The 60814-nt window shown below is 36.7% G+C and overlaps 2 protein-coding genes across 10 annotated transcripts in view; one reads left to right on the forward strand and one right to left on the reverse strand.

Annotated features, from left to right (window-relative positions):
* The first annotated feature begins 3132 nt into the window (after positions 1 to 3132).
* Positions 3133 to 45412, forward strand: LOC110464123. Of its 9 annotated transcripts, none has more exons than XR_002464472.1 (10): positions 3367 to 3521; positions 23285 to 23514; positions 23883 to 23946; positions 26971 to 27132; positions 28874 to 28983; positions 30115 to 30449; positions 34116 to 34193; positions 36523 to 36746; positions 37135 to 44109; positions 44270 to 45412. XR_002464472.1 is itself a non-coding variant. In XM_021519184.1 (9 exons), the coding sequence occupies exons 2-9, from the start codon at positions 23444 to 23446 to the stop codon at positions 37678 to 37680; spliced, it is 1590 nt and encodes a 529-aa protein (XP_021374859.1). In that variant the 5' UTR covers positions 3133 to 3153; positions 23285 to 23443; the 3' UTR covers positions 37681 to 45412. The 9 variants fall into 9 exon arrangements, 7 of the variants coding, with proteins under 7 accessions (XP_021374859.1, XP_021374862.1, XP_021374856.1 ...); XR_002464471.1 differs by having other exon boundaries at positions 37135 to 44039; XM_021519184.1 differs by lacking the exon at positions 3367 to 3521 and adding an exon at positions 3133 to 3153 and having other exon boundaries at positions 37135 to 45412.
* Positions 45413 to 54331: 8919 nt separating this feature from the next.
* The window catches only part of LOC110464134 (probable C-mannosyltransferase DPY19L3), a 62368-nt gene continuing 55885 nt past the window's right edge, over positions 54332 to 60814 (reverse strand). Inside the window, exons 15-18 of the mRNA XM_021519200.1 lie at positions 60301 to 60383; positions 59322 to 59454; positions 58266 to 58421; positions 54332 to 58111 (exon numbers count right to left, since the gene is read on the reverse strand). Coding sequence (XP_021374875.1) covers positions 57956 to 58111; positions 58266 to 58421; positions 59322 to 59454; positions 60301 to 60383 — 528 coding nt within the window. The 3' untranslated portion in view covers positions 54332 to 57955. The remainder of the gene's footprint in view (positions 58112 to 58265; positions 58422 to 59321; positions 59455 to 60300; positions 60384 to 60814) is intronic.

Consider the following 60814-nt stretch of genomic DNA (forward strand, 5'->3'; position numbering starts at 1 on the left):
TGACACTGATGTGGTATACTACATACTGGTGTAGTCTACGATGTAATGATGCTGATGTGGTATACTACATACCGGTGTAGTTCACGATGTAATGATGCTGTATGGGGCTACACTGAAACTGGATGTTGGGTAATACACTGTTTCTATATTGTAGATAAAGAAGCTTAGGGCTGTTTTGATGTAATTAATTTGCTTGGTATGCATCAGGTTAACAGATCACTGCTCCGTCACTGATCAAGTGTATTCAGCTATGCCACAGACTTTCTGTGTGTAAGATTGAACCTGAAAAGCACTTTAAATCAAGCCAGACTCTCAAACAGTTATATTTGAACTTTTAAATCAAGTACATTTAGTTAAGTTTGATATCCCAGATGTGAAGTGTAAATGTGTAAACGCCTGTGTCAAGGTTTGGTTGGTGATTGACTAGGGACTTCAGTGGGTGCAGGTAGAGGGCCTACCAGACTGAGGGGGCGTTTTCATATCAGGTGGCAATTACTGGCCAAATATAGAACTATTAGGCTATCCATTGAGTACTGGTGTTTGTATAATTGACTAAGTAGATAAGTGTATTTAAGATATCCAAGACATATAGAGCAATTGACATCCTATTCTATGCCAGAAGAACTAGGTGCTATTTATCATTGATAAAACCCAGAAACCATTGTCAACTAGATTAGTGGTGGCTTTGGAAGATGGCTTGTGTCATCTCCTTTTATGATTTAATTGTTCATATTTTACCATGTGAAATTATATCTATTGAAAATATACTCTAAATATGATCTGTCCCCAGGATTTGGGTCATATGGAGATTTTCCTTTTCCTTTTTATTTGTTAAATTTCACCTTCTATAAGTTCAGGAAAAAAAAGTCAAAAGTCCCCCTGGCAGATCTTCTGAAAATAAAATTCCCAGATATTGGGTATACCATTGTGACCATTATTTCCTACTGTACATATTATACATGGGATCAATATAAATGTGTAATTTGAATGATAAGGTTCATCCCTATGAGTATTTGTTTCTCCATATGACATGATCATCTATGCTGTTGAACATACAGATCATTAAAGTAGAGAGTTGTAATATTTAATAGAGTCTAATAAATAAAATTGTAAAACTGTTACCAAAAACTGGATCCAGCAGTGAAGGTTATTTACCAGTTACCTCCTGAGTTGTGTTGTATTTACCAGTTACCTCCTGAGTTGTGTTGTATTTACCAGTTACCTCCTGAGTTGTGTTGTATTTACCAGTTACCTCCTGAGTTGTGTTGTATTTACCAGTTACCTCCTGAGTTGTGTTGTATTTACCAGTTACCTCCTGAGTTGTGTTGTATTTACCAGTTACCTCCTGAGTTGCGTTGTATTTACCAGTTACCTCCTGAGTTGTGTTGGCTAGGTCTTGTTGACACAGACAGAATTGTTTTGGTCTCTAGAGACTGTTACAGATCAGGTTATACAGTGCTCTATATGCGAACAGAAAAAGATAAATTGTGTGTAATTGATACTGGAGAATATGTATCCTGTTGTATATGTGTTATATACCTGTGTTTAGGTGTGGCATTGACGTTACATGCAACGTGTAGATCTTTACCCTAGATATTTACTCAAACCTACAAATAATATCTTATTCCTTCTTGAAGGGAAAAACTACTTTTTCTTTAAGTGCAGATTGATGCTTTGATATTCAAATTAAATTTGTTTTAAGATCAAATTGAACTGCCCATGAAGGGTGGACATCATATATATACATGTATACTTTTCAGTGAGGATTGGGATCAGATTGAGCCTTAGATAGGACTAGAATTGTAAGGGAGGGAGGGGGGGGGGGAAGCCGTGTGACATGTACTTCACTCTAAACTGTACTTAATTTTAAGAGGAAATTAAAAGAAGAAAATGTCCATAAAAAACATTGAAGAAAAGGCAAATAAAAAACTGATGAAGAAAAACCTTTTAGTGCCTTAAGGTCAAGTGATCTAGAAGAACGTTCTGGATAATCAATAGAGCTATATATTAGGTCATTGTAATCACTAATGATGTCAGACAGTGTAGCTATAGATATCTGTAATGAAAAATGATCAAAGTATCTATAGATCTTTGTAATCACAAATAATCAAAGCAGCTATAGATCTTTTTAATCATTAATGATAAGATAATGTAGCTGTAGATCTTCTTAATCAGAAATGATCAGATAATGTAGCTATGGATCTTTTTAATCATTAATGATTAGATAACGTAGCTATGGATCTTTTTAATCATTAATGATCAGATAATGTAGCTGTAGATCTTTTTAATCAGAAATAATTAGATAATGTAGCTATGGATCTTTTGAATCGTTAATGATCAGGTAATGTAGCTGTAGATCTTTTTAATCATTAATGATCAGGTAATGTAGCTGTAGATCTTTTAATCAGAAATGATTAGATAATGTAGCTATGGATCTTTTTAATCATTAATGATCAGATAATGTAGCTGTAGATCTTTTGAATCATTAATGATTAGATAATGTAGCTATGGATCTTTTTAATCAGAAATGATCAGATAATGTAGCTGTAGATCTTTTTAATCAGAAATGATCAGATAATGTAGCTGTAGATCTTTTAATCAGAAATGATTAGATAATGTAGCTGTAGATCTTTTTAATCATTAATGATCAGAAAATGTAGCTAGATATCTTTGTAATCACAAATGATCAAAGTATAGCTATAGATCTTCATAAATACTGACTATCAGTGATGATAGGACATAGATAAATCCTCTGTCTGATTGTGCTGGCATTATATTTGGTCAGTGGGTTGGTAAAATGTTTGTCTACCCCTGTTCTTGTACTGAATAGGTTATCAGTGGATAGGCAAAAAAGCTTCGTTAAAAGACCATGATTTTAAAATGGCTACTTTTAGAAGTGTAGCCATATTTTTGGACCAGTAGTAGTATTAATTTAACCTCAGGGCAAATACTTACCTGAAGGACTAGTGCTTGATACAAGAGGTATATGGTTTCATTCTTCATTAAATTGCTTTTGACCTTTAGCTCCTTAACGTTGATTATCAAACCACATATAGTACTCTATATAATTACCCACATTACATCATTGTTATGATCACCTGGTCAGATTAAGGGAGATAATCCTGTGTTATAAACGAGGACTTGTAATACCAGGTATGATCTGTCTGATTCCATGTGTCAATCCTGTCCCATACATTGTCTGGCCATCCCCCGGGGGTAGGGCGGTGGTGATAACACGTACTGGGACCACAAAAGATTGGTACGAAATGTAATTGTTAGGCCCCACTTCTGCCTGGGGATGCATGTGGTCACGCCTGACTGACTTTGCTCTTTGTTATAGGTTATGTTGCCACTCGTTCACTCTTCTGTAGTACACATGTAACATGGGTTTGATTAGTCTGGCCTGAGTAGGTCCACAGGGAAGAAACTACAAGGATTTAAAGTTATTAAGGAGTTTACATGACATATCAAGTGTTGTCTGTTCTGGAGTTTACATGAGATATTGAGTGCTGTCTTTTCTGGTTGGTATATATTACAGTATTATATCATTACACATTTACATTTGTCTGCCATACATGTTCCTGTTTAAATATTTGTTAACGTTTTGGGAGTAATGATTAAAAAAAAAGTGTAGTCTAAACACAAATATGTGAGTGATATACCGCTTAACATATCTTTCTCATTACATTTATAGTAAGAAACACCATTGATTTACATATATGTAAACTCACTATAGTAGACCTAGATGTGTATAAGTAACTAAGAGGTATCAAGTGTAAGAAGATGAAAAGATAAGGAAGTTTTTGGACTTATCAATTTTCCAATATTAGCCATATGATCATGAAGTGTGTAGTTGTTTACCTTTATTTTCAGTTTATATCACGTACAGTAAGGTTTCCTGATGTTTAAATGAAATAGGAAGTATGGAAGAGAAACAAGGTTGTTAATTAAACATCATCTATAGCTATGTGTGCTTAACGGGTCCTCATTTATATATCAATCTTTATTAAACATATAGCTATACATCTATAGCTATGTGTGCTTACCGGGTCCTCATTTATGTCTCAATCTTTATTAAACATATAGCTATACATCTACAGCTATGTGTGCTTACCGGGTCCTCATTTATATATCACTCTTTATTAAACATATAGCTATACATCTATAGCTATGTGTGCTTAACGGGTCCTCATTTATGTATCAATCTTTATTAAACATATATTATAGCTTAACATCTATAGCTATGTGTGCTATACAGGCCTAATTCATCTCTAGAAAGTGTGCTAAACATGACATCACTAACGTAGCTATTCTAATGAAATGCCATCTAAGTGTGCTAAACGTGGACATCACTATTTTAATTAAATGCCATCTATTGAAAGTGTGCTAAACATTGACATCACTAATGTAGCTATTTTAATTGAATGCCATCTCTAGAAAGTGTGCTAAATTTGGTTATCACTATAATGTAACTATTTTAATTTATCACATTCTCAAGCAGTGTGCTAGACTTGGACAGCACTACTAAATATAGCGATCCTAATCAGATAACTGGGCCATTACTGATGTACTTTCTTGACGCAGTGGACTGTAAAGTAGAAACAATTTCATTTTGGATTCAGTATAATTTTCGACTTTCAAACTTTTGTTTACATGGTCATCAATTCTCTCAAACATTTTACACTGCCTTTTAAATCTTTTAACTCACCAGTGTTTTTGCTTGAAGGAATTTGTTTCTTGCCCTTCACAACAATTTTATGTGCGACAAAATGTAAACAAATTTACATTTTTTTAACAGTTGAAGGAAATGTAAACTTGTTAATGCTTTCTTTATCGGATCATCAGACATTTAAAAATGTCTGTGAGTGGTGTTCTGTCAGTGACATCTTACTATACAACATCTAGCAAACTTACCTATATAACATATTCTTCAGGTTGATCAAGTTTTATGAAAATTTATGAGACACATTTATCCATGATTTACTTCAATTTTCAATGACCATTATTCTTCTATGACCATCTACTAGCAATGAGGTATTCATTTTAGATGTTTTACCAAATCAAGTGAGGTCATACACGGATATTGTCCACTTAGCATTGAAGCAACATGTGACAAATCGTCATTGCAACATAAACAAAACCACTTGTGATTGTGTATAATGACTTTTCATTAGATATATAAATCTATATTCAATAAATGTCTCAATGTCAAGGATCAATCGTTACTGTACCTGCTGTAAAGATTTGTCCAGTGTTTTATTTACCAGTAGTATATGTCTACTGTGAAGTTTGTTGGATATTAGTGAGTTAGGCACTCCTGGGGGATTTATGTGTATAAATATATAATTGATATTTTTCCGGGAGGTATGACTAAGATGACGCTAGGTAAAGCGCTAGGTTGTGTACAAACTACCAAGTAAATGACAATGTTAGTGAGCGATGTCGTCGTATACACTGTAACTACTGTGTATGTACCATGTATGTATCATGTAGGTACCACACAGTAATTAGCTACTATACAAATTTCACTTGGTGATGTCCATTTTCCAGGTGACTATTAATAATGTTATTGTTTCAGGGTATTAGGTAGGTACACAGATTGTTTGTCATTAACTGTTGGACAGAATGTTTTTTATTATAATGGGTGGAAAGCATTTTTGCTGTTATTCCTCTAAATGTGAACAGAATATTTGTTTATTTAGGTCGACAGATTATTTATTAATATCTTTAGGTAGATGCATGGTCTATTTGTTGATCTCTGTAGGTACAAAGTACATGGGTTATTTTTTATTTCATTACGTAGATGGTATATTTGTTGGTATTGTAAAATCATCACGATCTGACAATCACATGTGTACATATTTATATCTCTTTTGGTAAAAGAAATAGTAAGGAAAAAAACTGAAAGCGATGTAACCTGATACACAAATAGAGTGTACTGCCTGAACTGATTTTACTGTATGTTGAATCAAGGGATAGTATCTTATATGCTTCAGTGTTTACTACACAACAGCACATATATATACATGTCAACCAACATCAACTTAAACACAAACAAAACGTTCTACCATAATGTTTCAGTAAAGTTGCAAACAAAATCTTCAGTTAACAGAATGTGTGACATATTTATATCTCTTCTTGAGAGACAGACCCAGCTATATAGGTAGCAGTGATCAGACAGCTGATTAGGTAGTGTACGGTACTATAGGTATGGGGACTGACCCACCTGTGATCAGACAACTCATTAGGTAGTGTACGGTACTATAGGTGTGGAGACTGACCTACCTGTGATCAGACAACTCATTAGGTAGTGTAGGGTACTATAGGTGTGGAGACTGACTCACCTGTGATCAGACAACTCATTAGGTAGTGTACGGTACTATAGGTATGGGGACTGACCTACCTGTGATCAGACAACTCATTAGGTAGTGTACGGTACTATAGGTATGGGGACTGACCTACCTGTGATCAGACAACTCATTAGGTAGTGTACAGTACTATAGGTGTGGAGACTGACCCATCTGTGATTAGACAACTCATTAGGTAGTGTAGGGAACTATAGGTGTGGAGACTGACCCATCTGTGATCAGACGACTCATTAGGTAGTGTACGGTACTATAGGTGTGGAGACTGACCCACCTGTACAGGTAGTAATCAGACAATTAGGCAGTGTGCAGTACTTTAGGTATGGGAGACGGATCATGGTCAGTCAGTGCAGTTACAGTTGTAATAATTGTCAGACAACTCTCATTGAATAAGGCACGGTAAGGTGTGATTGTATATAATTAATGATTTACTAGTTAAACAGGTGTGAGAGACTTGTCTGTTGGTCTGTTTCCACCTACATGTACATTTAGCCATCGTGTCCGTAGGAAGTTACAATGTAATGCTAGGGACTATATTTGTACCAGACTGAGCCCTCCCACACCTAATAGTATTTAACCAGGTGTGTCATTCATTGATAACTATCATTCTATTTATTGGGATCAGACAGTGGACTTAAGTATCAATATTATTTGATTAACACTTTTTACGTCAGATACAGGGATGGTGTTGAGCTTTAGGGATGGGGCTGTGTGTTTAGCTGTGTACTACCAGGTTATGAGAGTAGCCTTGTTGAGGGTACTGATGTTATTGCTGTGGTGCCTTGTGAATAGGTAGGCCACTATCTAGGTATATATATATAAATATATATCAAGTTATGTACCACAGCTTTGTCAGCTTTTAAAGATGTTTCTCAAATTTTAAAATTGTATTAATAGCAAAAATAAAGAATATATAAATCATATACACACATGTATTTTGTACTTGTGAAGGTCACCATATTATTAAACTCATTCACCCATGAGGACACATTTAAACTCTTCCAGTTCAAAGGTTGGAATGATTCATTATGAAACTACAGGGGTGAATGAGTTTAGGTTTTAATAGTGGGATTTTGAAATTTCATTTCATGTAATGCAGTTCTGAATAAAAAAGATATGAGAGTGGATGTCATTAATTTAATTGGACTGAAAAATTTTGGTGATGACGTGTGGTGAAGCTAACTATACTTTGAATTTTCAGTGTCTGGTTGTCTGTGTGGAGTTGTCTAGTTATAGACCTGGTATGTTCCTAGGTCCCTTGTCTTATGTCCAATCTTATCTGCTTGTCATTTCTGTAGCATTATTGTATCAGCCACTAGTAGTCAGGACTATTTCTGTAGGAATGACCTATATATATATACATCAAAGGTGATTCTGGTACTGGACATAAAGTACTATTTCTGTAGGAATGACCTATATATATATATACATCAAAGGTGATTCTGGTACTGGACATAAAGGACTATTTCTGTAGGAATAACCGATATATGTATATATGGTATATATTTTTTCTACTTGCTTAATAACTTTATGTTAATTGCCTTATAAATTCATATAGCAACACGAATATCCATTTTGCATCTTTTATTATTAATTCAGAATAAATGTTCATATGTCTTCAAGTTCTGTGTACAAACGTATCTGGAGAAAGTCTCGTCTTTTCAAGATGGCGGACCATGCAAATTGGCGATCTTTCTTTATAAAAACCATGAAAACATCTGCATAGCTTTGTGATTTGCGCACCCCCAACTTCAAACTTAATTTCAACACAAAAGAACTGCGCAAATGACACAAGTTTTTACGTTAATTGTGATGATCATAACATTGACAACCATAGTAATGTACACTTTGACTCGCCATTGAATACAAACGGTGCTATGTTTGATGTTCCTTTAGGGATGGTAAACATTGTCTGCTACATGGTTTGGGTGTACAACTCCATCAGCACCACGCTGGGGGCTAGAAGATTTTATGTCAGGGCTAATAAAAAAAATCAATTTTGACTATGAATATAAGGTTTGGGTTTGTAGAATTTTCCAAAACATACTTGCAGGCTCTAGTTCAAAAGTACTTAAATATGAAATTGTACAATACAATGCTTTGGTGTACATGTATTAGTATAATCTATATAAACCATGTCATTTTCAGTTGTGTTTTAGCATAAGTCTTTAACAAAGTTGAAACAGTATAAAAAATTTGCAATAATAATGACAATTATTGTTTTCGATGGATTTGATTGAGTAATCCAATGAATAAAACAGCAGGCAAGGTCTTCATAATACACATGATAACAGTCTGAGGTAGTTTTATATAAATTTCATTGGAATTTTATGAAGTAATTTGATTTTGGTATTTAAGCATACTGAAGCACTATCCAAAACCATTGCAAACATTTGTCCAATTACAAAATTCCTCTAAAACATATGTAAAGATGCACACAAAAACTAATTTTGTAATCTCTTGTAATTATATATATATAAGTTTGCACATATCCTGCATATCTTTGTGGGTCTATTAATTCCATTTGATGAAATAGAAAGTTCTAAGGAAAAAGAAATAAACGAAACAGAGATGTTTTTTTAGCATAATTGATGAGACTTACTATCTCAGCATAACCATCAATATTGTATGTATAAAACATTGGAGATTTGCTACCCTGTGTAGGTATCTCATTATAGTCTGACAGTGTACCTGTGAAATGCACCAAGCTGAGCTGTCTTTGTGTTGTTAATTATGTCACAGGTAGGAAGCTGAAGTGTAAATGTTTACATACAGGTAAAGTTTAATGTAGAATAAAATTAATGTCTGTCTGGTACAGGTTTTGTGTGTACAAGTCCTTGTACCCTTATAACATGTTCTGGGCCTATATTCAGTGGTGTACACTGGCTGAGTCACAATTGTGCATTACATTGTTGTTAGAATATTTAAATAGATTCAAATGAATTTGTGGGACAATAGTTGAATTTTGCAACGGTTGTGAACTACATATGGGACAACAAAAAAATCAAGACATGAAAACCACAACTGGAGTTGTTGGATGTTTTAACTTTCAGCTGGTAAGGTGTTCATGTGAAACTGTATGTACTAATCTGTGGTGTGTGAAACCTTTCAGAGTGAGGAAAGTCACAATCACTTTCTGACAGTTTGAATTGTTAACTGAAACATTCATTGGATTTAGTGTTGTAACATATGTGTAGAGATGTTTTGTGTTGGAACACAAGGAGAAAGCTTGTGTTGTCTGCAGGAGTTAGTGTGTGGTGCCTTCATCAGACTAGACATACAGGTGGTAATGGGAGGTAAGGGTGCTGTAACTGGTGGACAGGACAGGAGATTAGGTATTGGTACAGGTGAGAAAAGGCCAGGTGACTAGGACTATTGTCAGACATACAGGTATGGTTATTGTGGTGGTAACTATAGGATGTAGAGTGAAAGTTGGTGTTATTGTGTTGATAAACATCTGTGCATTTTATTACAAAAACATTTGACATCACTCAATGTTCATTGAGATAGTTTAATTGTATGTACAAAATGTCATTATATTTCCTGTGATAAATTTGGGAGGGGGGTACTCTGGAATCATTCGGGTGACATTCCTGATTTCAGACTTTCTGTATCTATGCACAATCTGGTCAAGACTATTCTTATTACAATTTTCTCTCAACCCCAATAATGCTTTCCTATGGAAAAACTAGCGAAGGATTTCTGTAAGATAAGGAATGGTCATGAAACATGGACCAGGACCTGCACACATCTTATCCATTACATAAACCTGTGTGTGACTACCATTTTTTTGTAGAACATTTTATAGAATTATGGCCCTTGATTTACTAAACAAAACAAAGTCTTGAGCAGTCTATTAGCTGTTCATAAAGTATGAGATAGATTTCTAGTTCAAAAAAGTTATTATTTTGAGTTGGTTTTGAGAAAATACGTCGGAGATTATAAACGGGAAGGGCCTGTAGAGGCCCCAATTTCACCTTAAAAGTCACTGCATGTGACTACCATTTTGTTTCCACTGCTTTAAGAGAGTTATAGCCCTTGAATTGCTTTGTCAAGCAATGTTTTGTACTGTCTTAAAGTGTGCGAAAGATTTCAACAAATATTGTCAGTGTCATATGTTGGCTGTATAAATGTACCAGCACATGAGCATCGTGTACATGTGCTACCACCATTGTTTGATTCAGTTCGGCCCTCTATAATTACCGTACAGATATTTACACCTTCTCCTTCATATTTAAGTGAAAGAGAATATATAAGTACAGAGGAAGGACTGATCAGTTGAAACTATAACCTTGATTGAAGCTTGAACGGAGCAAAGTATGTGTTGGGGGAAGCAGTTGGTACATCATATAGAGTTTTCAAAGACGCTTTGTACTTAAAAACAAAATCAGTATTAGTTTAGGATGTTTTTGCATTTTACTTTTTAAGACTTCACCTCATCACCTCCAAATGAGCAGCAATTATATATATATAGTCTCAAGCACATTGCACATCAAATTCTGCATTATCAGAGTTTGACCCCTGCTACACATTTTCCTTTAACTGGGGTCCTGGTATCATTGTCTGTGATTTGAGGGAAAAAATTGTGTTATGATTGTCCTTATAAAGTGAAAGTATTACTATGACAAGTAAGTGGGACAGCTATACAGCATAACTATGACAAGTAAGTGGGACAGCTATACAGCATTATTATGACAAATAAGTGGGACAGCTATACAGCATTACTATGACAAGTAAGTGGGACAGCTATACAGCATTACTATGACAAGTAAGTGGGACAGCTATACAGCATTACTATGACAAGTAAGTGGGACAGCTATACAGCATTACTATGACAAGTAAGTGGGACAGCTATACAGCATTACTATGACAAGTAAGTGGGACAGCTATACAGCATAACTATGACAAGTAAGTGGGACAGCTATACAGCATTATTATGACAAATAAGTGGGACAGCTATACAGCATTACTATGACAAGTAAGTGAGACAGCTATACAGCATAACTATGACAATTAAGTGGGACAGCTATACAGCATTACTATGACAAGTAAGAGGGACAGCTATACAGCATTACTATTACAAGTAAGTGGGACCGCTATACAGCAAAATTTTGACAAATAAGTGGGACAGCTATACAGCATAAATATGACAATTAAGTGGGACAGCTATACATCATTACTATGACAAGTAAGTGGGAGAGATATACAGCATTACTATGACAATTAGTGGGACAGCTATACAGCATTACTATTACAAGTAAGTGGGACAGCTATGCAGCATTACTATGACAAGTAAGTGGGAGAGATATACAGCATTACTATGACAAGTAAGAGGGACAGCTATACAGCATTACTATTACAAGTAAGTGGGATAGATATACAGCATTACTATGACAAGTAAGAGGGACAGCTATACAGCATTACTATTACAAGTAAGTGGGACAGCTATATACAGCATTTCTATGACCAGTAAGAGGGACAGCTATACAGCATTACTATGACAAGTAATTGGGACAGCTATACAGCATAAGTATGACAAGTAAGTGGGACAGCTATTCAGCATTACTATGACAAGTAAGTTGGATAGATATACAGCATTCCTATGACAAGTAAGTGGGACAGCTTTACAGCATTACTATGACAAGTAAGAGGGACAGCTATACAGCATTACTATTACAAGTAAGTGGGACAGCTATATACAGCAGTACTATGACAATTAGTGGGACAGCTATACAGCATTACTATTACAAGTAAGTGGGACAGCTATATACAGCATTACTATGACAATTAAGTGGGACAGCTATAAAGCATTACTATGACAAGTAAGTGCGACAGCTATACAGCATTGCTATGACAATTAAGTGGGACAGCTATAAAGCATTAGGATGACAAGTAAGTGGGACAGCTATATACAGCAGTACTATGACAATTAGTGGGACAGCTATACAGCATTACTATGACAAGTAAGTGGGACAGCTATGCAGCATTACTATGCTCTCTCCTTCATGCATTCAGACCAATGTCGTTTAAAAGAGGATCAACTAGTAAGTACGGTTAGGCAGCTAATTTTGTTAAAATCTGTTTCAGTTTGAAATTTTGTAAAAAAAAATATTTTAATGTATGCAGACCGATTTATATCTTATTTGATATGTAAGATTGTACAAGATTAAGACTGATATTAAACAGCTTTACTGTGTTATAAGATTGCATCTCTATGTAGTGTTCACTTTCTAATGTTAATTATCCTTTACTGATTGTACAAGTTCAATGTACTTTGCTCTAGCACCAATTTAACAGTTACTCTACTGCACTGGAAAGGCCACTAGGGAAAATGAGTGCAAAATTTAATACACATTTGGCAAAATTTGTGTGTAATTTTTGTGCAAGGCTGCAGGTGCATGCTTGTCTCTTAAATGTATACTGTTATAATAGACAAGGGTGCAGACAGCTAAGCCTGATGCCTACAATAGTGATGTAGTGATAGCAGAGTTAATGTTCTTACATTGCTGTACTGTTAAGTGGGAATATTTCAGGAATTGAGACATTGGCGTGATATGATAGTTCAGCTGATTATAGACATGCAGTCGAAGTGTGAAGAGTTAAAAATGTTTAAAATTGGGTTTGCTGCACTGGCAAATGCTGGCTGGATTCTAACCCACCACCTACTTATCAGACAGACACACACACTCACTGTTGGTCTACTTGGAACAGTTCTCCGACAGTTTGGAAGGAATCCAAGGTTCACGAGAGGGGTACGATAACCTCCTATTGAAGAAGCAAGTCATTAAGTGTATATTACTAAAAATATATATGCCACACAAAGTTCAATCTCCTATTGTACGTACATTTCTTTTAATTTTAATTTTAAAAACCCCAATCAAACTACTAGAAGATCAGGATTTTTTTACTAGATTTTGAAGAAAGAATGATGATTAGTTATTTTGTTTGGCCATAGTTGTTAGCCTCATTTGTCATCATCATTGTGAATGAGTTTTATTTGCAAAGAAAAATCACAAGGAAAATATATCTGTATTGTTATAATGGATGGCTATAGGCTAGAGTTTACTTGAAATGTTTCAGTCCTGAGAAATAAGAAATAGGCTAGAGTTTACTTTAAATGTTTCAGTCCGGAGAAATTAGAAATTACCCTTTATAATTTATTAATGTTAATATGAATCATTGTATTGTATTAATCTTAACCAAATTCTCATATAATCTGCATTTTGATTTTCTGATCAGGGATTACATATTTATTTAAAGTTGTCAATTTGATTGCATTTTATCAGAAGGACTTGGCAAAATTACTTCCTCATGTAAGCAGCACAGTATTGGCTGAATTACTTATGCATGTACATGGAAAAACACAAGATTTGTACTAGAAATAATAAGCATTGGCAAGGATAATTTTCAGTCCATTCCATTCTTTACTTACACATATATTGTATAACCTGTAGAATAATTTTCTCAAGGTGAACTCAAAGTTTTCAATGTTCGGTATGTATATAGGGAGAGTATTTTAAATGCTGTGATCACTGAGGACCTATTGGATGAGCCATTAGTTGTAGATCTACAATACCAGTCTATCTCCACGTCTTATCTTAATGGCTTATGTCACAGAATAATTGGTGGCTGTCAAATGACTTATTCTCACCTGCACAGGTGGAAATCAGGCCTAATTTAAGCTTAGATAAGTAGAGGTAATTTACAGGTACTGAGACAGAGAATCCCTCCCAAAGGGCAGAGAGTGGGAGATTCCAGGTCAGCCAGAGGTTTGTGTAGGAGATTCTGGGTCAGCCAGAGGTTTGTGTGGGATTTGATTATAATGTAGATCAACTAACAGGATATAGTAACACACACTTACTTGTATTGAGAATGAGTTGCTGCCTTAAATTTAGAAAATCACCAATTAGAGATGGTCTTTAAAACATCAAAAGGACTGAATTTGAATTTTACCAGATATAGATAGTGTTCAAAATGATCCATATTTAGAATTTCAAAATGCAGAAACCATGTTAAAAATTTTCAGTGTGTTTGACATGGAATTTAAAAATGAAAAATAAAAATTATGACAAATTTATTAAGAATCATTTGTTTATGTACAGGAAAATTCTTTAAAAGGGGACGAATAACCTGGAAAATCAGGAAAAATCTTCAAGAGGGTTGAGTTTTTGTCTTCACCCATATGGAGGTAATTTCTTTTGAGTAGATATGATTAAAGAATGTCTTGTTTAAAGGGAGAAACTATACAGCTATGACTTGATGTCTAGTGTTTCTTAATAGAACAATAACAAAATTACAGGCAGTTTAATATTTTTCAATTGGTGGAATTTTGGCTGATGTACTTGGACTGAAATATAATGTTGTAATGGACAAACTTAGTGAAAATATGACAGAATGTTAGCTGTGAATGTTTTGTAAAATGGTTAGAAATGTGGTATTGATAAATGTACTGATTGACACCACAGAGATAAGGAACACCATAGGGACGTTGACACCACAATAAAAACCTTATTTACATACAGTGAGCCGGCAGTCACTGGGTACAGTCAGCCTGGACCACCGCCTAGGCTGGGTCTGTCTCCAGGCTCACAGAGTATTGTCCTTCTATTGGTATGTGTCCTGTACTGTACACAAGGTCCTGTCCTGTGGGCTCGAGTGTGATGCTGCTGATGCTGCTGATGACGATGTGTTTACTACTAGAACTGACAGACTACGTAGAAACAATTCCTAATTAATTAATCGGTTATGTTGGGGTTCTTAACAGTAATTGTTTTTAGAGTTTTTTCTTCCGGGATCTCTTCCTGAAAAACATGTTGTTTTCACCCATTAACTTGTGTAAGACAATGCATCTGGTAGATAATCATGGAACCTTAGATCTGGTTCTGTTAACATGTGCTGATTTGTTTGTATATGATCCCATCAGGGCTACATTAGCACTATACTTTGTACAGTATTAGGATTTTGATGATCTGGTTCAGGTACAGTCTTACTTCATTGATATAACTGGAAATAAAGAAAAAAATATCTTGGAAAAAAGATAATTTCAATATCTGTTTTCATTCCTCCACTTGCATTTTACACTAGTTCTAAATGTGACCACAAGATGTGACACCATTTATATAAACTGTTTTTTTTATAAACCACAGACAAAATTAAACCCATTCTTAATTTAAGGATTTTAGATCTTTGATTGATCTGTTTGTCCAGCTGACAGATTGTAGAGTAATAAATAATGTGATTGCACTTATATTTTTCATTTTTATGACCCTGGTCAGACTCGTCATTGTTTCACCTGTTAACGATTCATTAGATGTGGCCTTACCTGCGGTATTACCTGTGACGTACCTGTGACATTGTACAAACATCCAACCTGATCTTAAGTACCAATCTGTCAAATAAAATTGGAGATGAGGGTTGATGGTGGAAACTCTGACTGTAAATTAAGGCCTACCTACACAGGCGATCCCGTTAAGTAGGCTAATTATTTCACGTAATCATAACCTGCCACTCTGGGATAAAAAAAGGGATGTACACAAGTGTACGAAGTCTTGTATAGATATACATGCAGTGTGACGACATTGGAAGTATTAAATTATACTTTTGTATGTTAATGAGTGTAAACCCTGGAACAGAGCTAGCTACCTGTATATTAAAATACTGGTAAATTGTATCTGTGTACCTGTTTGATTTGTACCTGTAAACCAACAGCTGCTTCACACAACACCTGAACATGTGTTCCAGGTTTGACACTTAACATGTGTCATCATCATTCCTTACAATAGTGAGTATAAGATTATGTTATTATCATTTGAATTTTTTCCAATTTCATGTACTAAATTGTTCTTGGTTGGTCATCATGTTGATAGTGTGACTTGTCTTAGTGTACCTCTTGTCTGTATTTAATGTTCTATTTGTGAATGTCTTAGTGTACCTCTTGTCTGTATTTAATGTTCTATTTGTGAATGTCTTAGTGTACCTCTTGTATGTATTTAATGTTCTATTTGTGAATGTCTTAGTGTACCTCTTGTATGTATTTAATGTTCTATTTGTGAATGTCTTAGTGTACCTCTTGTCTGTATTTAATTTTCTATTTGTGAATGTCTTAGTGTACCTCTTGTCTGTATTTAATTTTCTATTTGTGAATGTCTGGTCTGTACTTAAAAGTCTTAGTGGATATCTGGTCTGTACTTAAAGGTCTTAGTGGACGTCTGGTCTGTACAAGAATGTTAAAGTTTTTATTGCGTATGAACTTAAATGTCATAATGTACGTCTGCTATGTACTGAAATATTATTGTTCATCATATATGAACTGAGATGTCTTATAGTACATCTGGTATCAGCTGAAAAGTCTTAGTGTATATGTGGTCTGTACATTGTAGTCTGCAGTGTGTCCATAGTTCATACGTCTATAGCTATAAATAACCAATATGGGCCAGAAATGGACGGAGAGCAGATTAACAGGCTGTTTCACATCAGTAGCAAAATGCTAGGAATGTTAAACAAAGCAGGAATTTAGGTCAATTTAGAATGAACAAATAATTTGGTAATTATTTTTTATGTTAGTCTTCAATCTGTATCCATTATTATACTGATGTTTGTGATTCTGGTCTATAAGTGCAACTATTTGGAGTCTGTCTGCCACTTCCATTGCTAGCGTCCACCAGTGTACTAGGAAACTGGACACGATCACAGACATGGTCCATACCATTGAAATCATATAATTATGTATAGGAATAATATGATACCCAAGTAATACTTATATACACTGCCAGATCTTAACAGAATGTTTTAATTGATCAGAGATTGGACAGATCTTTACCTTAAGACATAGAATATCTGTAGTAGACTTATTACGGTTTTAGCTCTGTGACCTAGACTTATTTTGATTTGAGTGTTTTTGTTTTCACGGTACATTATCCTACAACTGGTGACAGATGTTAGGGTTTTTTATGTGTTGCTAGATTGCTAAGTGGATCAGAAGCTTGTAGATCCCGTTACAGTTAGAACTGTAATCACCCCCTGGTATGATAATGGGGGGTCAATAGACACTTAAACCACATTCCCCACCACTGTCTCTACTTAGTACAAACACACTTATACAGATGACACACCAACAAGACTTTGACCCCCTACAGGAGACAGTGCTTAGATACTTCAAACAACTTTAAAACAAGATTTTTAAGAGTTAAGTACATATAAGGAAAAGTCTACCAAACCAATGGTATGTTTAATTTGTTCGATTATTGTATGTATATGTGTATCTTGTGCAATGATTGTATATACTATTATATGTGGAAATAGAAATATGCTACACATTTGACCTTGAGGGGGATCAAGTTGAAGAAGGTCCTTCTGTATTACTAAGTCTCCAAAAGGGTTCCCAGTTAAAGTACTATGTATGGTTTGGGCCTTTTTTGGCCCCCAAATCTATCAAAATTAGAAATCTACAATAGAACTTTCAAACGACTGTTTCTTGAATTTTGAATACTTCCCCAGTACTATTATGTAAACATTTATTTGTGTTTTTAATTTTGGCTGCCATGGTAACCAGGTCATATTTGCATAAATTATTGAAATTTGATTATTCAGTCAATTTTGACAGGTTTTCACCTAGTTTTTCTCTTAGCTACCATAGAGCGCACTCTTGAACACACTTTATATTTCTCATAAAGATGTATTACAGGTGCCTACACATTATCCTTTGATATTAAGTTTGTTCAAGCATGCATGCACTCTATAGTTTCTAGGAGAAAAACTATGCAAAATATCATAATATTCACTGAATATTCAAATTTTTCTAATTTATGCAATTTTGAACTTGCTACCATGGCAACAATAATTAAAAATATATTTTAAATATTTTCACAATAGTATTTGGGAAGTATTCGAAATTAAAGAAACAGTCATTTCAAAGTTCATTTAAAGGTTTTGAATTTTGATGCATTTGGGGGCCAAAACAGGCCCAAACCATACATAGTCCTCTGTCATAGGTCTTACTACTGTCAGATATATACACAGTGTACTATAATGGTTTTACAGTGTACAAGTGAGGCTAATCCTAAGCTAGTTATAACTGAATCAGTAAAACCATCTTAGCAGGAAATCCCCTAGCGACACTGAATCAGTTCTACTCCATCTAACCCACAACCTTCCCCAAACAGATCTGGTAATCTTACCATTGTGAAAATGAGGAGGCCAGTCAATGAGATTTCTCTTCCAAACTGTACTATTTTGTTTCATTTCTTATAAAGCCTTTAAAAAAAAATCATTTTGCAAAGTCTGCAAGCTCAAAAATTCTAGTTCCCTGATATATATTCATTAGACTCTAGAAAACACTTTTAGTTGTATATCATTTTGTGTGTAACAATTTTGAAATGTAATAGTCATTTAAAACACATTTCATACAAGGGAGATAACTGTTAAATGTTTGGATCAATATCCTAATTTACTAGGACTTATCACACATAATTACACTAGACAAGTGTAATTGATTTGTAGATAGAAAACATTCCTAATGTCACTTTTATGTGTGGAATTGAAATCTTACAATAACACAGTTTTTATGTCTTAATCTGGGTTTATTTCTGTTAGTGTTGGTGGAGGAGATGTATGTCTTAATAGTTTATGAACATTAATGAAAAATGCATTAACATTAGCTAGTGGGTGTGACTGATGAGGAAAAAAGGTGTGCAGGTCTATTTATAGACAGCTTGTATCTCAGTGCTATGTCTGTATATATATATGTATATATAACCAGGTAGGCTAACATGATATACTGGAGTAACACTGCAGGGCATCCACAGCTCAGTCAGAATCCCACCAGGTTATAGTATAGTGTTCCACTCAGTCAGAATCCCACCAGGTTATAGTATAGTGTTCTACTCAGTCAGAATCCCACCAGGTTAAAGCATAGTGTTCCACTCAGTCAAAATCCCACCAGGTTATATTATAGTGTTCCACTCAGTCATAATCCCACCAGGTTATAGTATAGTGTTCCACTCAGTCAGAACCCCCACCAGGTTATAGCATAGTGTTCCACTCAGTCAGAATCCCACCAGGTTATAGTATAGTGTTCTACCCAGTCAGAATCCCACCACGTTATAGCATAGTGTTCCACTCAGTTAGAATCCCACCAGGTTATAGTTTAGTGTTCCACTCAGTCAGAATCCCACCAGGTTATAGCATAGTGTTCTACTCAGTCAGAATCCCACCACGTTATAGCATAGTGTTCCACTCAGTCAGAATCCCACCAGGTTATAGCATAGTGTTCCACTCAGTCAAAATCCCACCAGGTTATAGCATAGTGTTCCACTCAGTCAAAATCCCACCAGTTGGTGGTATAGTGTTCCACTCAGTCAAAATCCTACCAGTTTGTGATATATTGTTCAGCTCCATCTATATTTTTTCCAAACTCCATGAATATGTAGTATGCATATGTGGTAAAATGAAAATATCTTTACTTCTTTCAATAGTCAAGGACATGGTATGGTAAACGATTACCATGGATAATTTTTTGTGTGAAATTGTTGATGGGGGGAAATACAATTATTTATTTGTTATAAAAAAAACAGTTTCATTTCAGTAATAATTACCATAACTTAAGTATGCNACTATAGACTCAGGTGACCGTTAAGGCCCATGGGCCTCTTGTTACTAACTCCTATCACTTGTATCCCATTACTTGTATAAAATATTTCTCTCTAATTACCTCCCATGACAGAACTAGCCTTGCTTGTGTTATACTGTTCTCCCAGGCAGAGGCTTACACAGGCCATCTACCATCCAGTGGTAAAGAGCTTGTATTATACTGCTGTGATAGTGCTCTCCCAGGTAGAGGCTTACACAGGCCATCTATCATCCAGTGGTAAAGAGCTTGTATTATACTGCTCTGATAGTGCTCTCTCAGGCAGAGACTTACACCGGCCATCTACCATCCAGTGGTAAAGAGCTTGTATTATACTGCTGTGATAGTGTTCTCCCAGGCAGAGACTTACACAGGCCATCTACCATCCAGTGGTAAACTGGTCGAGGTTATATTATAAGAATGTGAAGCTGGTGAAAACAAAAATATCTTCCATCGTAGGCAGTTAGGCAAATGACTAACATTTGGCATACTTTCCCAGACTACAGGAGTATTCCCTAATCCTGCACAGCTGAAAATCCCAGTGGTCAGACCCCTCCTCTTCCTGTATGGCCAAACTGGACCACAATACTGACCATAGTATATGACAGCTGTGTCCTACACCGACAGATGCACGATTACATGCACTTTGTATATTCCTTGATGGGTTTGAGGTTAAATTGAAAGTGACTATAGCATAAGTGGAATTTAAACCTAGATGGATCTGTCAGTTCCAATCAACTTAATGAAAACAATTGTATCTATCAAAACTACTGGAAAAGGTGAACATCTACAATAATGTATAACTAAACCTATGGACCACCTGTACATTATAATGTAATACTAGACCTATGGACCACCTGTACATTATAATGTAATACTAAACCTATGGACCACCTGTACATTATAATTTAATACTAGACCTATAGACCACCTGTACATTATAATGTAATACTAGTCCTATAGACCACCTGGACATTATAATGTAATACTAGACCTTTAGACCACTTGAATATTATAATGTAATACTAGACCTATATAGACTACCTGTACAGTATAATGTACTGTAATACTAGTCCTATAGACCACCTGTACATTATAATGAACTGTAATACTAGCCCTATAGACCACCTGTACATTATAATGAACTGTAATACTAGCCCTATAGACCACCTGGACATTATAATGTAATACTAGACCTATAGGCCACTGTATATTATAATGTAATACTAGACCTATGGACAACCTGTACATTATAATGTAATACTAGACCTATAGGCCACTGTATATTATAATGTAATACTAGACCTATGGACCACCTGTACATTATAATTTAATACTAGACCTATGGACCACCTGTACATTATAATTTAATACTAGACCTATAGACCACCTGTACATTATAATGTAATACTAGTCCTATAGACCACCTGGACATTATAATGTAATACTAGACCTTTAGACCACTTGAATATTATAATGTAATACTAGACCTATATAGACTACCTGTACAGTATAATGTACTGTAATACTAGCCATATAAACCACCTGTACATTATAATGTACTGTAGTACTAGCCCTATAGACTACCTGTACAGTATAATGTACTGTAATACTAGCCCTATGGACCACCTGTACATTATAATGTAATACTAGTCCTATAGACCACCTGTACATTATAATGTAATACTAGACCTATAGGCCACTTGTATATTATAATGTAATACTAGACCTATGGACCCCCTGTACATTATAATGTAATACTAGACCGATGGACCACTTGTACATTATAATGTAATACTAGACCTATAGGCCACTTGTATATTATAATGTAATACTACACCTATAGACTACCTGTACAGTATAATGTACTGTAATACTAGCCATATAAACCACCTGTACATTATAATGTACTGTAATACTAGCCCTATGGACCACCTGTACATTATAATGTAATACTAGTCCTATAGACCACCTGTACATTATAATGTAATACTAGTCCTATAGACCACCTGTACATTATAATGTACTGTAGTACTAGCCCTATAGACTACCTGTACAGTATAATGTACTGTAATACTAGCCCTATAGACCACCTGTACATTATAATGAACTGTAATACTAGCCCTATAGACCACCTGTTCATTATAATGTACTGTAATACTAGCCCTATAGACCACCTGGACATTATAATGTAATACTAGACCTTTAGACCACTTGAATATTATAATGTAATACTAGACCTATATAGACTACCTGTACAGTATAATGTACTGTAATACTAGCCCTATAGACTACCTGTACATTTTTATGCAAGTAAGGTGTCAAAATTGACCACAATGACAGATTTCTTTGAAAGAATATACAAATGTATCTGTGTATAAATTAATGTATACCTTAATGAGAGCTTGCTTTCAATACCTATTGTAAAATCGATCAATTTGTGTCTATTGTTGCAAATTATAGTCTGCGATGGGTTAGTGTCAGTGTAAATGTGAGAAAGAATGCATGGACATTATTATGGTATGTGTATAGTTAGAGATATATAGACAAAAAAGAAAATGTGCTGCCCCATTTTAATTACCATTTCTTTATGCATATGTTGTGGGCTGAGAATAGAAAACAGCTGTCCCTTTTTCTCCCCAGGAGTCCCTTCACCAGCTACCAAGAATAGCAAGCTAAACTATTCTCTGTAATACACAGATTTCCTACCATGCCCGAGCAACACAATGTTGTACAGCTTCCTCCTCCCATAGATAGGGATGGAGCTGTACATGTTTTCTCATCAGCCGCTTCTACATTGTATGTACCAGGAAATATACCTTAGGTATATATGTAACAATGCAGAGGTGCCATTTGACAGTGCCATGAAACCATTAAAGGGCAGGTCAAAGGCCTACATAAACAATGGTTCTTTGGAGGTGTACCAAAGTTCAAAGGTCACACTCTCATGATAGGCTGTCTTTGTAGTAAAACGTAAAGTATATATATATTTGTGTGTTTGTATGTGCCTAGTATATGCAAGTCTGTCTCTTGCAATAATCCTGAATAATTGCAACTTATGCAATCAGTCTACCTATATGTCCATTCATGAAAACTTGGGTGATTGAGAGAGATAATACATCTTGTTCACAAAAAGCTGGAGATTTAGGAACAGAAGTGTCAGCATGTTGTCCCGAGTCCCCTTTATGGACATGTAAGTGTTGATTGCTGATCATGTTGGCTTTGATCCTGTACTGTTTCTGTATACTAGAGTTTGGTGGATGCTAACAAAATGTCCTTCCTTTGTGTGTTACAGGTCTTTGAATCTAAAGGAGTCGGCCATGTTGCCATGATACAAGAGTCTATGACCTGAATGACCTTGACCTCCATTTCGGGGTTACATGTGAGGCTGCAGTCCTGGATGGGGGTTGTTGGCCTGTTCAAGTAACCATGGCAACAATCATGTCACAGTAACATGGCCATGTTGAGAAACGTTTTTGGAGGCTGTGTATCTGACAGAAGCTCTGAGTCCATGCGCCACCAAAAGTAAGCCATTCAGCCATTATGCATGAAATTGACTGTGAACTTTAAAATGTCTGAGAGAAAAAAGTAATATCTTAGCATTAATTGGCAAAAAAATAATTGTGCAATATAACATCATTACCTGGGCAGATCCTCCCCAAACAAAACCATATTGGAATAACATATCTAGTTTGCTCAGATAAATTCTATAAGCATTTTTTTTGCAGATTTCATTGTTACAAACAACCTCACAAATACAAGCAGATTCCAATGCTTAATGTAAAGCTGATATTCAATACAAATCTACTGTAGTGTATTACAGTCCCATATGAACAAACCTTTGCTAGGGTTTATATAACAGGAATTCTGATAACTGTATTTTATGTTGACAGGATCAAGTTTGGAGCTCCACTCTCCCACAACATTAAAAATGGGTACCTTCCAGTTCCTTTGGTGGTAGGTATTCCTTTAGTGGTAGTCGTACATGTGTTACAGGGATATACCTGGCATCATCAGAAGTCCCCTACATTTGTACCTTAAAATGTTACACAATCTCTGCGTTGATTTGGGCTTTTACTTTGTAAATTTGTCTTTGTTGATGTTTGACCATTGACCTTTGTATATAATCAGGAAGATTTTTTGGCAAGAGAACCTACTTATTCATCATTGACTTTTGGCTAAGTTTGTTTAACAATGACTTGCAGCCTACTTCCTCTGATGCTGACTTCTGTCTTTCAAGCTTCAAGAACACATGGTATTATTATGTCTCCCCTTGGAATGACATTGCTTTAGTACCAGACTTCTGCTTTTTCTAATATTTTTTTACCAGGCAATAAGAAAACAAATATCTTGGTTTATACTGACATGTACTTGGTGATGTCTGTTCCTGTGCCATAATGTTGTTAATACATTACTTGACCATGTGACTAATGGCAGGGCTGTCACATTACCATCACTATCATGTGACCACCCCTGTCATCACCATGCTTGTCATATGACCACCCCACCATTTGCATCCTTGTCATGTGACCACACTTGTCATCACCATCCTTAATTGTGATGTGTTCGTGACCAACTTTGTCATCAATATCCCTGTTGTGTGACCATCTTTGTCATCAATATCTCTGTCCTATGCCAACCCTTGTCAGTCCCATCCTTGTCAGGTGACCAACAAAATGAATAGCTTCATTTTCTTGTCATTTGCTGGTATTGTAAACCTGTTTTTCAATGTACAAAGTTTTTAAGTAAGATAAAAATATTTTAAGAAGAATACATGTAGCATTGAGAGTTTTTCAACACTGAGTTAACCTATTATGTGTATGTGTGTACTGCACTGTAGATTGGGTGGCATGTGTAGGAGTTCACTGAGGGTAGATCTTACAGGAGTCAGATTGTCTACAGGGGAAGGACACGACACTCACCTCTGTCTACAGGGGAAGGACACAACACTAACCTCTGTCTACAGGGGAAGGACACAACACTCACCTCTGTCTACAGGGGAAGGGCACAACACTAACCTCTGTCTACAGGGGAAGGACACAACACTAACCTCGTATAATTATGCCTAAATAAGGCCAAATGTCAGTGAGTGTGTATGAAGTCAGAGAGGTCATACCTGTTGCAGTGGGTCACCTGGATACCTGTTACAGTGGGCAGGGATGACCAAGACTGGTCTGAGGATAGTCCTGGTCACATGGATACCTGTTACAGTGGGAAGGGATGGCCGAGACAGGTCTGAGGAAAGTCCTGGTCACATGGATACCTGTTACAGTGGGCAGGGATGGCTGAGACTGGTCTTAGGATAGTCCTGGTCACATGGATACCTGTTACAGTAAGCAGGGATGGCCGAGACTGGTCTGAGGATAGTCCTTGTCACATGGATACCTGTTACAGTGGGCACGGATGGCTGAGACTGGTCTTAAGATAGTCCTTGTCACATGGATACCTGTTACAGTGGGCAGGGATGGCTGAGACGGGTCTGAGGATAGTCCTTGTCACATGGATACCTGCTACAGTGGGCAGGGATGGCCGAGACCGGTCTGAAGATAGTCCTTGTCACATGGATACCTGTTACAGTGGGAAGGGATGACCAAGACTGGTCTGAGGATAGTCCTGGTCACATGGATACCTGCTACAGTGGTCACGGATGGATGAGACTGGTCTGAGGATAGTCCTGGTCACCTGAATACCGTTTACAGTGGGCAGGGATGACCAAGACTGGTCTGAGGATAAATTATTTGAAAATAAAAAAGAGGGTCATAGTGCGTGACGGCTTTTTTTCGCAACAAATATAAGAAAAATAGATATTGAATTAGAACTTAAATATTTTAATGATGCAAAAGCTACATTCTACATTCATTGAACTGTTCTTCCAGCAGGTCTAGCTGATCCTCATCCACAATACCAAATTCAAAGCTGAAAAATATAAAGATTTGTCAACAACACAACTTATAAAATTAATTCATAATAATATATATGATACTGTGTTTTCACAGGCATTTTTTATGTCAATTAATATGAACCTGACAATAATAAGATGTCACATTCTGCTCATAAAATACCATTTTGGTTCTGTCAATGAAAATGGTCCTGACAATAAGAAGTTGCACCCTACCTACTCATATAAAATGTAAGTTTTATACGAGTAGGGTTTTAACTCTTATTATTAGGATAATTTTTATTGACAGAAACAAATCATCAAATGCCTGTGCGTGTTTTTGACTAGAGTGCAGAATGGAGCGTCGACGGCTGCGGGACTTTATTCACTATAACTCATTTTCCTACGACAGTTGATACCTTCAAAATACGATCTATTCTACGTAAATACAATTATAAAAACAACTCACTTATTCGTTAAAACACCTGACTAATTACTTGTCGGCAAGTTCAGTAACAACGGTCTTTATATAAACATTTGTAAAAACAGTTCTAGTATGTATATAAACAACTCACAACTTACCTGTTGGTGAAAAACGGAAACAAGAAATAGATCGTCTTTCTTAGGAAGAAGGATGGAAAAGTCTAGAGAATCCCGAGTGACTTTGGTAACTTCTAATAAACGAAAAGATTCCGGGTGAAAACGGGTGAAATAGACGAAATCCGGGTCAATATCGTAACCCGGCGGGTGAAGTTATAAAAGCGGGTGAAGGGTTAAAATCCCGGGTGTAAGCCAACGAAATCGGGTCACTTGGCAGGTATGATTGTTGTCTTCCAGTCTATTGTTCATATCATATCATAACAATAAGGACCCCAGTAGGATAACAATGTAATGATTAGTTTCTGGCACAAATTTTGTCTTCATTTTATACTTATGATAAGTTGGTTTATTTTTGGATTTTGCTTTTTATCTCTGCCGTGTTACCTGACCAGTGTGACTTGTCACATAGAATTGTGGAGATATCTGTTTGGCAGACAAGTGTGAGTTACATTTCTTTCTGTGTTTATCTACTATTGTGATATTTGATGTGTTTTGTGTTTTAGGAAATACTTATATACATCGCCCATGAAGGCATGAACACGGCCGACCTATTCCGACGACCAGGGAATCCGTCAGACACACGTCACATTGTTAAGAGGATGACTGAAGGCAAGCCTGTCATCTACCAGAACTACAACATGTACACACTGGCCTCTGTTGTCAAGGTAAGTACTGGTCACCTACATTAAGCTCTCTGGCTTCTGTTGTTAAGGTAAATAACCTAATATCTACTAGAAACAGCTCTGGCCTCTGTCCTCAGCATCTATGATTGTAATCTACCAGATCTTCAACATGGTACGCTGCCTCTGTTATCAAGGTAAGTATTGGTCATCTACCATTACCAAACCAAGTCTATTCTAGTGCTGTTGTCAGTTGGGGTTCCAGTCATCTACTAAATCCATTCTGGCCTCTGTTGTCTAGGTAGGTACTGGTTACCTACAGGAACCACTCTGAGGCCTCTGTTGTCTAGGTAGGTACTGGTTACCTACTTGAACCACCCTGGCCTCTGTTGTCTAGGGAGGTACTGGTTACCTACTGGAACCACTCTGGCCTCCATTGTCTAGGTAGGTACTGGTCACCTACTGGAATCACTCTTGAGCCCTCTGGTGTCTAGGTAGGTACTCATTTAATGTCGGATCCACTCTGGCCTCCATTGTCTAGGTAGGTACTGGTCACCTACTGGAATCACTCTTGAGACCTCTGGTGTCTAGGTAGGTACTCATTTAATGTCGGATCCACTCTGGCCTCCATTGTCTAGGTAGGTACTGGTCACCTACTGGAATCACTCTTGAGCCCTCTGGTGTCTAGGTAGGTACTCATTTAATGTCGGATCCACTCTGGCCTCCATTGTCTAGGTAGGTACTGGTCACCTACTGGAATCACTCTGGCCTCCATTGTCTAGGTAGGTACTGGTTACCTACTTGAACCACTCAGGCCTCTGTTGTCTAGTTAGGTACTGGTCACCTACTGGAACCACTCTGGCGTCTGTTGTCTAGGTAGGTACTGGTTACCTACTTGGGGGGCGCTGGCCGCTGTTGTCTAGGTAGGTACTGGTTACCTACTTGGGGGGCGCTGGCCGCTGTTGTCTAGGTAGGTACTGGTTACCTACTTGGACCACTCCGGCCTCTGTTGTCTAGGTAGGTACTGGTTACCTATTTGAACCACTCTGGCCTCTGTTGTCTAGGTAGGTACTGGTTACCTACTTGGACCACTCTGGCCTCTGTTGTCTAGGTAGGTACTGGTTACCTACGTGAACCACTCTGGCCTCTGTTGTCTAGGTAGGTACTGGTTACCTACTGGAATCACTCTGGCCTCCATTGTCTAGGTAGGGACTGGTCACCTACTGGAACCACTCTGGCCTCTGTTGTCTAGGAAGGTACTGGTTACCTACTTGGGGGGCGCTGGCCGCTGTTGTCTAGGTAGGTACTGGTCCCCTACTGGAATCTCTCTAGAGCCCTCTGGTGTCTAGGTAGGTACTGGTCACCTACTAGAATCACTCTTGAGACCTCTGGTGTCTAGGTAGGTACTCATTTAATGTAGGAACCACTCTGGCCTCCATTGTCTAGGTTATTAAAGACAGGTTCATAATCTCATTAATTACAATGAAAGATTTTTTATGACACAATTTTGTGTCTATGTCAGGGTTGGTATGGATTTTATTTGTATACCAAATGTAGAAGGTAAAGTCTTGATGGATTAATACAACTTTTAATGACACAAAGATCCCTCTGGGATCTCTTGTTAGGTAGGTTCTTATGAAATTGCTATGTTTTTGATGAACTGTTATTATAGATGACTGTTTGATACTTCACTGTCTCTGTACCTTATTGATTGGTCCAGCAATAAGTAAACATGTCTTTGATTGGTTTCTGCAGATCTTACACTGTATTTAATTGGTCTTAACAGAAGTTCCTGCTGCGTCTGCCTGATGGAATATTTGGCCAGAATGGCGAGGAAACCCTGTTGAGTGTTCTCAGTCTGGGCCACAAGATGGAGCAGTATGAGGCTGTGCATGAGTAAGTGTCCTGTCTACTCATCCACCTTTGTAGTAGAATGGTGGGATCTATCACTCCTGTTTGATAAAGACGGAGAAGTCTCTACACAGGGGTAAAATGTTTCAAGTTTAGCACAAGGTTTTACAGTGTTATCTTATCCCGAGGGTTGAGATTTTTCTGTTTGCATCCACACAGGAGTGACTGATTTTATTTCTCCCCACTTTCTTGCCGTAAAGAAAAATGTTGTAATGGTGTTCCCAATGTACTGTGCCATCGTCAACAGCGTATAAAATGTGTGACAAAGTTGATGACGCTACCCAGGCTGTACTGCATAAAGATACGACGCCATTGTGATGGTTTTGGAATAAAGATGGGTTAAGACTAATAGAATCTATTATCCCCTTGAGTTTATAGAGGGGATTCCCAACCTGAGGGGGAAGATTGTCTTGTTACCAAACACAAGGCTTGGCGAGTGTTTAGCATCTTAAGAGTCTTTCCCTTAGGGTTGAGATTCCCCATTTCACCTCAAGGGGGTGAATAATTCTTTTTCTCTTACCATGTTGACTCTGTCATGTACATAATGCAATGTTGATATAACAGGCTCAATGTGAGGTTAATGCATTGTTGACATGATGTCATTGTATTGTAAATGTGACGTCATACTATTGTCTTAACTCCAGTGAGAGACAAGGATATCTCACACCGGGAAAAGTTTGGATACACCTTGGTTAAAGAAAGGTTTAACCCCAAACTTATAACTTTCATATTAAAAATCTAAGAAGAAAGACTTTTTCTCAACAAATATCTATCATGAAGGAAATTTTTAAATATTTTCTTTTATTTGGTAAGTATGAATTGTAGAAAGGCCATGTGTCTGATTAAGATGACGGGGTGCGTATCATACTAGATGTCAAAATGTCACATATAAACACTTACTGGTTGTACATAACCTTTCTACATTATTTTGAAGGAAATTCCTGAATCTGGATTCACCTATGATAAAGGGAAATCATGAATCTGGCTGAAAATGTTAGATTCAGCAGTATTTATCCTTGAATAACCTTATAGCTTTAATAAGTTTAATGACTTTAATGCTTCAGGTACATTGCTTTTTTTGAGAATGACCTTGACTGTGTTTGCCTTCCCCTATAGGTACATCACCTCCCTACAACAAGCACATCAGCAGCTTGTGTCCCTGCTGTTCGGCATCTGGTTCACTATGATCAACAACTGTGACATCAATTTCATGACGACAGAGGCGTTGTCACGCAGTGTTGCGGGGAGCGTGTTCCATTCTTGTGCCGCTGATCCCGGGAAGGTGGAGAAGGCAAGCCGTATCATGCAGCTGCTCATTGAGAACTTTGGTGTGGCCAGTATGTTCGGACAGCAGAACATTGAGTATTTTGCCGATACCACTCGCACAGGGATTCATATACGGGAGAAATTCCGCTATGAATTCCAATACCTTTCAGAGGAAATACTACCTCGTAAGTATTGTACTAGGATCCCTGTTCAGACATCAATCTGCAGATAGTATTAATGTTTTTATTTTTAATTCACACATTCTGCAGGTTTTGAAAAGAAATATGCAACTACAACTTTATTTGCTTTAATTTCTATGAGCTCATGTATTGAGTTAACAATTCAAATTATTTCATCAAAACTTGCAGAATATGTTTGGTGGTGGTACAGTGAAACCCTGCCTACTGGAACTCGTGGGGTCCATATCAATAGTTTGAGGAATCCATGGTTTGTTCGACATCATTATGTTTTGATCAGATGGAATGAGCAATGCCAATATCGCGGATAATAAATGATAGAAGTCAAAGAGATGTTGAATAAAGATGGCCACATTGAATAAGATGTAAAACTGTTCACAATGAACACATAAAGCCCTCAGTATTTTGATTTGTGATTTTATTGTTATTTAGCCATACTGTATTAGGCTACATTCATTTAACAAAATATCAAAACAAGTGAAGAATTTTTCGATCATTTTCAAATCTTTAATCCCTGTTATTATAATGATGATCAATAACGAAATAAACAATTGCAAAGTATTCAAGTTTGAATATCTTTAAAGATAGAATCCATTATGTGATTTCCCCTTTATATTGCCGTATCGAAATATGGTTTTACACACCCAATGAATGAACACTTCTGTTAAAACATTGATGTCAGACATTGTTGGGAAATAATGAATATGCACACAAAATGTTAATACAGTTACAACAGGTTGATGGTACAGGTACTTAATGATACTGCCGTTAATCCTCTAAGTGTCTGACGTCCAGCCCACACCTGTATAAATACAATGAGAGTGGACTTGAGTCTGTGCCGGGAGGCATGTCGATGGCACCCAGTAGGTTTGATACACATATGTGACTACCTGTCGGAGGAACGGATAGTATAAATACTAAGGTTTTGAGTGGTCGGGAATAAATCAGAATTCGAGGAACATGGGGTATTCAACAATGACAATTAGAGTTATCCTAGGTTAATTTAAATAAAATATACAAGAAGAAACTGAGGACGAGGCAAACTTAATGAGGGACGGAGGGAATTCGAGTTAGTCGGGTTTCACTGTAATTATCTACTCAAAGACTTCAAGATACGGTGGAGGTATAAATACACCTTATATGTGTGAATACTTTAATTCTTTTTTGATTCATGAGGTGAGTAATTATGAGAGAACATTTATTTATGGAAGTTTGTGTAATCTCAAGAAATAATTTGAATGTTTATGCACAATATGTATGGTAATTTTTTATTTGCACGTTTTTTGTAGTTTTGTCAAACCTGTTTTTTTTCTACATTATTATTGTGATAAAACTCTATTACCACTCCTTGATGTCATTTAACCAGCCAATTAGTAAATTGAAAAACTTTGATCAACAACTTTTTGGAATGAAATTTGGAGATTCCTTAAAAATGTTTTCATTTGTATTGGACAGATGATGGTATGTGAGTTTTACACTTTGTAGCCTTTGTTATGTGTACCTCCTCTTACATGTCAGTGATTAGCTAGACAGTTGTAATACTATCAATTAATATCACACACAAATATACAGTATATTTTGCCTCGTTAGACTGGTCAGTTTGGTTTCCATAGAAGAACTTTTGAAAGAAAATGTTCTATTTTTATAAAATCTGGATTATTTTCTAAACTTTTAAATTATTGACATGTAGAGTAGAGGTGTAGTTTGTGTTGACATAACTATTAATGATATGTACAAAGGACCTCTGGTCCAACTGTGCATGTCAGTAGAAAGTTGGAAACACTAGTTATAAAAAGGTTGATTTAGATTGCTGAGGTAATGAAAATAAAACTTTGCTTTAAAAAAAGAATCGGAAGCTAAAAGGTTGCACTTTTATTACAAAAGAAACTTATCTAAGCTTTGGCACATTTATCTGGATGTTTATGGTAAACTTATCTAAGCTTTGGCACATTTATCTGTATGTTTATGGTAAATGTTGAAAATGATGTTTTTGTTACCTTCTGCAGTTGTACTCTCAGATGTACAAACTTCCCCCAATTTTTTAATTGTCTGCATGCTTGTGAACAGGGGTGTCGTTCATATCGTCTTCTCTTTAGGTCCTTGTTCCCCACCCCCTTTACTCCTCCTCCCTAGCTCCTTGTTCCCCACCCCTTTACTCCTCCTCCCTAGTTCCTTGTTCCCCACCCCTTTAATCCTCCTTCCTAGTTCCTTGTTCCTTATCCCATTTACTCCTCCTCCCTAGTTCCTTGTTCCCCACCCCCTTTACTCCTCCTCCCTAGTTCTTTACTCCTCCTCCCTATTTTCTTGTTCCCCACCCCCTTTACTCCTCCTCCCAAGCTCCTTGTTCCCCACCCCCTTTACTCTTCCTCTATAGCTCCTTGTTCCCCACCCCCTTTACTCCTCATCCCTAGCTCTTGTTCCCCACCCCTTTACACCTCCTCCCTAGTTCTTTACTCCTCCTCCCTAGCTCCTTGTTCCCTACCCCTTTACTCCTCTTCCCTAGTTCCTTGTTCCCCACCCCTTTACTCCTCCTCCCTAGTTCCTTGTTCCTTATCCCATTTACTCCTCCTCTCTAGTTCTTTACTCCTCCTCCCTAGCTCCTTGTTCCCCACCCCTTTACTCCTCCTCCCTAGTTCCTTGTTCCCCACCCCTTTAATCCTCCTTCCTAGTTCCTTGTTCCTTATCCCATTTACTCCTCCTCCCTAGTTCCTTGTTCCCCACCCCCTTTACTCCTCCTCCCTAGTTCTTTACTCCTCCTCCCTATTTTCTTGTTCCCCACCCCCTTTACTCCTCCTCCCAAGCTCCTTGTTCCCCACCCCTTTACTCCTCCTCCCTAGCTCCTTGTTCCCTACCCCCTTTACACCTCCTCCCTAGCTCCTTGTTCCCCATCCCCTTTACACCTCCTCTCTAGCTCATTGTTCCCCACCCCCTTTACTCCTCCTCCCTATCTCCTTGTTCCCTACCCCCTTTACACCTCCTCCCTAGCTCCTTGTTCCCCACCCCCTTTACTCCTCCTCCCTAGTTCTTTACTCCTCCTCCCTAGTTCTTTACTCCTCCTCCCTAGCTCCTTGTTCCCTACCCCCTTTACACCTCCTCCCTAGCTCCTTCTTCCCCACCCCCTTCACTCCTCCTCCCTAGTTCTTTACTCCTCCTCCCTAGCTCCTTCTTCCCCACCCCCTTTACTCCTCCTCTCCAGGTCCTTGTTTCCCATCTCCACTCCACATTATTGTAGCCGAAAGACATCTATGAATCTGCACCCACCCCACATTATTGTAGCCAAATGACATCCCTGTATCCCCACCCTCCCAACATTGATGTAGCCAAATGACATCCCTGGATCCCCACCCTCCCCACATTGATGTAGCCAAATGACATCCCTGTATCCCCACCCTCCCAACATTGATGCAGCCAAATGACATCCCTGGATCCCCAGCCTCCCCACATTGATGTAGCCAAATGACATCCCTGTATCCCCACCCTCCCCATATTGATGTAGCCAAATGACATCCCTGTATCCCCACCATCCCCACATTGATGTAGCCAAATGGTATTCCTGTATCCCCACCCTCCCCACATTGATGTAGCCAAATGACATCCCTGTATCCCCACCTTGTTGTTGTTGTTTGCATGACAGTCTGGTGCATGTTCCCACAGGTGATCAGGCGGTACATTGGTATTCCCTGTTCCTGGTCCAGGAGGCTCATCTACGAGCCTTCCACCCAGTAGAGCATGGTAAGGAAATCACTTAACAGCATACAGTAGATGCCATTATTTATTAGGTACACGCTAGTTAGCTCACCTGGTCCGAAGGACCAAGCTGAGCTTATGCCATACTGTGTTGTCCGTCCGTCGTCCGTCCGTCGTCCGTCATCCATCAACAATTTCTTTAAACGACTTCTTCTTCTTAACCACTGATTGGAATTTAACTAAATTTGACTGGAAGCATCCCTAGGTGGTGGGGATTTAAAATTGTACAAATGGTGGTGTTGACCCCCCAGGGGGCTGAGGGGCAGGGCCAAAAGGGGGCAATTTGGCTATATTGCTACAAATGACTTCTGTAGAACTATGTACTGGATATCAATCATATTTATTCAAAAGCATCTATGGGAGGCAGGGATTCAAAATTGTACAAATGGTGGGGCTGACCCCCCAGTGGGCTGAGGGGAGTGGCCAAAAAGGGTGATTTGGCTATATTGCTTTAAGCGACATCTTCTCGGGAACTAAGAGATGGATAGAAACAATATTTGACTGGAAGCATCCCTAGGTGGTGGAGATTCAAAATTGAACAAATGTTTGGGCTGACCCTCCAGGGGGCTGATGCGGTGCCAAAATGGGGCAATTTGGCTATATTGCTATAAACAACTTCTGTAGAACTATGCCATGGATATCGATCATATTTGGTCGGAAGCATTCATGGGAGGCAGGGATTCAAAATTGTACAAATAGTGGGACTGACCCCCCGGGCTAAGGGGTGGGGCCAAAATAAGTTTTATTACTTGAAAATGGTTGAGATCCCCACCATATAACCATATATACAATTGCTGAGTATATAGAAGAATGCACATTTGCTTCCAGGATGGCTCTAGGGTCTGGCCCCACCCTTGGAGACATAGTCCCTAGGCCATAACTTTAAAACGGTTGAGATCCCCACCCCAAAACTATATATACAAATGCTGGGCATAAAGAGACGAATGCAGTCATGATATTAGAAAAGACCCTGGGGTCTGACCGAACCCCTAGGGACCTAGTTTCTTAGTCACAGCTTGGAAACAGTTGAGATCACCACCCTATAACCATATATACAATTGCAGAGTATAAAGAGATGAATGCACATATGCTTCCAGGATGGCCTTGGGTACTACCCCACCCTTGGATACTTAACCTCAAAATGGTTAAGATCCCCACCCCAAAACTATATATACAATTGTTGCATGGCATAAAGAGACGAATGCAGTCATGATATTAGAATTGACCCCAGGGTCTGCCCCACCCTTGCAGACTTAACCCCTGGGTCATAACTTTGAAAGGGTTGAGATCCCCACCCCAAAATTATATATACAAATGCTGGGCAAAAAGAGACAAATGCAGTCATGATATTAGAATTGATCCTGGGGTCTAGCCAAAACCCTAGGGACCTAGTTTCTGAGTCACAGCTTGGAAACAGTTTAGATCCCCATCCCATAACCATACGTACAATTGCTGGGCATGAAAAATCTAATACAGATATGGTACAAGGATTGGCCTTCGGGTTTGGCATATTTCCTTGGATCTCATTTGGAGAATATTTTGCCATGATTGCTTAGATATCCAGGTGAGTGATACAGGACCTCTGGGCCTCTTGTTTATAATTCTTGGAAATCATAGAAATACACTTAACAGTTCAAAAAAAATATTGAATTATGCATAGACTTTTAGAATGAAATTTTTTCATTCTACTTAAAAGTAAAAAAATATATAATAAAACCCATTTTAGCAGTCAAATTAGTTATCATATAGCAGTATTGTTATGTATCTATATCTATGAGTTAATTACTGAAAATGAAAATGATGTCGTAGAAATCATATACATATAAATTATAAATATATAAGATAAAGGAACATTTGTGAAATAATACAAAATGAGCTAGATATAGTTTTATGTTTTGCATGCTTGTTTTGTATCAGTGTTGTGTTACCCTAGTATTTAACCCTAATGTCCCTAACTGTATAACGTGTCTTTAACATATTAAGTAGCAAGACTTTGTTCCAATGTGGTGAAAAGTTAGTTATAAGGTTTAATTTTGTAGTAAGTGAAATTGAATTAATTCACATCCAAAATATCAAAAGAAAACACTTGGACATAAAGATAAATTGTTAGAGTAATTTTGAATCATCACAGTTAGTGGTTAAATTAAAACATATTTAGATGTCATTAAACAATGACCAAGAGACTTTCTATAGTATTGGCAGATCTAAACAAACCGAAAAATAAGTTACCATAATTGAGTAATTATTTGTATGTTGACATGATCAGTAAATGGTTAGTTTGGAACAGTTACAATTCCCCTTTCTTTGTCTCCAGCTATATCTGAAGAAGGTTTTTATGAGATGCATGCTCAGAGAGAGGGTGTACATGAACCCAGTCATACACCAGAGCATTCACCAGAGATGGACCCAAAATATCTGCTGTGCCCACGGCGCGATGATGACGAGGATGGCGACTCGACTTGCTCACGCCTTATGGCCGCCTCTACTATATCAGCCCCTGAAGTGTCATTAGCTCCCTCCCCTGGTAACATTGGCAAGGTGAGTGAACCTCTGATACTCTTACTGAAATACCAGTATCTGTGATTGGTAAGGCATATCTTTGGTTGGTAAGGGGAATAGGGTTGAGGCAAGTATCTATGGACAGGGTATATTTGGCTGATACTGTAAAAATGGTTATTTTACATTTGCTGAATTAGTGCAGACAGAACATACCGATATATCATAAAATAGTTATGTTATAGCAGCCTTGACAGGGTAAACAGTTCCACACCGCAGATAACTTGTAAGAAAAATGTTTAACTGTATATTGTACCTATGGTAGGTCTGATGGATCTTTTAAAAGATTACAGTCAGGTTTGAAATGGAAGGTGTATTAACTGGAAACAATGGGATGATAATCATAACTGTATCTTGTTTTATTTTCCAGAGACCAAAATCACTAGAAGACAATTTAAATGAAAGCAGTTCCACAGAGCCTCCACCTAAGGGAAGCCTTAGCAGATTTAATTCTGTCAAGCGCAAACAGTTGGAACGATTACGTCAGAGATCTGATTGGTTCCTTGGACCTGCTAATGGCCAGAAATCGAGTAATGGCCAAAAGTCTGGCCACTCAGGGACCTCATTCCCACAATACACCCGTGAACATGAAAGACTTGTGGCAAAAAGTTCAGGGAATTCCGTAACTAAGGCATCTTCTGAAGGAGCTGCGCTTGATGTCATGTCGTCTGATGTAGACAGTGTGTTTTCCGAAGATAGTCGTAGTGAATCGCCTGCATCAGAGCCAATACGGACTCCGCCCATTAGGGTTACGCGTGACATCATCCACAGTGACACTATAGTGGATACACCCATGATGGACATGAGTGCGAGTCGTGAGTCGCAGGACCTCAACATGGACGAGGATGAGGAGATGGTGGATAGCGAGGTGTGCTACTTTGTGGTAGAGCACAAGTATGGACACACTGAGTCCTAGCGCTCAACTACATTCATAGTGTTCACAGTTGATTCCTTCTAATATATTATTAGTTATTATTATTGTATCATAGGGAAGGCTTTGACAGTTTTTTCCAGACTTAAGTGTAAGTTTTTTCCCTTTTTAAGATTCTCGCCATTTAAGACTGTAAACATTTATTTAATGTACTCAAGAGATTATGCTGACCCGTGAGTATAACAGTTTTTTAAGAGACATAATATTATAACTTTTATTATGATGGGATTTTGTTTTCTCTATGTAATACCTAGTGCGTTCAACAATTTTATCTGACAGACATGTTTTTACTGTTTTACATTTTAAATGACAGAGTGGGAAGGTGTCCGGACCATAGCGTAATGATATCATACACTATATTACACGATCTAACATTTTACCTTATATTTATCGTGTTGCAAATTCTTTTGCTTTTTACTTTGCTGTTTGCATAATGTAGATAGTGTTGCTGTAGCTTAAAATTCTTCAAATTCCTTTCCTTCCGAAAGATTACAACCTCATAAATTATATAAGTACTTGGTTGTGTTACTAGTTCTAACTAGATGTTTTGGTTCAGAGGAGCAGTCAGTGTTGTTTGTGGGAGAAAAAGTCCTGTTTAAGGTTGAGGCAATGATGGACCAGATAGGAGAAATACTGATAGAAGATTGAACCGATAAGCATGGCCTGGGACCACAAAACAACATCAATTTTCTTTATATAAAAATGTTTTAATATTTGATATTTAGCGTGATTTAAAAAAATCTTTAATTTTTTTTACCGCACATTCTCATGTTTCAACACCTTAAACAGTTAGCTCCCCTGAAACAGAATTCTCCTTTCCTGAAAACACTGACTGAAAGATCTCAACAAGTGCAATATATGCCTAAAATCATTTGAAATGTGTTTTAGAAAGTCCCTTGTGTTATGAATAAACATCCATGTACATTTGTTTTAAAAAGCTTTTTTTAGTATACATTTCTTGATGTGTTCTAGAAAAAAATAGACTGTTGTCTTCAAGTTCGGCAGCTTATGATTCTCAGCATAAAATCAGTTTATCCATTTCTTTATTAATATTTTTTCTGTAATAGGGAAAATACAAAATTTTTGTAGCTGATTATGAAAATAAGTTTGATTTTCACAAAGAAATTGAAACATGCCTGAGAAACTACAACATCGACTGCAGACATCATTTAGTGATATAATGGATACCAAAATCAATTCAAGTGTTCTACTCCGTGGAGGTATCTGGAGACCTAGTAAAGCTTAGTCAATGTAGTTACAGTTCTAGGTTGTTTACGCCGGAATCTGGAAACATTGTATTCATGTGGGGTAAATGCAATGACATTTGTACAGGTGTAGATACTGTACACAATCCTTACCTATACTGTAGTGAAACACTTCTCCAGGTATTTAGTTTGAAAACAATTTTGTTCAAAATCATTTAACCCTTTCACCCCTCTGTAACTTATAGACTCTACCATGCATCAAAATGGATGAGCCCATTATGGTCTAGAGTGGTGAAAGGGTTAAGAAACTGTTAACTCAACCATAATTTTCTGGAAAATTTAGTCATAGATTTTATTTGAAAAGGCTCAAATCAAATTGAAACTTTGATAGTTTCTTAGTCATAAATTACAAGTCATTCTTCATTGAACAAAATCACATCTTGCCATGATCAGTTTAATCATGAAAAACAGTTGTTTTTGGAAACATCCAATGAATTTTTATTTTGTTTACTTTTAATTCCAATTATATTTTAAATGTTCAAAACACTAAGTCACATACCATATTCAACATAACTAGTGCTCCAGTATTTGAAAAAAAAGTTGTTCAATCTGCTTATTTCTCAATAAAATTTTGTTGGGACATTCAACAATATTCACTCTGAAAAAAGTTTCAAAACACTTATCTGCCTAGCAGTAATTTAATTTTCAATATTAATTCAATGTGAAAGACAACCCATCAGACAACATATGAATAATACTGGTCAAGTGGGGGAGGGGAACTTAGTCAAAGCAGGGGCTCTAATTACATGTAATATGGTATCATTTTTTAAATTTTTATCTAAGCTAACACATAGATGCAATAAATATGTAGATGTATTTTGCTATTATTTTTTGTTTTGTTATATGCAGCTTGATCAAGTCTTGCTGTTAGTTTTGTTTAACCCTATAAGTTTATGTTGTATTGTTTATAGATACTGCAAATTAGGACTCTATCATTGTTTTTGCTGTCATACTTTTTTTTAATAAATAAACATTGTAGAAACATACCTTAATGTGACAAGTATAATATCATTTGCTTAGACCTATGATGACCAAAATTCAAACGTTCAGTATTGTTTAAGCACACTTTTCAAAACTTTCATGGGGTATACTGTATATTGGGTTGTTTATGTGTAATGCAAAGTCGTTTAGAATTAAAATTTCTGCATTTACACTTTCACTGTTTTATCCCCATACTATTACTGTTAGGTCAGCGTGTGGTATTTTTGATGTGTGATTAAAAGTTTGCACAATTGTTTTGCAATTTTTCATCAAGTTAATAAAGTGAAATTTGACACTTGCAAAATTACTTGATATACAATATTTCCTAATTTGCAGTACCTAATCCAGAAAACTAGTCAGCGTGTAGCTTATGTAGATAACTCCACTCCATGTCATCCACCCTTAGCTGATTGTTTGGGGACTTTAGAAGTTTTTAGTACTTATGGATACCTCCTGCAGCACCTGTAAGAAAAAATACCTGGCTAAAATGAACTTATTTGAACAGCTTGTCATGAGAGATTTTATATATGAAAATCAAAATGAAATGACACAGACCCTGCAGTTATTATGATTTTATGTTACTGTTGATGTATATTGTACTGGATATTAAGATTTGCCTGTAAGCTTGTAGTCAAACGTTGAGAATCAGATATCTGATTTATTTTGTCTTTTGATCTTAGTTAAACAAAATAGGAAATCATTCGCGTAGCTGCATGTGAAGATAAGGCCTTTTATTTGAACAAAGTTTTATCAAAATCAATTAGATATATTCTGGTACAGTGATCAGATTTGTCAGAAGTGTAAAATGTAACTCAATCTTAGGAGGTAGATTTTGTTGAATAAGAGGCCATGATATGTGATATCGTCTGTTTACTTGCTTGCTTTGGTTGCTGAGTAGTTGTACTCTGAGCAAATAATCGTATAATGTTGTAATCTGTCTCGGTATAATTTACGATGTGGCAGGGAAATCATGATGTATAGCAAGTCCCCTTAATTATTTTGTCTAATTTTATCTTTGATGTATTGTCACTCTTGTTCAAATTTTTACTATATACTTAAAGATTTCATTACAAATATTCATTTTATCAATACAATTTAAAAAGGAAGCTTTCAATGTGAATGGAAGCATATGTTAAAATGTAAAAGGATACATTTTTTCATTAGGTTGATATATGTTTCATACAATTGTCTGTTGTAAATGAATGTTTTAAGAGAATATATTTGTTTTTTATTCAGTATTCAGTTGACACAGTGTCTCTTTGTAACCCACATATATAAACATACATGTTCAGTTGATTGTAGAGCGTACTACAGATACCCTACTCTATGTCCTATACAGCTCTACTACAGCTTATTACAGAACCTACACCCTTACACATCAGGCTAGAACAGGCTACATACATGCACACCTTAAATTTATTTTATATAAAATACTAATTGTATACTTTTCCAGTTTGATATTTTTTAGAAAAGCTACACCCAAACAGAAGATTCTAGAATGGGTACTGGTTGTTGGACTCTCCAACACTGGCACTCTTATAGCCTATTTCGGCAGCATTCAAGCCTGTACAGTCTCTTGGTGTGGTGAGGTCACTTTCATGTAAATTTTGTGTTGCTTCACGCAGTTTTAGTAGTAACGCAAAACCTGAATATTGCTGTCACACTGCGTGGGTCATCGCTTACAGTAATAGTACCTAATTAATATATTTACTCTGTTGCTGTCACACTGCGGGGTCATCGCTTACAGTTATAGTACCTAATTAATATATTTACTCTGTTGATGCTTATGTAATTATCAGTTGTATGGTTTTGTAAATTAGTGCATGTCTACAGACAAGACATAGATAATATAAACTTAATATTAAATGGCAATCGATGCACATGAGCAAGCAAAGCTGGGCAGTACATGTGAAGATCCTGACTGTGGCTATCCCAGGGGAGGTAACTCTGTTGGTACAATTGGTTTTTCTTCATGTAGCTTCAGAAAGGAGGAAATAGCTTTTTTGATCTGATGGAATGGACATTAAAACCAATTGAACAGTTATAAGCCACATAGCATGTGGGAAAAAGAAATATATATCCTCTTGAAAACATGTCATTTTAGTTTAACTGGTGGCAGTGTTTGATGTACCTCGTTGGTTCTGTTAGAGCAATGTACGACCACAGACTTTGCGTTGCTACATGTGCATCCCCATGTGCATTGACTGCACGTTGCACAGTCATTCCAATATGTGTGTGATCATTGTTTGCTAAATATTTTATTAACTTTTATTATTTTCTTAAACAAATATTTTGTACATGACAAATATCCAGAAGCAGCTGCTGACAGAAATAAACGTATGTTTTGATGAAGATGCTGCCTAGATAGGTTAAATTCTGACATGTGATGTTTGGTGTACAAGTAAGGTCACAGAAAAAAGGTCAAATTAAAATGATATTGAAACCTTAAAATCTCTCTGGATAATTAGTAGTCTGTCGGGGGGTTTTCAATCTCTATGGAGGTCAAATTAAAATGATATTGAAACCTTAAAATCTCTATGGATAATTAGTAGTCTGTCAGTGGGTTTTCAATCTCTATGCATAATTAGTAGTCTGTCGGTGGGTTTTCAATCTCTCTGGATAATTAGTAGTCTTTCAGTGGGTTTTCAATCTCTATGGATAATTGGTAGTCTGTCGGTGGGTTTTCAATCTCTCTGGATAATTAGTAGTCTGTTGGTGGGTTTTCAATCTCTCTGGATAATTAGTAGTCTGTCGGTGTGTTTTAATCTCTCTGGATAATTAGTAGTCTGTCGGTGGGTTTTCAATCTCTCTGGATAATTAGTAGTCTGTTGGTGGGTTTTCAATCTCTATGGATAATTAGTAGTCTGTCGGTGGGTTTTCAATCTCTATGGATAATTAGTAGTCCGTCGGTGTGTTTTGTAAATGGACTGAATTTTCACAAGATGTTTCTGCAATGTCCATTTATCTTTTCGTAAAATTTACAAAGCAATATTAAAAACATAGGCAACTGTTCAAGTGTTGATATTACACGAATATTCTCTTTCCAGTTCACCTATACCTGATCATGTGACTAATGGAGAAAATGACCTTCACATTGTACGTGAGCTGTGAGCATGTTTCATTACAAACACTATGTGAGATCTCAAGGTTACTCTGACAGTTGTACATATTTGCTATCAGCTTGTGTTATTTTAATTCCATTCTCCAATAATTTTGTTGTGATTTGATGTAGTGGGACAGAGCTGAGAGAGAGAGTCATCTGTCTTATGTTTCCAGAATCAAAGTTGGCTGTTTAGGTTTAGACGTTTAAAGCAAAATTACATATAAACTCATTATCATGGTATTCAAAAGAAATGCAAGATGGTATGATCTCAATATATATGTAGCAGTTTTATAAGTGATTCAGTGATACTTCACTCGGTACGTACAGGTTCAGGAGAGGTTATTGGTAACGAGACCGGACAGCAGCAAGGACCATTGTGTAGACAATGGAGCAGTCATGTGACCCTCTTCAAACATGGGGCCACTTACAACATATACTAAATGGATTAATGCCACTAAGATCATTGAAAAATGAAATTACAGTGAATAACAAGGTTATAGAGGTTAGCTGTTTTGTTACCTGATGATGCTGTATAAGTCGGTGTTAACTACCCATTACGCTACATCAAGGTCATCTCGACCTCCATGGTCACTAAGTACACTTCTAACTCTTGGTGTGCTCAGGTTGTGAACAGTATAGTGTAAACACTGAACAACATACCGTAAATCACCTTCATCTTGCTGTTGTGCTTAAACTGGTGAGAATTGGAACTTGCAGAAGGAACTAACAAATATGGGTCTCTTTATGTCCCAAGAAAAATCATTTTGTTTACAGTCCTCTTAGATAAACTTGACTACTACACCTTAAACATTTTCATCCTTCACGGTGTACCATTAATTACACTGGTACAAATGTGAACACACATGCTTACCCTGGTACACATGTGCTTACACTGGAACAAATGTGTACACATATGCTTACCCTGGTACACTTGTGCTTACCCTGGTACAAATGTGTATACACATGCTTACCCTGGTACACATGTGCTTACCCAGGTACAAATGTGCTTACACTGGTACAAATGTATACACACATGCTTACCCTGGTACACATGTGCTTACCCTGGTACAAAAGTGAACACACATGCTTACCCTGGTTCACATGTGCTTACACTGGTACAAATGTGTACACACATGCTTACCCTGGTACACATGTGCTTACATTGGTACAAATGTGCTTACACGTGCTTACACTGGTACAAATGTGTATACACATGCTTACCCAGGTACAAATGTGTACACACATGCTTACCCTGGTACAAATGTGTACACACATGCTTACCCTGGGACAAATGTGAACACACATGCTTACCCTGGTTCACATGTGCTTACACTGGTACAAATGTGTATACACATGCTTACCCTGGTACACATGTGCTTACCCTGGGACAAATGTGAACACACATGCTTACCCTGGTACTCTCATGTGCATACATAAAAAGTTAACATGGAACATATGTATACACACATGCTTACCCTGGTACACATGTGCTTACCCTGGTACACATGTGTTTTCCCAGGTACAATTTTGTATACATGTGCTTATTCACCTTTCACTTCAGAAGTTGATAATGGAATAACTACATCATTTACATTCCTCTGATTCACTTGTTATAAAGATGTCTGTAACATTCAGTAAATGGGGAGTAAAGTCACATATCATCAGTCAGGATGGTAACCTACAATGAACCATAGGAGTTCAATTTCTCACATCAATTCAAATACCGCTTACTTGTAAATGTTTTGAAAGCCATTATGATTTTTTCCCTTGAAGGACGAGTTTCGAATCCACATCTGTTGATTATATATATGTGGACATATTTTGTTGCTCCTACAAGGCTAGAAAATAATGGCATTCAAACACTTTTTAAACCTTTTGGATCCTAAAATTGTAATAAATTGACACGGTAGTAGCAAAATCTTGAATGTAGTTTTTCCCCCCAAGGTACATTATCAATATACCCAGGTAAAAAAATCTTCGAATTTAAAAGTGTAACATATCACTTCAATAGATTATTTCTTTCTTGCTAGAAAATTGACCCTGAAGACCATTATTTATCTTGGTCAGGGTTTTGAATAAGTCTTGCAAAGCTGAAGTGCCTATGAAGTGTTTCCTATGTGACTCTCTGCTACCATTATTGTAACTATGTGAGAATATAACTAACACAGGTCACCCAGCATGTCAACTGTTAATACATGGTAGGTTGTGTTAGGTTGACTGTTACACACTGTATGTTGTGAGAAGTTGACTGTTTCACACTGTATGTTGTGTGAAGTTGACTGTAACACATTGTGTGTTGTGTGAAGTTGACTGTTACACACTGTATGTTGTGTGGAGTTGACTGTTACACACTATGTGTTGTGTGAAGTTGACTGTTGTACATTACATGTGATCCTGTGAGGTTGACTGTAACACATTAGATGTGATCTTGTGAAGTTGACTGTAACACATTGTATGTTGTGTGAAGTTGACTGTTATACACTGTATGTTGTGTGAAGTTGACTATAACACATTGTATGTTATGTGAAGTTGACTGTTACACACTGTATGTTGTGTGGAGTTGACTATAACACATTGTATGTTGTGTGAAGTTGTATGTTGTGTGAAGTTGACTGTTACACACTGTGTGTTGTGTGAAGTTGACTGTTACACACTGTGTGTTGTGTGAAGTTGTATGTTGTGTGAAGTTGACTGTAACACATTGTATGTTGTGTGAAGTTGACTGTTACACATTGTATGTTGTGTGAAGTTGACTGTAACACATTGTATGTTGTGTGAAGTTGACTGTTGCACATTACATGTGATCCTGTGAAGTTGACTGTTGCACATAACATGTGATCGTGTGAAGTTGACTGTAACACATTAGATGTGATCTTGTGAAGTTGACCAACACATTACATGTGATCCTGTGAAGTTGACTGTAACACATTACATGTGATCCTGTTTAGTTGACTGTAACACATTACATGTGATCTTGTGAAGTTGACTGTAACACACTACATGTGATCCTGTGAAGTTGACTGTAACACATTACATGTGATCTTGTGAAGTTGACTGTTGTACATTACATGTGATCCTGTGAAGTTGACTGTTGCACATTACATGTGATCCTGTGAAGTTGACTGTAACACATTACATGTGATCCTGTGAAGTTGACTGTAACACATTACATGTGATCCTGTGATGTTGACTACCACAGATGACCATTGTGGAGGACTGTTACACACGTATGTGATTGTAGTAAATGACTATAGGATGGGAAGCACTTGTTTGTTGTGAAGAAAGTAGATAATAGTAATATATACTGTTTTTCATACATACGTATCATTATTTCTGTGTGGTTTAATGTATCTTGGCATATGTGTCGCCCTTTTGTATACAATCTTCCATTATTTTTTTTCTGGTCTTTGAAAAAAATTCTCAATAGAATAAAATTCACTTGATACAACTTATCATGTTGTTTGTTATGTATTTGATGCAAAATACTTCGTAAGCAGAAGCTGTTCCGTATATGATACCTAACATGGAATTGGCTAGTATCGGATATACAATTATTTAATGGAAAATATCATTACAGTGAACTCCGTGACAAGTTATTTGATCTTGGCAAAATTCTTCTTTAACATGAGTATTTAAACTCTCGCTAATCCGAACCCTTTCTGTTCTATAAACCAACCATGTTCCTGGTTTTGTCCATATATAATACTGTATGCAGTGAAACTTTCAATCAGTAAATTTTCGCCCTTTGCTGGTATAATTGGTTTTCAAGAAGTGTTATTTTCGCCCTTCACCTGTCGGTATTATATCAGAAAATTGCTTAATGACATATATATAAATAGAATCCATCCCTGACTCCAGGTATGGATAAGGTCATTCAAACCCACGGGGAAAAATATTAAGCAGAAGACCCTAAAGCCTCAAGTCTTCTGCTTAATATTTACCCCCTTGGGTTTGATTGACCTTATCCATACCTGGAGTCAGGGATGGGTTCTATTTCTTGCTTGTTATCTAAAACCTGTAAAAAAGCTACTCTTCTAGTAAAGGTGTCAACTGTCCGCACATTTCTCATTAGCATATGAAGCCCAGATGGCAATTGTTAATGACCCCGACTGACCCCAAAACGTCATAAAATGACGTTACGAACAATAGCGTGACCCCAAAAGGTCACTACAATTCCCCCGCCAGTCTGAGCTTGTACGCGATCCAGACCCATGGGTCGGATAGAGTTTTCCAGCACCGCTGGAAATGTGGAGATCTTGGTCTAGTATGCAAGAAAGTGAAAATACATTGACCGATTCTATTGGAAGATTAGTAACTAAAATTGACAAGTTTGACAATCCTTGCAAATATGTTTGTCCTGAATATCAGAAGTACATTTTGTACTTCATTACTTTAGGAGAAGGACAAAAAGGGAAGACATGAGTAGCTCACAAATCTTTATTGAACAATTTCAAACCAATTCAACATGTACACACTCACACAAGCATTCATTTTGCCATGGAAACAGGAACACTAATGTATTGACCATGATCCCAATGGGATTTTGAATGATCAACAAACGAATCCTCAACAATTCAAGGTTGATGATTTTCAAGTCCAAAGTTTTTAAAACTATGAAATTAAATGCATTCAATTCCAAAGAGTATTATTAGTTGAATTGCACAGGGGTTGTCATATGGAATACAGAAACTCTCTGAGTAGCTACGAAGGTGTCAACAGAAGACTAACCAATACCTACCTTGTATGGGTAGGGTTTCAAAGATGTCTAGCTATCCTAGGATATTATACACTGTGACTAAGAAGTTTTATTATTACCAAAATGTCTGTACTTCCTGTTTGTGAGGGGATGTCTCAATGAGACTGTTATATTCATTCATTCTATAAATGCAACATCAGAAAGATCGTGAAATCATCATTCACACATTGAAAAAAATTCGGTCAAAAAAATATCAGTCGAGATCTATGAAGCAAATGTTGCCCACCATCCTTATTCACAGGCAATAAAATTGTGGTCATTGATCAGGGACTTATCCACATGGAGGACTTGTACATGACCTATCCAAAGGTAGGACATTGCAGTCATATGGAGGACTTGTACATGACCTATTCAAAGGTAGGACATTGCAGTCACATGGTGGACTTGTACATGACCTATCCAAAGGTAGGACATGGCAGTCACATGGAGGACTTGTACATAACCTATGTAAAGGTAGGACATTGCAGTCACATGGATGACTTGTACATGGCTTATACATGACTTATCCAAAGGTAGGAAATTGCAGTCACATGGAGGACTTGTACATGACCTGTCCAAAGGTAGGACATTGCAGTCACATGGATGACTTGTACATGACTTGTACATGCCTTATCCAAAGGTACGACATTGCAGTCACATGGAGGACCTGTACATGACTTATCCAAAGGTAGGACATTGCAGTAACATGGAGGACTTGTACATGACTCATCCAAAGGTAGGACATTGCAGTAACATGGAGGACTTGTACATGACTCGTACATGACTTATCCAAAGGTAGGACATTGCAGTCACATGGAGGACTTGTACATGGCTTATACATGACCTATCCAAAGGTAGGACATTGCAGTCACATGGAGGACTTGTACATGACTTATCCAAAGGTAGGACATTGCAGTCACATGGATGACTTGTACATGACTTGTACATGACCTATCCAAAGGTAGGACATTGCTGTCACATGGAGGACTTGTACATGACTTGTACATGACTTATCCAAAGGTAGGACATTGCAGTAACATGGAGGACTTGTACATGACCTATCTAAAGGTAGGACATTGCAGTAACATGGTGGACTTGTACATGACTTATACAAAGGTAGGACATTGCAGTAACATGGAGGACTTGTACATGGCTTATACATGACCTATCCAAAGGTAGGACATCGCAGTCACATGGAGGACTTGCACATGACTTATCCAAAGGTATGACATTGCAGTCACATGGATGACTTGTACATGGCTTATACATGACCTATCCAAAGGTAGGACATCGCAGTCACATGGAGGACTTGTAGATGACTTATCCAAAGGTAGGACATTGCACTCACATGGAGGACTTGTACATGACTTATCCAAAGGTAGGACATTGCAGTCAAATGGAGGACTTGTACATGACTTGTACATGACCTATCCAAAGGTAGGATATTGCAGTCACATGGAGGACTTGTACATGACTTATACATGACTTATCCAAAGATAGGACAAAATCAAGGACTATGGGAAACCTACATATCAAATTTGAGAAAAATCTGTTAAGTAATTCTTCAAAAATAGCAAAAACAATCTTCAACTGTCAAATCCAAGACAGCTGCTTGTTATTTTTTTCCAAAATCAAGGACTATGGGAAACCTACATATCAAATTTGAGAAAAACCTTTTAAGTAATTCTTCAAAAATAGCAAAAACAATCTTTAACTGTCAAATCCAAGACAGCTGCTTGTTATTTGTTTCCCCCTTATTAATCTCAAAATAAAACTTGCACAATAATTGACCACAGGGGAATCTGCATATGAAATTTGAGAAGTACTTGTTGTGAAATAGTGATAACAAACTTGGGCTCTCAAAATCTAAGATGGCTGTCTGGTGGCCAGCTTGTTTTCTGATCAGTCCGAAAATGAAACATGCACAATTATAGGGACCAAAGTGAACCTTCATATGAAAATTCAGGAAGATCAGTTCAGTACTTCTTGAGTTCTAGCAATAAAATTCCTAGAGATCAACCTGTGTAAGGTGTTGGATAGGTGATGCAGAGGTCCTGAGCCTGACTTCTGGTCGTAAAGTGTTGGATAGGTGGTGCAGAGGTCCTGAGCCTTTTTTTGCTTTTTAATTTTTCATTCAAATACCATTTTTTTTTACAGCTATTACTTTTTTAAACGAATTGCAAGACATGTTTTTGACATGAAATACATCTGGAGAAGAGAGCCCATGACAATTATATGTTTTACCTCTTGGTATAATACTTTTGCTGAAATTTCGCAAAAACTTTGATTTTTAATTCTTTACAATTACCGTAAAAACCCATGTAATTTGCGCACCTGTGTAATTTGGGCAGGTCCTTTTTGAGGCTGAAAATCGGAGAAAAAAGCTTCTACTCGAATATTTTGCGCACCGAAAAATTCTGGAATTTTTTTCTTTCTTTCATTGATGTAAAATGATATTAACTACATAAAATGTGTATTTTGTTGTTCGTTTTCTTTGAATTATCTGATCACACACGTGTGCGCATATCGGCATACATAAATTCATTTTAGTAATATTTTACATAAAACAGTTACATTGTAAGTGTAACAACTACTAGATTGGATTTCCCACAGTTACATTGTAAGTGTTACAAAGTCCTACTGAAAGTACTAAAACTCTAACAAAACACATGTTAGTAACAAAACACATGTTAGTAACAAAACACATGTTAGTAACTAAACACATGTTAGTTTTACCAAAATACAAGAGGCCCATGGGCCTAAATGGTCACCTGAGTCCTACAGTATTTATTTTTGTTTTTAAAATATGAGTACAAAATAGTAAAGTATAACATTAACTTAAGTTTGTCAGAACCATGAGCTGATCATTCCTAGACCAAGTTTCAGTTAAATCGACCTATATTGGATTTCTGATCGACCTGAAAAATAACAACACTTTGTCAGGACCATGAGTCGATCATTCCCACAAAGTTTCAGTTCAATCGGCCTATATTGGATTTCTGATCGACCTGAAAAATAACAACACTTTGTCAGGACCATGAGTCGATCATTCCCACAAAGTTTCAGTTCAATCGGCCTATATTGGATTTCTGATCGACCTGAAAAATAACAACACTTTGTCAGGACCATGAGTCGATCATTCCCACAAAGTTTCAGTTCAATCGGCCTATATTGGATTTCTGATCGACCTGAAAAATAACAACACTTTGTCAGGACCATGAGTCGATCATTCCCACAAAGTTTCAGTTCAATCGGCCTATATTGGATTTCTGATCGACCTGAAAAATAACAACACTTTGTCAGGACCATGAGTCGATCATTCCCACAAAGTTTCAGTTCAATCGGCCCAGTAGAACGTCAATTTAAGTTTGAAATAGTTTTTCAAAATGGCGGCCACGGTGGCCATATTGGATTTCTGATCGACCCGAAAAATAACAACACTTTGTCAGGACCATGAGTTGATCATTCCTACAAAGTGTCAGTTCAATCGGCCCAGTAGAACTTGACTTTAAGTTTGAAATAGTTTTTCAAAATGGCAGCCGTGGCGGCCATATTGGATTTCTGATCTACCCGAATAATAACAACACTTGGTCAGAGAGATGTCAGTAACATTCCCATGAAGTATCAGTAAACTCCCTTTGCCAGTGTTCGTTTTTAAGTTGAAAATGTAAAATGTTAACGGACGACAGACGATGGACGACGGACAACGACGGACGAAGACGGATAGCAATAGGTCACTTGAGCTAAAGCTCAGTTGACCTAAAAATGGAAGTCCTGTCAAACTTGAAAATGTGATTTTCATATTTTTACAAAATTGTATTTGTGACTGTGACATGTAGTGGACAAGCAAACACTTTGTAGACAATGCAAAAGTATGTAGAATATTTTTTACAAAGTAAATAACTATTTCTTAAATCCATCCAATGCTATGTCAATGTGTGTTATTCCAGACATGTAAATGTTACAACTGTTATAAAGCAAGTAATGAACTATGTAAATCAATCCGTCATAAAAGTTCAATTTAAAATAGTACTTAAACATAATCAAAAGCAATACAAAATCAAGTCCACTAACAGTGGAACAGATCAAAAGTTAAGTCAACAAACCATGCAGTAGGTATACACTTAACATAATGACAAACTGGAAATCTTCAACTCCAAATAACTCAAACAATTTGAAACTCAACGTTGCAATTTTTACCAAACAAAATGCAATAAAGCTAAAAAAACAACATACATCGTACATGCAATATTTTTATGCAATATCATTTTTTAGGAAAATGTCTGTAAAACAAGATTGACCTTTGGTCCCCTAGCTCCATGATTTAACAGTATTTTTTTTATTTAGATCAACATCAAAACAAAGGAAACAAAGAGTTATTGCAAAACACAGCACCCACTAAAACCAACTAAAGGCTAACAGCAGACCAGGAAAAACAGTTAAATAAAGGTCTGCTTCAGGTTAGTAATTTGACTTCCGGGTAAATGAGGCCACGGTACAGGTACGTTATCATTATTAAAGGGTGAACAAGTCCATTTTTCAGGTAGCTTATTGTTATCAATACGGTATATGAGGGCATACTACTGGTATAGGAGTAGGTTTGTTTGTGTTTTAGGTCCTATTAACAGCTATGGTCCGTCAAGGATGTGCCGGGTTTTGGTGGTGGAGGAAAGCCGGAGTACCCGGAGAAAGAACAACAACAACCGACCTGTGGCCAGTACCTGGCGACTTCTTCTTGTAGGCCTCGAACCCGCAACCTAGTGGTGGAGGGCTAGTGGTAGCAGAATGTCAGACACCTTAGACCAATCAGGTGGACTGTCTGAATTCCTTAGACTAATCACATGTACTGTCTTAATTCCTTAGACTAATCACATGGACTGTTTGAATTCCTTAGACTAATCACATGGACTGTCTGAATTCATTAAGACCAATCACATGGACTGTCTGAATTCCTTAGACTAATCACATAGACTGTCTGAATTCCTTAGACCAATCACATGGACTGTCTGAATTCATTAAGACTAATCACATGTACTGTCTTAATTCCTTAAACTAATGAGGTGGATCTGTCTGAATTCCTTAGACAAATCACATAGACTGTCTGAATTCATTAAAACTAATCGCATGTACTGTCTTAATTCCTTAAACTAATTTAGGTGGACTTTCTGAATTTCTTAGACTAATCATATGGACTGTTTGAATTCCTTAGACTAATCACATGGACTGTCTGAATTCCTGAAACAAATGAGGTGGACTGTCTGAATTCCTTAGACAAATCACATGTACTGTCTGAATTATTTTAGACTAATCGCATGTACTGTCTTAATTCCTTAAACTAATGAGGTGAACTGTGTGAATTCCTTAGACCAATCACATGGACTGTTTGAATTCCTTAGACTTATATAATCACATGGACCGTGTGAATTTCTTAGACCAATCACATGGGCTTTCTGAATTCCTTAGACCAATTACATGGACTGTCTAAATTCCTTAGACCAATCACTTGGACTGTCTGAATTCCTTAGACCAATCACATGGACTGTCTGAATTCCTTAGACCAATCACATGGACTGTCTGAATTCCTTAGACCAATCACATGGACTGTCTGAATTCCTTAGACCAATCACATGGACTGTCTGAATTCCTTAGACCAATCACATGGACTGTCTGAATTCCTTAGACCAATCACATGGACTGTCTGAATTCCTTAGACCAATCACATGGACTGTCTGAATTCCTTAGACCAATCACATGGACTGTCTGAATTCCTTAGACCAATCACATGGACTGTCTGAATTCCTTAGACCAATCACATGGACTGTCTGAATTCCTTAGACCAATCACATGGACTGTCTGAATTCCTTAGACCAATCACATGGACTGTCTGAATTCCTTAGACCAATCACATGGACTGTCTGAATTCCTTATACTAATCACATGGACTGTCTGAATTCCTTAAGACTGATCAGTTGGACTGTCTGAATTCCTTAGACTAATCACATGGACTGTGTGAATTCCTTAGACCAATCACATGGGCTTTCTGAATTCCTTAGACCAATCACATGGACTGTCTGAATTCCTTAGACTAATCACATGGACTGTCTGAATTCCTTAAGACTGACCAGTTGGACTGTCTGAATTCCTTAGACCAATCACATGGACTGTCTGAATTCCTTAGACCAATCATATGGACTTTCTGAATTCATTAAGACCAATCACATGGACTGTCTGAATTCCTTAAACTAATTTAGGTGCACTTTCTGAATTCCTTAGACCAATCAAATGGGCTGTCTGAATTCCTTAGACCAATCACATGGACTGTGTGAATTCCTTAGACTGATCACATGGACTGTGTGAATTCCTTAGACCAATCACATGGACTGTCTGAATTCCTTAGACCAATCACATGGACTGTCTGAATTCCTTTGACTGTTCATATGGACTGTTTGAATTCCTTAGACTAATCATATGGACTGTCTGAATTCCTTAAACCAATCACATGGACTGTCTGAATTCCTTAGACCAATCACTTGGACTGTCTGAATTCCTTAAGACTAATCAGGTGGACTGTCTGAATCCCTTAGACTAATCACATGGACTGTCTGAATTCCTTAGACCAATCACTTGGACTGTCTGAATTCCTTAGCCTAATCACATGGACTGTCTGAATTCCTTAGACCAATCACATGGACTGTCTGAATTCCTTAAGACTAATCAGGTGGACTGTCTGAATTCCTTAGACTAATCACATGGACTGTCTGAATTCCTTAAACTAATCATATGGACTGTTTGAATTCCAAAGACCAATCACAAAGCTCAATGTCTGCAGACCAATCAAAAGCAAGAAGAAATTCCACTGACAGCCATTCATATTTATCACAATGACTGCCTCGTATCCAATGACCAATCTTAAGGAATGATCTATATTTACCAAGCAAAGAGTGAATACCAAGATACTTAGCAATCACAACAACATACCCAGACAATTTGGGTTTTTATATCAACACTAAGGGATCTTACATGTAGCTGAAATCAATACCTGTACATACTGTTAATTTGTCATGCTGGTTTTTTTTTATAACTGAGATATTCATTTTATATTTGATTTTTGCACTATTTATGAAATACATATATGTAACACTCCTGATGACATTGGAATTACGATATAAATATATGGTACAATCGTACCTGATGATACAATCACTATCAGGTTCCAATTTCCATGTAAAGTAATCAAATCATTGGAATTCTGACGTATTGATGGAATATCTAATTAACACTGCAGCATAAAAATATCATATTTGGTTATAAATTCTGGTTTAAACCTTGAACCTATAAATATACTTAAAACTGGTAATCTTGTTTAACTTACCGTATAAATATATGTCACAATCTGGTGTACACTAGCATACATGCATGGGTACAACTATCTGTTTTCTTAATTAACTTAGTAAGTTAACATTATGCAAAATCTTGTCAAAATATACATAATTAATTAAAGCAATTTATAAATGAAATATACAACAAACATAAATATTTGTATATGCCATGAAAAGCAAAAAATATTCTCAACTTTCAGCTATAAACTAAATATTTACTTTTTCTACAATACTTAATGTATATTATATTAAGATGCATCCAAATAACTTCTTTTATCTTGTGGACTTGACAAGGTAATCATGGGAAACTGGGCTGCTTTCAGTAGGTAAATCTCCTAAAATAATGTGTTGATGTAAATCTCCTAAAATAATGTGTTGATATAAACAATCTTTTTAAATACAACATTTCAAAATGACAGACAAGGTAGAGTACAGTGTAAATAACAAATCCTACTGATAAACACTGCTACGTCAGTCCCACTAATTACCAACGGAGGTTTGTGTTGACTGATACACCGAGACCAAAAGTACGTCCTGATGGTATAATATATTACAGCACAAGTATGTGTTTCACTAAAATCACTAAGGGGAAATAACCTGTGTTTACATCGGTATCAAAATACCGACTAAAGTCTGCTTAACTACTAACAATGGCCAAACTTTTAATGTACTATTCTGGTACTTGTTCAAAAATTAATCAAAATGCTGAAATCCAATATCAACCATGCCATTTACTTAGGAGAATGCAACTTCAAGTTAGTAGTCAACTGAAAAATATTGACACACACATGTGTGACACCTATCCTAAAAGTAGTAAAACAAAGTGAACTCATAAGAGTCCAACACACCTTACACAGGTACCAACCTGTATCTCCATGGATTTCTAGTTACACACCGTACACAGGTACCAACCTGTATCTCCATGGATTTCTAGTTACACATCTTACACAGGTACCAACCTGTATCTCCATGGATTTCTAGTTAGAAGTGAGAACTAACGACACGTACCCTGTATATCCTCGTACTTAAACCCTGCATCATGTGGAGGATAGGACCAATAGGATTTAGTGTTATTAATTAGTCACCACACAAATAGGATTATTATGATTAACATATAGATAAGGATTTCCTGCTAAACAGTGCCCAACAGATAACATGTAGATGACCAGGAATCAATTTCATGAATCAATTTTATGTCCAAGTTACTGATGCAAAATATAAAAAAATGGAATATCTTTATTGGAATTATATGTGTGTATCAGAAAAAACTGGAACCAATTCACCCTTCATTTAAAATTATAAAATAATTCAAATCTGCTTTTAAAAATTTAACGTATTACCATACCAAACCATACTTTTCTAATCTATTTTGAAATATTTCCTATGGGTAAAATTTACAGGGTGTATCATAGTTGCCAGAGTCTACTGGACCTGTATGTTACCTCAATTTTTAAGTTTTAAGTTTTATAAGATTTTTAAAATGAAAAAAAGGAAACAATTTTCAGTGTTTACTTTTAGTGAAAAGATGCTACAATTGAAAACGGTAAAAATGAGCTATTAATGGTTGATTTGGACCTGCTATGGCAAAAATATCTGAGCGAATGTGCTGTATAAAACCGAGGTAAATATCGGGTATTCACAGGTGAAATGCAGGTTTTATGAAACAATATATAATTGACTTGCCATTGTTTCATAAAACAACACTTGCCTATTGTTGGTAAATAGGTTGGCACTCTGAGAACACCCCAATGTACATGAAAGTGAGGCAAGGTCACATTTTCCAAGCCCATGTATAACCCTAACATTCAAAAATGAATCCTTGCCAATATTCTGCAATATTTCACTACAAAAATAATTTCATTTTTCAAAATAGATTGTCAAAAGAAGTTTGGAAGTTTCCATAAAACATTCTAGTGAAATATAGTGCATAAAATAGGTACAAGAAGATTAAATGTTTGGCACTTAGGCTGAGCCCCCAGTTCAACCTTACATATGAGTAAAACAAATGTCACCTGTCATACTTTTAAGTCGTCACTTTTTGTTAACTAAAAAGTCACACATTTTCCGTTTATTCACTGTACATGTGAATGGTATTCTATCGATAATTAGACATAATGTCTGTACCTAAACAGTCTCAATCTGGTACAGCCCAAAATCCACTTGCATGTGTTTTTTTAATATCAAAATGTGACGAGATTGTCGTACTGGTATTCTTTATACCCTTCCTAATTTGTATAGCCGATTTTAATTCATAATGAAGTCATGATAGGTCTGAAAACCTAATGAAAGCCAACAGGAGCCTAACTGTATGTGTTGTTATTCGGATGCTACATGATTAAAATTACTTCCCAACAGAATCCAGATAATTGTTTTTAAATCAATAGTCTGATTAATATCTATTAAAGGTTCCTACTTAATATTCAGTATGTATGCCATAGTAAGGCATCTGTAAACAGATCGTATGACTTCCATCTAAAAAAATCATAGTAGTTAAAATAGAAAGAAAAAAAGGCTAAACAAAGTCAAAATAAAATATCTTTTGTTAAAATACAGGTCTCTTGTATGTCATAATTTTTTTCCAATTTAAACTTTTCCTAATACAAGTAGTGTTTCCAGGATACATTGTGTCATGGTTACGAGTTCTTGTCTAACGTAGAGACCGACATAATATTCTCACAGATGTTTCCACTCATACTCAATCACACTATGAGAAGCCATGTCAGAGTACAAATCAATTTTTAGACAATGGTGACCAGTTTCTGATGAGGTGGTTGTCCGTTGCCTGTTCACGATGATGCTATACCACCTTGTGGACGCGGAATGTCTTGTTACTCAGGACAGGTTTAAAAAGCTTCAAGAAACGTGTCCCATTGTATCGAATCTCATCACAAAATCTCGCCACTTTACTGCGAACAAGTCCAGGCTCCATCTTGCCGTTACTGGCATCAGGAAGCTGCAGAGTAGACAAAGGAATGGGTCAGAGGTCATGATGGCCGATCCCATTTACAAATGTAAGACAAAGTGCAAACAATAAATAGTTTTCAACGTTACTTATTTGCAATGTGTTCTTAAGGATAATATCGCATCCAATGTTTGGCGATACTTACATGGCCATTGTGAAAATCCATCAAATCCGGGGTCCGACACCCATTCCTTGACGGAGCTAAACAAATACTGTCCTCCAAAATTATATAATTAGCTTTATGCTTCTTTAGTAGTTTGTGCACATCCTCCGGTGTTTTTCTGGCATATATTTGATAAAGCTTTAAAACAAAACAGAGAAGGAAAATCAGCTACTTCAAATACCAGTACAATTGAACCTTCTGGACAAGGATATATCTAAGTAATGTGACATCAAATACAACCAACTAAGTCAAGGATATATCTAAGTAATGTGACATCAAATATAACCAACTTAGTTAAGGATATATCTAAGTAATGTGACATCAAATACAATCAACTAAGTCAGAGACTAGGAAAACTAAGTCAGAGATAACCAGACAAAATAATGGAGAACATGTCCTAGTCTATAGTCCTAACTACTTCTATAGTCCTAACTACTTCTATAGTCCCAACTACTTCTATAGTCCTAGTCAATAGTCCTAACTTATTCTTTAGTCCTAACTTATTCTATAATTCAATAGTCCTAACTACTTCTATAGTCCTAGTCAATAGTCCTAACTTATTCTTTAGTCCTAACTTATTCTATAATTCTATAGTCCTAACTACTTCTATAGTCCTAGTCAATCATCCTAACTACTTCTATAGTCCTAGTCAATAGTCCTAACTACTTCTATAGTCCTAACTAATTCTATAGTCCTAGTCAATAGTCCTAACCAATTCAAAAGGCCTAGTCAATCATCCTAATTTATTCCTTTTTTTTAAAAGATGATTTAGGCTGAAATAAAACTTAAATCTAGCTTTCTTTAGGTGAACAGTATTTTCAACAGAACTGTGCATTAAGTAATAACTGTAGTATACAGTTATCTTATACAAAAATTGTATGTGCTGTGCTATTTTAGTTTCACAGTACATAAGTTTTTTGTTCCATAATCTTAAGAAACTCTGAAACTGGCCCATTGGTATATCTACTACCCAAATTTCAAATAAGACATTACTCTTGCATAGATGTGATTGCAAATAAACTGTTCAGTAAATCTTACATCTTTTGTTTTGTCTCGTAGTTGTTTGTCCTCGTAGTGGGGGTGATTTGTGATTGGACGACCAGTACATAGTTTGACGCCGGCCAGTAACTGCATACTCCCTGTAAATGCTGCCTTTTTGGGGGTTTCTTTTCTGTAGGAATGACAAACATGTGTATATCACAAACCTACACATCCTATACAATTTCCTTGACCTACAAATAATTGTGTAAGATAAAAGGCGACTGTAACATGTATTTTGTTCCAGTGCCTCATTACTTTTTGAAAATAGAGTGCTATCCATGTCACTTTTTGTCTCTACCTTAATTGAAGATAGACATTCAGACTGTTTTTGCTATAATTTTCATATAGAAAAAAAAAGTCTTTATACTTGCATTATTTGAGCCTTTTTACGTACATGGTCAAGAGCATCCTATCTATAGTATGGGTTATATGAATCAAATGCTACTTACTTTTAACTTATATGGAATTTGGAATGTTTTAACACCAAAACTGAACCTAAGTTAGACAAAGTGTTTAATGTATGTTTTACGGGATCACTGTAATACGGTATGGTAAGGAGGCCAGTATATTTATCAAAATATTTGAATGTGTGATTTGTGTGAATATTTGATTTTTGTTTGTTTGTATCTCTTAGGTTTGTGTTAGATTTACGTATGATACAAGTTTTGAGTTTTTCCTTTTTGCAAGCCTCTGGCAGGCACATTGCAACATGTTTAATACAAACATTGTTTGTGTATGAAGTAAAACTTTGATATAACATATTTCCAAACTGATGAATCTTATTGAAGATACAAATTAATCGATTTCTATGTTAGTGTATTTTAAGTGGGCCAATCCTCGTAACTGTCCATTTCTAAAACATAGTGAGTCTTGGCTCAGTTGTTTTGAAAAGATGTACAGTTACTCTGTCATTTACCCTTCCATCAGGAAAATGACCAAACATTCACAAATTCCAGGTAATCTGGTTAACACTTACTTAATCCATTCCATGAGCTGAACTGTATCAGGGTCCCAGAATTCCTTTAATTCTTCTAGCTCTTTAAATACTGGAGGGAGAGCCTAGAAAACAAATATACATATTTAAGATACTTGTTATCTCCTACTCATATATGTCGCAGTTGAAACACTTCATGTAAAACTAGAAAATTTCTATATGACATGACTGCTTCCCACTCCCATACAAATTTGTGTCATGGTAAAATATACATGTATTTCTATAAATAGTAACAGTAACCTTGGCCCTGACCTTGGAATCCTGAAATCTAACTCATTCCAGGTATTCTCATATTTGAACTTGGTACAAAGTTTGATTTTTTTTTTGTGAGAAATAAAGTCGCTGAGCAATACACTCTACCTATGCCTGTATAATGTAGAACATGTATGGGACACTCTACCTAGGCCTGTATACTGTAGAACATGTATGGGACACACTACCTGGGCCTGTATACTGTAGAACATGTATGGGACACTCTACCTAGGCCTGTATACTG

The sequence above is a fragment of the Mizuhopecten yessoensis genome, unplaced genomic scaffold (assembly GCF_002113885.1).
Source record: "Mizuhopecten yessoensis strain PY_sf001 unplaced genomic scaffold, ASM211388v2 scaffold10963, whole genome shotgun sequence".
In the NCBI taxonomy this organism is placed as follows: domain Eukaryota; kingdom Metazoa; phylum Mollusca; class Bivalvia; order Pectinida; family Pectinidae; genus Mizuhopecten; species Mizuhopecten yessoensis.

What these genes read in the sequence shown, in the direction of transcription:
- LOC110464123 (XM_021519184.1), top strand. Translation starts at nt 23,444, where the DNA reads ATGGCCATGTTGAGAAACGTTTTTGGAGGCTGTGTATCTGACAGAAGC. An exon ending in ACCTTCCAGTTCCTTTGGTG is followed by an intron (nt 23,947 to 26,970) that starts GTAGGTATTCCT and finishes TTTGTGTTTTAG; the next exon opens with GAAATACTTATATACATCGC. An exon ending in TTCAGAGGAAATACTACCTC is followed by an intron (nt 30,450 to 34,115) that starts GTAAGTATTGTA and finishes ATGTTCCCACAG; the next exon opens with GTGATCAGGCGGTACATTGG.